Genomic DNA, 72,089 nt, shown 5'->3' with positions numbered 1-72,089 from the left:
TGATAACATTATGTTACTGAGTAAATATGTGGCATGTAAAAGTGATAACATTATGTTACTGAGTAAATATGTGGCATGTAAAAAGTGATAACATTATGTTACTGAGTAAATATGTGGCATGTAAAAGTGATAACATTATGTTACTGAGTAAATATGTGGCATGTAAAAGTGATAACATTATGTTACTGAGTAAATATGTGGTATGTAAAAGTGATAACATTATGTTACTGAGTAAATATGTGGCATGTAAAAGTGATAACATTATGTTACTGAGTAAATATGTGGCATGTAAAAGTGATAACATTATGTTACTGAGTAAATATGTGGTATGTAAAAGTGATAACATTATGTTACTGAGTAAATATGTGGCATGTAAAAGTGATAACATTATGTTACTGAGTAAATATGTGGCATGTAAAAGTGATAACATTATGTTACTGAGTAAATATGTGGCATGTAAAAGTGATAACATTATGTTACTGAGTAAATATGTGGCATGTAAAAGTGATAACATTATGTTACTGAGTAAATATGTGGTATGTAAAAGTGATAACATTATGTTACTGAGTAAATATGTGGCATGTAAAAGTGATAACATTATGTTACTGAGTAAATATGTGGCATGTAAAAGTGATAACATTATGTTACTGAGTAAATATGTGGCATGTAAAAATGATAACATTATGTTACTGAGTAAATATGTGGCATGTAAAAAGTGATAACATTATGTTACTGAGTAAATATGTGGCATGTAAAAGTGATAACATTATGTTACTGAGTAAATATGTGGCATGTAAAAAGTGATAACATTATGTTACTGAGTAAATATGTGGCATGTAAAAGTGATAACATTATGTTACTGAGTAAATATGTGGCATGTAAAAGTGATAACATTATGTTACTGAGTAAATATGTGGCATGTAAAAGTGATAACATTATGTTACTGAGTAAATATGTGGCATGTAAAAGTGATAACATTATGTTACTGAGTAAATATGTGGCATGTAAAAGTGATAACATTATGTTACTGAGTAAATATGTGGCATGTAAAAGTGATAACATTATGTTACTGAGTAAATATGTGGCATGTAAAAGTGATAACATTATGTTACTGAGTAAATATGTGGCATGTAAAAGTGATAACATTATGTTACTGAGTAAATATGTGGCATGTAAAAAGTGATAACATTATGTTACTGAGTAAATATGTGGCATGTAAAAGTGATAACATTATGTTACTGAGTAAATATGTGGCATGTAAAAGTGATAACATTATGTTACTGAGTAAATATGTGGCATGTAAAAAGTGATAACATTATGTTACTGAGTAAATATGTGGCATGTAAAAGTGATAACATTATGTTACTGAGTAAATATGTCGTATGTAAAAGTGATAACATTATGTTACTGAGTAAATATGTGGCATGTAAAAGTGATAACATTATGTTACTGAGTAAATATGTGGCATGTAAAAGTGATAACATTATGTTACTGAGTAAATATGTGGCATGTAAAAGTGATAACATTATGTTACTGAGTAAATATGTGGCATGTAAAAGTGATAACATTATGTTACTGAGTAAATATGTGGCATGTAAAAAGTGATAACATTATGTTACTGAGTAAATATGTGGCATGTAAAAAGTGATAACATTATGTTACTGAGTAAATATGTGGCATGTAAAAGTGATAACATTATGTTACTGAGTAAATATGTGGCATGTAAAAGTGATAACATTATGTTACTGAGTAAATATGTGGCATGTAAAAGTGATAACATTATGTTATGTAAAAGTGAGTAAATATGTGGCATGTAAAAGTGATAACATTATGTTACTGAGTAAATATGTGGCATGTAAAAAGTGATAACATTATGTTACTGAGTAAATATGTGGCATGTAAAAGTGATAACATTATGTTACTGAGTAAATATGTGGCATGTAAAAAGTGATAACATTATGTTACTGAGTAAATATGTGGCATGTAAAAGTGATAACATTATGTTACTGAGTAAATATGTGGCATGTAAAAGTGATAACATTATGTTACTGAGTAAATATGTGGCATGTAAAAGTGATAACATTATGTTACTGAGTAAATATGTGGCATGTAAAAGTGATAACATTATGTTACTGAGTAAATATGTGGCATGTAAAAGTGATAACATTATGTTACTGAGTAAATATGTGGCATGTAAAAGTGATAACATTATGTTACTGAGTAAATATGTGGCATGTAAAAGTGATAACATTATGTTACTGAGTAAATATGTGGCATGTAAAAAGTGATAACATTATGTTACTGAGTAAATATGTGGCATGTAAAAGTGATAACATTATGTTACTGAGTAAATATGTGGCATGTAAAAAAGTGATAACATTATGTTACTGAGTAAATATGTGGCATGTAAAAGTGATAACATTATGTTACTGAGTAAATATGTGGCATGTAAAAGTGATAACATTATGTTACTGAGTAAATATGTGGCATGTAAAAGTGATAACATTATGTTACTGAGTAAATATGTGGCATGTAAAAGTGATAACATTATGTTAAAGTGGTATGTAAAAGTGATAACATTATGTTACTGAGTAAATATGTGGCATGTAAAAGTGATAACATTATGTTACTGAGTAAATATGTGGCATGTAAAAGTGATAACATTATGTTACTGAGTAAATATGTGGCATGTAAAAGTGATAACATTATGTTACTGAGTAAATATGTGGCATGTAAAAAGTGATAACATTATGTTACTGAGTAAATATGTGGCATGTAAAAGTGATAACATTATGTTACTGAGTAAATATGTGGCATGTAAAAGTGATAACATTATGTTACTGAGTAAATATGTGGCATGTAAAAGTGATAACATTATGTTACTGAGTAAATATGTGGCATGTAAAAAAGTGATAACATTATGTTACTGAGTAAATATGTGGCATGTAAAAGTGATAACATTATGTTACTGAGTAAATATGTGGCATGTAAAAAAGTGATAACATTATGTTACTGAGTAAATATGTGGCATGTAAAAGTGATAACATTATGTTACTGAGTAAATATGTGGCATGTAAAAGTGATAACATTATACTACTGAGTAAATATGTGGTATGTAAAATGTAATAACATTATGTTACTGAGTAAATATGTGGCATTAAAAAAAGTGATAACATTATGTTACTGAGTAAATATGTGGCATGTAAAAAGTGATAACATTATGTTACTGAGTAAATATGTGGCATGTAAAAGTGATAACATTATGTTACTGAGTAAATAAGTGGCATGTAAAAGTGATAACATTATGTTACTGAGTAAATATGTGGCATGTAAAAGTGATAACATTATGTTACTGAGTAAATATGTGGCATGTAAAAGTGATAACATTATGTTACTGAGTAAATATGTGGCATGTAAAAGTGATAACATTATGTTACTGAGTAAATATGTGGCATGTAAAAGTGATAACATTATGTTACTGAGTAAATATGTGGCATATAAAAAAAGTGATAACATTATGTTACTGAGTAAATATGTGGCATGTAAAAAGTGATAACATTATGTTACTGAGTAAATATGTGGCATGTAAAAGTGATAACATTATGTTACTGAGTAAATATGTGGCATGTAAAAAGTGATAACATTATGTTACTGAGTAAATATGTGGCATGTAAAAGTGATAACATTATGTTACTGAGTAAATATGTGGCATGTAAAAGTGATAACATTATGTTACTGAGTAAATATGTGGCATGTAAAAAGTGATAACATTATGTTACTGAGTAAATATGTGGCATGTAAAAAGTGATAACATTATGTTACTGAGTAAATATGTGGCATGTAAAAAAGTGATAACATTATGTTACTGAGTAAATATGTGGCATGTAAAAGTGATAACATTATGTTACTGAGTAAATATGTGGCATGTAAAAGTGATAACATTATGTTACTGAGTAAATATGTGGTATGTGTAAAAGTGATAACATTATGTTACTGAGTAAATATGTGGCATGTAAAAGTGATAACATTATGTTACTGAGTAAATATGTGGCATGTAAAAGTGATAACATTATGTTACTGAGTAAATATGTGGCATGTAAAAGTGATAACATTATGTTACTGAGTAAATATGTGGCATGTAAAAGTGATAACATTATGTTACTGAGTAAATATGTGGCATGTAAAAGTGATAACATTATGTTACTGAGTAAATATGTGGCATGTAAAAGTGATAACATTATGTTACTGAGTAAATATGTGGCATGTAAAAGTGATAACATTATGTTACTGAGTAAATATGTGGCATGTAAAAGTGATAACATTATGTTACTGAGTAAATATGTGGCATGTAAAAGTGATAACATTATGTTACTGAGTAAATATGTGGCATGTAAAAGTGATAACATTATGTTACTGAGTAAATATGTGGCATGTAAAAGTGATAACATTATGTTACTGAGTAAATATGTGGCATGTAAAAAAGATAACATTATGTTACTGAGTAAATATGTGGCATGTAAAAAGTGATAACATTATGTTACTGAGTAAATATGTGGCATGTAAAAGTGATAACATTATGTTACTGAGTAAATATGTGGCATGTAAAAAAGTGATAACATTATGTTACTGAGTAAATATGTGGCATGTAAAAGTGATAACATTATGTTACTGAGTAAATATGTGGCATGTAAAAGTGATAACATTATGTTACTGAGTAAATATGTGGCATGTAAAAGTGATAACATTATGTTACTGAGTAAATATGTGGCATGTAAAAGTGATAACATTATGTTACTGAGTAAATATGTGGCATGTAAAAGTGATAACATTATGTTACTGAGTAAATATGTGGCATGTAAAAAGTGATAACATTATGTTACTGAGTAAATATGTGGCATGTAAAAGTGATAACATTATGTTACTGAGTAAATATGTGGCATGTAAAAGTGATAACATTATGTTACTGAGTAAATATGTGGCATGTAAAAGTGATAACATTATGTTACTGAGTAAATATGTGGCATGTAAAAAGTGATAACATTATGTTACTGAGTAAATATGTGGCATGTAAAAGTGATAACATTATGTTACTGAGTAAATATGTGGCATGTAAAAGTGATAACATTATGTTACTGAGTAAATATGTGGCATGTAAAAGTGATAACATTATGTTACTGAGTAAATATGTGGCATGTAAAAGTGATAACATTATGTTACTGAGTAAATATGTGGCATGTAAAAGTGATAACATTATGTTACTGAGTAAATATGTGGCATGTAAAAGTGATAACATTATGTTACTGAGTAAATATGTGGCATGTAAAAAAAGTGATAACATTATGTTACTGAGTAAATATGTGGCATGTAAAAGTGATAACATTATGTTACTGAGTAAATATGTGGCATGTAAAAGTGATAACATTATGTTACTGAGTAAATATGTGGCATGTAAAAGTGATAACATTATGTTACTGAGTAAATATGTGGCATGTAAAAGTGATAACATTATGTTACTGAGTAAATATGTGGCATGTAAAAATGATAACATTATGTTACTGAGTAAATATGTGGCATGTAAAAGTGATAACATTATGTTACTGAGTAAATATGTGGCATGTAAAAAGTGATAACATTATGTTACTGAGTAAATATGTGGTATGTAAAAAGTGATAACATTATGTTACTGAGTAAATATGTGGCATGTAAAAGTGATAACATTATGTTACTGAGTAAATATGTGGCATGTAAAAGTGATAACATTATGTTACTGAGTAAATATGTGGCATGTAAAAGTGATAACATTATGTTACTGAGTAAATATGTGGCATGTAAAAAGTGATAACATTATGTTACTGAGTAAATATGTGGCATGTAAAAAGTGATAACATTATGTTACTGAGTAAATATGTGGCATGTAAAAGTGATAACATTATGTTACTGAGTAAATATGTGGCATGTAAAAGTGATAACATTATGTTACTGAGTAAATATGTGGCATGTAAAAGTGATAACATTATGTTACTGAGTAAATATGTGGCATGTAAAAGTGATAACATTATGTTACTGAGTAAATATGTGGCATGTAAAAAAGTGATAACATTATGTTACTGAGTAAATATGTGGCATGTAAAAGTGATAACATTATGTTACTGAGTAAATATGTGGCATGTAAAAGTGATAACATTATGTTACTGAGTAAATATGTGGCATGTAAAAAAGTGATAACATTATGTTACTGAGTAAATATGTGGCATGTAAAAGTGATAACATTATGTTACTGAGTAAATATGTGGCATGTAAAAGTGATAACATTATGTTACTGAGTAAATATGTGGCATGTAAAAGTGATAACATTATGTTACTGAGTAAATATGTGGCATGTAAAAGTGATAACATTATGTTACTGAGTAAATATGTGGCATGTAAAAAGTGATAACATTATGTTACTGAGTAAATATGTGGCATGTAAAAGTGATAACATTATGTTACTGAGTAAATATGTGGCATGTAAAAAAGTGATAACATTATGTTACTGAGTAAATATGTGGCATGTAAAAAGTGATAACATTATGTTACTGAGTAAATATGTGGCATGTAAAAGTGATAACATTATGTTACTGAGTAAATATGTGGCATGTAAAAGTGATAACATTATGTTACTGAGTAAATATGTGGCATGTAAAAGTGATAACATTATGTTACTGAGTAAATATGTGGCATGTAAAAATAACATGATAACATTATGTTACTGAGTAAATATGTGGTAAATGTAAAAGTGATAACATTATGTTACTGAGTAAATATGTGGCATGTAAAAGTGATAACATTATGTTACTGAGTAAATATGTGGCATGTAAAAGTGATAACATTATGTTACTGAGTAAATATGTGGCATGTAAAAAAGTGATAACATTATGTTACTGAGTAAATATGTGGCATGTAAAAGTGATAACATTATGTTACTGAGTAAATATGTGGCATGTAAAAGTGATAACATTATGTTACTGAGTAAATATGTGGCATGTAAAAGTGATAACATTATGTTACTGAGTAAATATGTGGCATGTAAAAAAACATTATGTGATAACATTATGTTACTGAGTAAATATGTGGCATGTAAAAAAAGTGATAACATTATGTTACTGAGTAAATATGTGGCATGTAAAAGTGATAACATTATGTTACTGAGTAAATATGTGGCATGTAAAAGTGATAACATTATGTTACTGAGTAAATATGTGGCATGTAAAAAATGTGATAACATTATGTTACTGAGTAAATATGTGGCATGTAAAAGTGATAACATTATGTTACTGAGTAAATATGTGGCATGTAAAAGTGATAACATTATGTTACTGAGTAAATATGTGGCATGTAAAAGTGATAACATTATGTTACTGAGTAAATATGTGGCATGTAAAAAGTGATAACATTATGTTACTGAGTAAATATGTGGCATGTAAAAGTGATAACATTATGTTACTGAGTAAATATGTGGCATGTAAAAAAGTGATAACATTATGTTACTGAGTAAATATGTGGCATGTAAAAAAGTGATAACATTATGTTACTGAGTAAATATGTGGTAAATATGTGGCATGTAAAAAAGTGATAACATTATGTTACTGAGTAAATATGTGGCATGTAAAAAAGTGATAACATTATGTTACTGAGTAAATATGTGGCATGTAAAAGTGATAACATTATGTTACTGAGTAAATATGTGGCATGTAAAAAAACATTATGTTACTGATAACATTATGTTACTGAGTAAATATGTGGCATGTAAAAGTGATAACATTATGTTACTGAGTAAATATGTGGCATGTAAAAGTGATAACATTATGTTACTGAGTAAATATGTGGCATGTAAAAGTGATAACATTATGTTACTGAGTAAATATGTGGCATGTAAAAGTGATAACATTATGTTACTGAGTAAATATGTGGCATGTAAAAAAGTGATAACATTATGTTACTGAGTAAATATGTGGCATGTAAAAGTGATAACATTATGTTACTGAGTAAATATGTGGCATGTAAAAGTGATAACATTATGTTACTGAGTAAATATGTGGCATGTAAAAGTGATAACATTATGTTACTGAGTAAATATGTGGCATGTAAAAGTGATAACATTATGTTACTGAGTAAATATGTGGCATGTAAAAAAGTGATAACATTATGTTACTGAGTAAATATGTGGCATGTAAAAGTGATAACATTATGTTACTGAGTAAATATGTGGCATGTAAAAGTGATAACATTATGTTACTGAGTAAATATGTGGCATGTAAAAAGTGATAACATTATGTTACTGAGTAAATATGTGGCATGTAAAAAAGTGATAACATTATGTTACTGAGTAAATATGTGGCATGTAAAAAAGTGATAACATTATGTTACTGAGTAAATATGTGGCATGTAAAAAGTGATAACATTATGTTACTGAGTAAATATGTGGCATGTAAAAGTGATAACATTATGTTACTGAGTAAATATGTGGCATGTAAAAGTGATAACATTATGTTACTGAGTAAATATGTGGCATGTAAAAGTGATAACATTATGTTACTGAGTAAATATGTGGCATGTAAAAAAGTGATAACATTATGTTACTGAGTAAATATGTGGCATGTAAAAAGTGATAACATTATGTTACTGAGTAAATATGTGGCATGTAAAAGTGATAACATTATGTTACTGAGTAAATATGTGGCATGTAAAAGTGATAACATTATGTTACTGAGTAAATATGTGGCATGTAAAAGTGATAACATTATGTTACTGAGTAAATATGTGGCATGTAAAAGTGATAACATTATGTTACTGAGTAAATATGTGGCATGTAAAAGTGATAACATTATGTTACTGAGTAAATATGTGGCATGTAAAAAGTGATAACATTATGTTACTGAGTAAATATGTGGCATGTAAAAAAGTGATAACATTATGTTACTGAGTAAATATGTGGTATGTAAAAGTGATAACATTATGTTACTGAGTAAATATGTGGCATGTAAAAAGTGATAACATTATGTTACTGAGTAAATATGTGGCATGTAAAAGTGATAACATTATGTTACTGAGTAAATATGTGGCATGTAAAAAAGTGATAACATTATGTTACTGAGTAAATATGTGGCATGTAAAAGTGATAACATTATGTTACTGAGTAAATATGTGGCATGTAAAAGTGATAACATTATGTTACTGAGTAAATATGTGGCATGTAAAAGTGATAACATTATGTTACTGAGTAAATATGTGGCATGTAAAAAACTGATAACATTATGTTACTGAGTAAATATGTGGCATGTAAAAGTGATAACATTATGTTACTGAGTAAATATGTGGCATGTAAAAAGTGATAACATTATGTTACTGAGTAAATATGTGGCATGTGAAAAGTGATAACATTATGTTACTGAGTAAATATGTGGCATGTAAAAGTGATAACATTATGTTACTGAGTAAATATGTGGCATGTAAAAGTGATAACATTATGTTACTGAGTAAATATGTGGCATGTAAAAGTGATAACATTATGTTACTGAGTAAATATGTGGCATGTAAAAGTGATAACATTATGTTACTGAGTAAATATGTGGCATGTAAAAGTGATAACATTATGTTACTGAGTAAATATGTGGCATGTAAAAAGTGATAACATTATGTTACTGAGTAAATATGTGGCATGTAAAAGTGATAACATTATGTTACTGAGTAAATATGTGGCATGTAAAAGTGATAACATTATGTTACTGAGTAAATATGTGGCATGTAAAAGTGATAACATTATGTTACTGAGTAAATATGTGGCATGTAAAAGTGATAACATTATGTTACTGAGTAAATATGTGGTATGTAAAAAGTGATAACATTATGTTACTGAGTAAATATGTGGCATGTAAAAGTGATAACATTATGTTACTGAGTAAATATGTGGCATGTAAAAAAAGTGATAACATTATGTTACTGAGTAAATATGTGGCATGTAAAAGTGATAACATTATGTTACTGAGTAAATATGTGGCATGTAAAAAATTGATAACATTATGTTACTGAGTAAATATGTGGAATGTAAAAGTGATAACATTATGTTACTGAGTAAATATGTGGCATGTAAAAAGTGATAACATTATGTTACTGAGTAAATATGTGGCATGTAAAAAAGTGATAACATTATGTTACTGAGTAAATATGTGGCATGTAAAAAAGTGATAACATTATGTTACTGAGTAAATATGTGGCATGTAAAAGTGATAACATTATGTTACTGAGTAAATATGTGGCATGTAAAAAAGTGATAACATTATGTTACTGAGTAAATATGTGGCATGTAAAAAAGTGATAACATTATGTTACTGAGTAAATATGTGGCATGTAAAAGTGATAACATTATGTTACTGAGTAAATATGTGGCATGTAAAAAGTGATAACATTATGTTACTGAGTAAATATGTGGCATGTAAAAGTGATAACATTATGTTACTGAGTAAATATGTCGTATGTAAAAAGTGATAACATTATTTAATGAGTGAATATGTGGCATGTAAAAGCTGATAACATTATGTTACTGAGTAAGTATGTCGTATGTAAAAAACTGATAACATTATGTTACTGAGTAAATATCTGGCATGTAAAAGTGATAACATTATGTTACTGAGTAAATATGTGGCATGTAAAAAAGTGATAACATTATGTTACTGAGTAAATATGTGGCATGTAAAAGTGATAACATTATGTTACTGAGTAAATATGTGGCATGTAAAAGTGATAACATTATGTTACTGAGTAAATATGTGGCATGTAAAAGTGATAACATTATGTTACTGAGTAAATATGTGGCATGTAAAAGTGATAACATTATGTTACTGAGTAAATATGTGGCATGTAAAAGTGATAACATTATGTTACTGAGTAAATATGTGGCATGTAAAAGTGATAACATTATGTTACTGAGTAAATATGTGGCATGTAAAAAAGTGATAACATTATGTTACTGAGTAAATATGTGTAAAAATTGATAACATTATGTTACTGATGTAAAAAAAGTGATAACATTATGTTACTGAGTAAATATGTGGCATGTAAAAGTGATAACATTATGTTACTGAGTAAATATGTGGCATGTAAAAGTGATAACATTATGTTACTGAGTAAATATGTGGCATGTAAAAAAAGTGATAACATTATGTTACTGAGTAAATATGTGGCATGTAAAAGTGATAACATTATGTTACTGAGTAAATATGTGGCATGTAAAAGTGATAACATTATGTTACTGAGTAAATATGTGGCATGTAAAAGTGATAACATTATGTTACTGAGTAAATATGTGGCATGTAAAAAAGTGATAACATTATGTTACTGAGTAAATATGTGGCATGTAAAAAAGTGATAACATTATGTTACTGAGTAAATATGTGGCATGTAAAAAAGTGATAACATTATGTTACTGAGTAAATATGTGGTATGTAAAAAAAGTGATAACATTATGTTACTGAGTAAATATGTGGCATGTAAAAAAAAGGATGTAACATTATGTTACTGAGTAAATATGTGGCATGTAAAAGTGATAACATTATGTTACTGAGTAAATATGTGGCATGTAAAAAAGTGATAACATTATGTTACTGAGTAAATATGTGGCATGTAAAAGTGATAACATTATGTTACTGAGTAAATATGTGGCATGTAAAAGTGATAACATTATGTTACTGAGTAAATATGTGGCATGTAAAAGTGATAACATTATGTTACTGAGTAAATATGTGGCATGTAAAAAGTGATAACATTATGTTACTGAGTAAATATGTGGCATGTAAAAAAGTGATAACATTATGTTACTGAGTAAATATGTGGCATGTAAAAATGTGATAACATTATGTTACTGAGTAAATATGTGGCATGTAAAAGTGATAACATTATGTTACTGAGTAAATATGTGGCATGTAAAAAAGTGATAACATTATGTTACTGAGTAAATATGTGGCATGTAAAAAGTGATAACATTATGTTACTGAGTAAATATGTGGCATGTAAAAGTGATAACATTATGTTACTGAGTAAATATGTGGCATGTAAAAGTGATAACATTATGTTACTGAGTAAATATGTGGCATGTAAAAAAGTGATAACATTATGTTACTGAGTAAATATGTGGCATGTAAAAAAGTGATAACATTATGTTACTGAGTAAATATGTGGCATGTAAAAGTGATAACATTATGTTACTGAGTAAATATGTGGCATGTAAAAGTGATAACATTATGTTACTGAGTAAATATGTGTGGTATGTAAAAGTGATAACATTATGTTACTGAGTAAATATGTGGCATGTAAAAGTGATAACATTATGTTACTGAGTAAATATGTGGCATGTAAAAGTGATAACATTATGTTACTGAGTAAATATGTGGCATGTAAAAGTGATAACATTATGTTACTGAGTAAATATGTGGCATGTAAAAGTGATAACATTATGTTACTGAGTAAATATGTGGCATGTAAAAGTGATAACATTATGTTACTGAGTAAATATGTGGCATGTAAAAAGTGATAACATTATGTTACTGAGTAAATATGTGGCATGTAAAAGTGATAACATTATGTTACTGAGTAAATATGTGGCATGTAAAAAAGTGATAACATTATGTTACTGAGTAAATATGTGGCATGTAAAAAGTGATAACATTATGTTACTGAGTAAATATGTGGTATGTAAAAGTGATAACATTATGTTACTGAGTAAATATGTGGCATGTAAAAGTGATAACATTATGTTACTGAGTAAATATGTGGCATGTAAAAGTGATAACATTATGTTACTGAGTAAATATGTGGTATGTAAAAGTGATAACATTATGTTACTGAGTAAATATGTGGCATGTAAAAAGTGATAACATTATGTTACTGAGTAAATATGTGGCATGTAAAAAGTGATAACATTATGTTACTGAGTAAATATGTGGCATGTAAAAAGTGATAACATTATGTTACTGAGTAAATATGTGGCATGTAAAAAAGTGATAACATTATGTTACTGAGTAAATATGTGGCATGTAAAAAGTGATAACATTATGTTACTGAGTAAATATGTGGCATGTAAAAGTGATAACATTATGTTACTGAGTAAATATGTGGCATGTAAAAGTGATAACATTATGTTACTGAGTAAATATGTGGCATGTAAAAGTGATAACATTATGTTACTGAGTAAATATGTGGCATGTAAAATGTGATAACATTATGTTACTGAGTAAATATGTGGCATGTAAAAGTGATAACATTATGTTACTGAGTAAATATGTGGCATGTAAAAGTGATAACATTATGTTACTGAGTAAATATGTGGCATGTAAAAGTGATAACATTATGTTACTGAGTAAATATGTGGCATGTAAAAGTGATAACATTATGTTACTGAGTAAATATGTGGCATGTAAAAGTGATAACATTATGTTACTGAGTAAATATGTGGCATGTAAAAGTGATAACATTATGTTACTGAGTAAATATGTGGCATGTAAAAAGTGATAACATTATGTTACTGAGTAAATATGTGGCATGTAAAAGTGATAACATTATGTTACTGAGTAAATATGTGGTATGTAAAAAGTGATAACATTATGTTACTGAGATAACATTATGTGGTAAATATGTGGCAAAAGTGATAACATTATGTTACTGAGTAAATATGTGGTATGTAAAAGTGATAACATTATGTTACTGAGTAAATATGTGGCATGTAAAAGTGATAACATTATGTTACTGAGTAAATATGTGGCATGTAAAAGTGATAACATTATGTTACTGAGTAAATATGTGGCATGTAAAAGTGATAACATTATGTTACTGAGTAAATATGTGGCATGTAAAAAGTGATAACATTATGTTACTGAGTAAATATGTGGCATGTAAAAGTGATAACATTATGTTACTGAGTAAATATGTCGTATGTAAAAGTGATAACATTATGTTACTGAGTAAATATGTCGGCATGTAAAAGTGATAACATTATGTTACTGAGTAAATATGTCGTATGTAAAAAGTGATAACATTATGTTACTGAGTAAATATGTGGTATGTAAAAAGTGATAACATTATGTTACTGAGTAAATATGTGGTATGTAAAAAGTGATAACATTATGTTACTGAGTAAATATGTGGTATGTAAAAAGTGATAACATTATGTTACTGAGTAAATATGTGGCATGTAAAAGTGATAACATTATGTTACTGAGTAAATATGTGGCATGTAAAAAGTGATAACATTATGTTACTGAGTAAATATGTGGTATGTAAAAGTGTTATAACATTATGTTACTGAGTAAATATGTGGCATGTAAAAGTGATAACATTATGTTACTGAGTAAATATGTCGTATGTAAAAAGTGATAACCTTATGTTACTGAGTGAATATGTGGCATGTAAAAGTGATAACATTATGTTACTGAGTAAATATGTGGCATGCAAAAAGTGATAACATTATGTTACAGACTAAATATGTGGCATGAAAAAATTGATATCATTATGTTACTGACTAAATATCTGGCATTTAAAAAGTGATAACATTATGTTACCGAGTAAATATGTGGCATGTAAAAAGTGATAACAATATGTTACTGAGTAAATATGTGGCATGTAAAAGTGATAACATTATGTTACTGAGTAAATATGTGGCATGTAAAAAGTGATAACATTATGTTACTGAGTAAATATGTCTTATGTAAAAAGTGATAACATTATGTTACTGAGTAAATATGTCGTAGATAAAAAGTGATAATGTTATTTTACTGAAAATGTCATGTGTTTGTAGTGTAAAAGCGAAAATAATATTTTACGGGAGAGGTGTTTTCTTTTAATTACAGATTTTTGTTATACGTATACTTTATATATTCAAAGTGAAATTTTTTTTGGAATGTTATAATTTTCTCATACAGTAAAAGCGAAGAGTTTTTATGGAGATTTATCTGTGAAAAGTAAAAGAGAAAACAGTATTTATAAGTAAGTGTTTCCATATACTAAAAGATAAAAAAAATATATTTTGTTTTGTTTGCGGATTTTATGACCAGAATTGTACAATGTATCCAATTCATATACGAAGGACTGAAATGGAGTAGCCAAGTAGTTATCGTACCGAACTGTGGATCTGATAGTTTATAGCTCGCGTTCTGTTACGGTAAAAATATATTTGCTTATACACCTCTTGCTCATGCTCTCGACCCAAGGCACGTTATAAGAGCGACAGTCAAACCTTACTATTCGATTAGAGCAGCCCAGTAGTTGTTGTTGGGAGTTAACTATCGCCGGTTCACGATTAGAGGCAGTTTTCTTGTACCTCTGTACGTAGAGCTCATAAGATACAAACAAAACAAATTGATCTGTTTGTAAACACTAAAAACATATTTCAATAATTTCCAAACACTCTTTACCAGTTCGATTATTACGCAATAATAATTTATGTAAAAAAAACTTCCCTAAAGAATGAATAGAATTTGTTATTTTTCTTCTCTGTTGAGATGGTATTATTTAGAAAATAGTCAACATGGCTGAGATACTAATACCAGAGCTAAGCATGTCATGTTTAATGTTATAGAATTCTGAAACAAATGTTCAGAATACCAAGATTAGAGACATTATCGTAGACTAAATGTTCAGTCTGAACGAGTTTATTTTTACAAAAATGTCAAGTGAAACTTGAAACTGGCAACAAGATAGTTTAAAATAAATGTTATGAATGGCTATCTGTTCTTCTCCTTCTACGTTTGATATATATATCTGTGTATACAATGTATAGATACAGTGCATCTGATAGTATCTTGTATTCAAACAATAGGTTTAGAACTGGTTTGTGGGTATTATTATGTTGTTTAATTGAATAGTTAATCTGACAACAAACAGACAACTGTTTCAGTTGAACTTTAGAAAAAATAAATCTAGTAGACTCGAGAACTTCGATGGACAATTGAAAGAAACGGAGTTTGAGACTTTCTTAAAGGTGTTTTTTAGAATATATAAGCTGACTTAGCCAGTATTTGATACTAACACGTCCCTCAGGAGCCAAGGGGTTTCTTTACCCTACAATTTGTTGAATATTTAACTTAAGTCCAGTCCGAAAACTCCCAAAGAAGGTGGCTTTGGATGTATATTTTCCAGACAACTTCGAGACAAGTTTCTGTTTGTTAATTAGTGAATATTTAAGGTATATACAACATCCCCAAGTCTCCATACTAGCTAGTACTAAGGTTTACCACAAGATTAAATTCAGATTATATCAATAAAACCACATTCTCAGCATCATTAGTTAAACAGTTTCCAATATTTCATGTTTCTGTTATCACCTTTTTTATGTTTAGCTATTAATTAAGGTATGAACAATTTCACATGTGATTCTGAAAGGAAGGTTGAAGTATCACGATAGTCAGCAGTGGGATAAGCAGATAGGAACACTTTGAAAACAGCTATATACATAATACTTTACTCGGCTTGTTACAAAGTATTCACCAAGGTGGTTCTAAACTGCTCCTCAATTCTTTTGTATGTCATCTGGAGACTTTCACGTTTAGCCGTAAAGCTCGTGCCGGATTTCATTCACCTTACTACTTCAAGTCACTTTTCGCAGTCACAACGCTGAAAGAGTACAGGAAATGCTTTCATATTTAGGCACTAAACTTTACCAAAAATTTTAATTCAAATTAAGAGAAATCGAATGGGGTAGGGTTTTTTTTCTATAGAAATGTCTCTCATTAGCTCGTGAGAATCCTTTTTAAAACTGTAAAGCTCCTAGTAATGGAAAGAAAAGATAACTATCTTAGGCCTAACCTGATGATATAGGAGAGTATAAAAATTTTAATGTTATAAGTAATATAAAACAGTAAATACTCTAATAATTACTTTATAATTAACTATCTATGTAATGATAATTTGTTCATTATTAAAATGTAAAGTATAAACAACAATGTGCTTAAAAATATATCTAGTCAGCGATTAGTAAGGATTTGTTTTGTGCGAATGATTTAGATTACTATTTCCATATTATATCTTCTTCTGATTTTTCTTACTGATTACCATAGTAAACTAATTACAATATAGGAGTTACTACATCCTTACGACATACCAGAAACACTTCTACACGTATAACAACATGAAAGTTTGTATTTGAAGTTTTACTTTTTATGGCTGCTTATTTTCAATAAAGTATCTCTAAGTTAATCCATGAATATAACTGATTCAGTTATAATAGTGTCCGAAAACAATGTTTATGAATTAAAGTCTCCGTATAACGAGGCCCCCGCATGGCCAGATGGATAAGGCACTCGACTGGTAATCTGAGGGTTGCCGGTTCGAATCCCCGTGACACTAAACATGCTCGTCCTTTCAGCTGTGAGGGTGCTATAATGTGGCAGTCAATTCCACTATTTGTTGGTAAAAGAGTAGCCCAAGCGTTGGCGGTTGGTGGTGATGACTAGTCTTACACTGCAAAATTAAGAACGGCTTGCTTTGCGCGAAATTTCAAACAAACCAAACAATTCATATGACGAAGCTAAAGAAATACATGAATCATAATTATTTTACGTGACATTTAAAATCCAGTGACTTTCAGTACACGTTTCTGATTTTTTTCAATATCTATTCGAGGAATATCTAGATGTTCGTCATACTTGGTATTACAGAATAAGGTTTAATATATTTAATACGCTTCCAGCTTGAACCCTATAATGTTGGCATAAGGTTTTTGTTTGTTTGTTTTATCTATGAACGCCATCTGTGTGAACGTTTTGAAATATTCTATGTTTTCTTGCTAAATCACTTACAACACTGGAGACACACTGAATGACAAACATTTTGAATATCATATACTACTCGGAAGAATATAGGTCGTAAGGCATTCTCAATCACAAGAATCAACACATTGGAGATTAAGGATATCAAGATAGAATTATATATTACCAATAGTAAAAACTACGGGCCAACAACTCGTTTTAACAGCTATTCAGATCTCAAACATGTTCAAGATACATGTGAATTGAATCGAGCATAGTACACACGCTAAACTAAAAGCTGGTGAGACAGGGTTTTCTTATTAATGAAACTTGTGGAAACGTTTTACCACGTGTTTTTATTTTCCTTGAAGTAATAATAATGATGTAACTTACTCTAACTTTGGTAAGATTTAATGTCAGCTTACTGTTCTTCCACTGACATCAAAAGTCACGAGTTCTGAATTTATAGGTGTGTTTTAAATTATCCATGTAACCGATATAGCAGAGAAACACTTAATAGGAGTTTATGAAAACTGAAGAAAACAGAATGCGTTTGTTTGTTTGTTTGTTTGTTTGTTTGTTTGTTTGTTTGTTTTTGGAATTTCTCACAAAGCTACTCGAGGGCTATCTGTGCTGGCCGTCCCTAATTTAGCAGTGTAAGACTAGAGGGAAGGCAGCTAATCATCACCACCCACCGCTAACTCTTTGGCTACTCTTTTACCAACGAATAGTGGGATTGACCGTCACATTATAACGCCCCCACGGCTGGGAGGGCGAGCATGTTTGGCGCGACGCGGATGCGAACCCGCGATCCTCAGATTACGAGTCGCACTCCTTAATGCGAAAACAGAAGCGACATAATCATGAGTAAAACAATCAAAGGTATAATAATTAGTGAAACATAAGCTAATAAGAAAAATAACAGATAATAATTAATTGTAAAATGTCTAAATCTTGAATATCACTGTTTTAAAGTCTATCATGTCATCAAACCATAACAATTTTAGGCATCAGGTTATTTTGTTACTCATAAAAAGGTATATGTGGAAAAACTAGTTGCAGCAAAAAAATAGACTGATGAAGTAACTTAAACGAATGAAGTTAAAATTAGCGATGAAACTGACAACTACACTTATAGCACTGACACGAACATTAGAGAAAAATATTCATTCATAAGTTAACAGAATAACGTTTTAGGTTCAACTTGGAGCATGATTGTAGTTAAAATGAAAACAAAACAACAATCAAACATGGCCTCTGTAATGAAGGGACGAATATTCACTGTGAAATTCTTATCAATACTTTAAGTGTAGCTATCCGTTTGACCGTTAATTTGACTTAATTCGTTGAAGTCGTTCGCTCTGTCCAATTTTTCACACCTAAGGTGTTTTTGATTAACTACACTACACACCACATTGTAAACACCTGACAGTGTGCTACATTTAAAACAAAAACACAATTGATAAGAGTAAATGTATGTGTCTATCAAATAACTGTCCATAGTTTCCTTGAGAAGAAGGATAAAAGAAAGAAATCCAAATAAGATATAAGATTTGTCAAGTGTTTATTGACGGATTGTCTTGAAGTTTGGAATGCGAAGTAAGAGTCCAGTAGAACACGGCTACAGAAAATATGTGACAGTTTTGATTACAACAGTTTGAGTTACAGAATGTTGAAAATTTCAAAGCTACCATTCCTGTTAAAAAACATGCAGTTGGATCCAGCACGTTGTCTTGGCCGCACCATACACTGCCTTGATCTGAATATAGTATTAATGTGAAAGATCTATAGCTGACCAGTATTTTCAAAATAAGTAACAGTAATTTGCTATAGGCAAAATAAAACGTCCAATCAATATAACTAATTTAATTATTTATACAGTTAGTTTACTTTCTATCAAAACATGTACTTATCATTTGATGATATAAAAAATATAGAATAAAAACAAACTTTTTTGACACGACCTGATGTTTACATCAACAACTTTCTAATTACTATTTTCTTACATACCGGTTTTTGAAAAACACTACAAAAATATGCAAAAACCAGGCATTGTTAACAAACCTTCAGTGAATACCGTGTTTTTTCTTTACGTAATTTATTATAAATGTTGACCCTGTTCATTGTGAAAGTGGTCAGGCATGACTTGATGGTTAGGGCCCTTGACTTATAATCTCAGGGTTGCGGGTTCGAATTCTCGTAACACTAAACATGCTCTCCCCCTTCGGTTGTGAGGGAGTTATAATGTGACGGTCAATCCGACTATTCGTTGGTAGAAGAGGAGCCCAAGGTTTGGCGGTGGGTGGTGATGACTAGCTGCCTTCCCTCTGGTCTTACACTGCTAAATTTTGATGGTTAGCGCAGATAGTCCTCATGTAGATATGCGCGAAATTCGAAAACAAACTAAATAATTTAACATAGACATAGAAAACATTGGACATAAGTAATATTTGTAAAAAGAAGGAATACTTGTTTAAAGCACGTCTCAAAAAACACATAAATAGCTTAGAAGTGTTAGTAATTCGCTCCATGTAATATCTGTGATATTGGATTGAAGGTTCTTACCTGTATCGTACATAGTGTGAGTGGAACAGTCAAGTGTTAGTCACAATTCAGAAATACGTAAGCCTAGTTTTATGGTATTTTGTTCCAGCGCCTTGGCCACAGTAAGCTATACTTTTGAAATCTAGTTGTGCGTTTGTGTAAATCTGTTCAATCGTTCGTCTACAGAACCCATCTTGGCAGGAAGGCTTCAGTGTTGTTATCTATATGGTATAGTCCCTCCACTAAGGGCCTAGGGGAGTTACAAAGTTAAATAAAATCTGTTAGGCATGACGATGGTTCTTATGTAGGTTCTCTTGGTTCATAAACTCGGAACTGGGATTTGATTTTGGGTTTTAACCCCACATTCCATCTTATCATCATAGACTCGCCATTTTTCAAACTGTGTTCCTTCCCACATTTATTTCATGTGGTCATATATCACGTACGGGTTTCTTAAAGGGCATGTTTTTGAGTACAAACACCCTCGAGGTAGTTATAGAAGCAACTGAAGATAACGATACAATGGGGACTCCGTGAATTGTGAACGATCATTGATACCCTCAGAGGACCTAAGCTACGTTCACATCCTGCGATTACAAAAACTTGACACAGCGAATAAAAACCTTAACCGATCTCACGCATTTCACACTAATGTACTAGCACACCGTTACGACATTAGTGCCATCCGTTCCTAATAACACTGAACATAGAGACCTCCTTCCATTTAAAAAAAAAAAAAGTTCATTCAACTTTCTAAGAAGGTTACCAACCAGGATTGCCACGTATACTCCGAGGGCTCCAGTTTTCTATCACCAGTGTAAACCCAGAATCATCATTTCACTTTATTTTACCACCTCAATATGTCAGTATCTTTGTAACTTTTCGAGGTTAACCAGTTATTTGAGAACAAAAATCCTTTTGTAAGATTTCTGTTTTAAGCCTATATATTTGCTAAGACAACTACAGGTATTTTAATTTTGTAATTAAAGACACCTACAGGTATTTTACCACCTCAACCTGTCAGTATCTTTGTAATTTTTCGAGGTTAACCAGTTTTTTAAGAACAAAATTCCTGTTTGTAAGATTTATGTTTTAAGCCTATATATTTGCTAAGACAACTACAGGTGTTTCTAACAAATACATCCAAAATATTCCGATAGATTTTCTGAATTATTCTTTCTACAAAAAATTCATTAATAATACGTAACTGAATATTTCATTGAAAGGAACTAGTAGACTGAAGAGGCATTAAAAACTTTTACAGACATCCAATATACACATATTATTTTAAATAAAATATTATGTTATGAGTTTAATTAAATATTGGTTGTGATGTATCTTGTAACACACTTTTTATGTTTTGAACGTTGCAGTATTATTTTGTTTGTTTGGAAATTTCGCATAAAGCTACTCGAGGGCTATTTGTGCTAGCCGTCCCTAATTTAGCAGTGTAAGACTAGAGGGAAGGCAGCTAGTCATCACCACCCACCGCCAACTCTTGGGCTACTCTTTACCAACGAATAGTGGGATTGACTGTCACATTATACACCCCACGGCTGGGAGGGCGAGCATGTTTGGTGCGACGCGGGCGCGAACCCGGGACCCTAGGATTACGAGTCGCACGCCTTACGCGCTAGGCCATGCCGGGCCTGCAGTATTATTAAATGTTAAAAATGACACAAAGTTTAGCTATGTGTACTAAATATGAAAAATTATATATTAAAAACAGATTTTATTTACAGTATTCATTGCTTTATAAGTTTTATTTTGTCATGTAGAATCCGCTACCATTCAAAAGCACCAGCTTTGCACGTGGATTACATCAGATACAAATTACTCGCTGTCTGTAGAAGTTCTTTGACTATATGCATAAAAACATACCTTTTGTGTTACGTTATAAGATAAATTTTAAAAAAATATCTTAAACATTATAACAGGTCTTTTCCTTTTCACTGACTTTAAATATAATTTAATGATATATATGCAAAAACGGCTCGTTAGGGTTGAGAAAATATTTTACGTAGAAGAGCGAACAACGTTTCGACCTTCTTCGGTCATCGTCAGGTTCAAAATATTTTCTCAACCCAAACGAGCCGTTTTTGCATATATATTTCTCTACAAGTGGGTTTTCTCGACATCACTGATTATAATTTAATGATAGTAATAGAGTATTAGCTGTATAAAGGTGTCTGTTAATATATAACAATAATGAACGTAAGTCGTAATTTCCAAATTACACAAGTGGATTTTTGATTTATCAGCATCTATTGTTAAAACATTGGTGGAAAATTCCGATAACAACCCTTTTTTTTTTAAATACCGAACCTACAATTAAGCACGAAATCATAAGCTATTATCACATGGTTTTTAAAATTTCGCACATGACTAATGTAATATGTGTGCAACATGCAAAGTATTTTTTATCTTAATGCAGTTGAAACTGTTTCCAGGGCATAAAAAACACACACTTTAATCACAAATGTTAGCTCAGTGACATATTACAATAATCTTATCTTTTTATTTTTTTTTAAATATACAAAAAATATTGTTTTCGGTTTTAATGGACCCTAAGTCAAGGTTTTCTAATTGAAAATAAATTTCAACCTATAATGTGCGCGTTTGTATACCCAAGTTAAGAGTTCCATTTTTTTCGAAACAAAAGAATAGATATGTTGAAAGAGAAATCAAATAACGAAGAAACGGAAAGATACTAAAGCAACATAACGTAAGGCCCCGGCATGGCCTCGTGGGTTAAGGTGTTCGACTCGTAGTCCGATGGTCGCGGGTTCGAATCCCCGTCCCACCGAACATACTCGTCCTTTTATCCGTGGGGACGTTATAATGTGACGACTAATCCCACTATTATCTGGTAAAAGAGTAGCCCAAGAGTTGGCGGTGGGTGGTGATGACTAGCTGCTTTCCCTCTCGTCTTACACTGGTAAATTAGTGATGGCTAGCGCAGATAGCCCTCGAGTAGCTTTGCGCGAAATTAAAATTACAAGCAACATAACGAGCTAAGATAAACAAAACTATTTGTTAAACTATGAATTGTATTTTTGATAAAAATAATTCTGTCAGTGTTTTCAGAATTATGACAAAATAAAAAGCTGTAAAACACACAATATATAATATATCGAGTGCCGACGAGGCCCTTCCCTAAATATCAAGGCTCATTTGGCCAACTGGGATACGAAAGATATAGTAGTTGACGATACGTTATCTATATCATACATTAGTTGAACAACTGTGTGTGTACATGTATACATATATGTTGAGTGGTTTTCTCTGTTCAATTTGAAAACCACGTTTCATTATTAAATTACAGCGTTATAGAAGTTACTTCAAAATCTGAAGTTTTACTTTTTGAACGAGTATAAAGAAACTTAAGCATCGCAATTTATCCAAGACATGAAACAAGGTCGTTTTTCTCAAAGTGGCTGGGGATACATCCGTTATACAGAGCAGCGCATGCGTGGTTACTTCTTTCTGTTAGATTGAAACTTATTTACTTTATCAACTAAGTGGGTATCTTATCGATTGGGTCAACAGTAACTGGAGAAGAGAGAATGATTTGTTATATTACTAATGAACGAATGACGTTATCTTGTACCGCTGGTGGCGATCTAATAGAAATGACAGTATTGTATAATAATGTTTAGAATTCGTCATTCAGGCACGTGACTGGTGTTGCCTTTCCGACAGCTTTCACGAAAAGTTTTCTTTTTCTCTAATTTCTATTTCACCAAGTGATCATTTAGCGAAAGTTTGTAAAAAATAAAACTTCTAAAACAGCATTTAATAAGAATTCATTTTACTCAGATCTAACGCCTTCTGTTTTGCTTTTCGAAACTGTCTTTGATAAATTGTATATAAAAACTCTCTATTGTTAATATACAGTTGTGATGTTATATAATTAAATACTTAAAAAATATCGTGGCTGCTTAAACGTAATATTGAGATCTTATAAAATCTAAAATTCAAGTTTCAAATACCTGTATTATACATTGTGTTAGTTAGGCTTAACAACAAGAAAATAAGATAATTACGTAAATTACAAGTAGATAAATATTTTATGGTATTTCCGGGATGTCTTTAACTGTTTACTAGCAGGACAATATTCAAATGTAATATCGTATCTTTATATACTCTGACAATTTCATTTAATATCTAGTTTTTATTTTATTAAATATGTCTTTAGAACTGGCACTGCCTTATTTTGAGGGCTCTTCGCTTGTAACCTGCGGGTCACAGGATCGAAACACATAACCATTTCAGCCATGAAGTCTTTACCATATGAAGTCAATCCCACCATTCGTTGGAAAGCGTGTTCAGATACCCTTCAAGTAGCTTCATATAACTTTTCCCAAAGAAATACCTTAAGGAACAGGACTATTAATTATTTATTATGTGACGTAACAACGTTTTGGTTCTGTAAACATTAGTGAATATTTCAGTACCTTTACATAATTATTATGAAACACTAACTATCTACTAATTGGATATAACTTGGTGAAGTAGGAGAGGACTCGTGCGTACTGTTACAATGCTGTGTTTGGACTAATATAATCATACATTGATATATTAGTCGGTGTTCACAAAATAACCTGATTGATTTTAACATTTCATCTCACAAACGCACGACTTTCGTGTTTTAATAACAGTATTGGTTGCACCGTCATTGTCCTAACAGCACTCTTCCATACATTATTTTAAAGAAGAATAATAACCCACCTGACTGTCGTCACTTTCTTATTTGTCAATGATCCAAATTCTAGTCCTTAACAGCAAATATTTTGAAGGTGTGCTCCTTCCTCTCAGTGGCACAGCCGAATGGATGCGGATTCACACCCCTTAAAACCGGGTTTCGATACTCGTGGTGAGCAGAGCGTAGATAGCCCATCGTGTAGCCTTGTGCTTAATTCTAAAAAAAAAAAAAATCCCATGTTCTCGTATATTTAATCCGATTATAACTCAGGCTTACGTGTTTATATTTTATAAAAAAAATGTTTCGGTTTTAATAACAATATTCAGCTACGCATGCTACGAAAATAATAATGTTTTTTTTTATCGTGTAAGGATTTTTTTTTTTTTTACAAGTCAAGAAATTATTATTTCGTTCACCCCAGTGAACATGATTTATAATTATGTTTGTTGACAACAATACAAACAAACTGAAGAAAAGCTGTTGTTTCATTAACCAACAGTAATCGGCCATCATGCTGATGTCCATATTCCCTGACACCTCGTTCTGATGTCTTGACCTTGCCTTTCTTCTTGTTCTTTGCTGACGGCACCAAGATTTCCAGGGAAATAGTCAGTACGTAACTGATAAAAATGATCTTTCTAGTTCATATTACAAACCATCTCCTTGAATTTATCAAGTATCTTATTGATAATATTTTGTTAATTTGGGTTCTTGTTGTTTCCTAAAACTTTGTCAATGACATCTTTAAAAGCAACCCACGCTTTTTATTAACTATCCTCATTGTCCTCTCAAACTGTTTATTTGAAGAGAGTTTCCTAACCTGAAGCCAAACTAAAGACTTGGATATTGTTCACATAGATGCTTCAAACAGTCGCCATCTTTGTTTAAGGCCTTTGCAGACTGCTTCATGAAGCCCAGTTTGATGTGAAGTGGACGTTTTAAGATATTGTTTGTGTAAAAGTATATTTGACATTTTTTAGAGTAACCTGTACGTGATGGAAGAAAATGGATATCGTATTTGGATTCAGCACACACGAATTACCATAGAATATGCAAAAGTGTCAAGACAATAACCCATCGTAGGCCTGTGTGATATTTACTTTTTATATCTTTTTTCACTGATAACCAATGGACAAAATTTATCAAATTCTTGGAGTAACTTACTAAACGAATGTAGATGTTGTTTATTTACGTAAGTACTATGAATAATCATTTTCCTTTGCTTTTAAGTTACATCGTAGGTTTCACGTGACTTAAATTATTTCAGCCTCCTATGCTACATTTTTAGTCGCTGCATATGGTTCTGTTGTTGGTCTATGCTTGTTTGTTTGTTTTCAGGTACAAACTTTTAGTTCATAGCTCGGCTCAGCATGGCCATGTGGGTTAAGGCGTTCGACTCGTAATCTGAGGGTCGCGAGTTCGAATCCCGGTCGCGCCAAACATGCTCGCCCTTTCAGCCGTGGGGGCGTTATAAAGTTACGGTTAATCCCACTAAAAAGTTTTCGTTGGTAAAAGAGTTGCCAAAGAGTTGGCGGTGGGTGGTGATGATTAGCCGCCTTCCCTCTAGTCTTACACTGCTAATTTAGGGACGGCTAGTGCAGATAGCCCTCGAGTAGCTTTGTGCGAAATTCAAAAAACAAAAATAAACAAACAGTTCATAGCTCCGTCATTTCTAGATCGATTTCAGATCCAATTACACGATTGGTCTTAGGAAGTAAAGCACTTTCGATTGATGTATTTGGCCACGCCCAGGTTTTATAAATTAATTTACTCTAATCCTGTCTAAAAAAATGTTAATTTTAGAGAGATCCTGTGGAGTAATAGAATCGAATGGTATTGTTGGCGAACAAAAACGTAGCCTGTAAAAGGGGAAAACTAAAATCACTCATATGATAATGTACTTTAATCTCGCCTAAAATCATTTCATATGTCGCGGCTATTGAGGACTCCTTTTTGCTTACCTTTGATTCTGTTAATGTCCAACAGGGTATTACGTAAAATAAGTGGAACAATAAAAAAATAATATTTTGTTGTGTTTTGTTTCATCAGAGCTGTGATTAGAATTTTGCGTTTTTATCCGAAAATGTTCAAGTGTGCGGTTTCATATCACTCACATTAACTTGTTTGTTTGTTTGGAATTTCGCACAAAGCTACTCGAGGGCTATCTGTGCTAGCCGTCCCTAATTTAGCAGTGTAAGACTAGAGGGAAGGCAGCTAGTCATCACCACCCACCGCCAACTCTTGGGCTACTCTTTTACCAACGACAAGTGGGATTGACCGTCACATTATAACGATAATGCGACCCTCGGATTACGAGTCGCACGCCTTACGTGCTAGGCCATGCCGGGCCGCTCACATTAACAAACGGTACATTTTCGCACATTTACACGAACTAACTTGTTAAATCGTATCCTTACATCGTATTCATTGAATTCTAAAGATAATACCAAGGTGAATTAATTTGGTATCTTTAAGCCTGCAACTTGTATGCTCTATTATAAGCAAAAAATTCGCCTTCCTGAGATTTTGTAAATTAGTATTGGATGATGTCGTTATTTAGAAATTTCTCTCGTATTCACTGAAATACAAGATTACGTTTTGTCCTAATGAGTCTGAAATTATGAATTGTATTGCAATTTTGAAATCAGAAACAGCAACTGGTGGAAGTAAATCCGCGAAATGAAAGAAAGTATGGAAAAGGAATGAATTAGCCAAATGGTAGAGATGTCTTTTCGCTCTAATAGCAAGAAGGATTATATTAAAAAAATTAAAAGAGGGAAAATGGTGCCTTCCATAGTCTGATGTTGATTTTTGTGCAAGTAGGTGAATTAGTTAGCTTCTTACGTTCTTTTTTGTATCACTTCACTGGATTCATTTTGAAAAAAAACTACTCAATGTCCCGGATGAATTCATTATTTCTTTTTTTTATCCACCTACATAGTAAAATGACTCGTTGAAAGCGTAACCAGAGAATCTTCTCAAAACCAACGAACCAGCGAGTTGAATGATGATTGAAATAACAATTCAAATAAAGATTAAATTTCCGAAGGAGCGGATTATTCTAAAACTGATACTTTTCACTTCATTTAATTATGATATAACAATATTAAGAAAAGGATTATTCATTAATTGTTAGACGTAATACAACAATGTTATAAAGAGGATTATTCATTAGTTGTTACCTGTAACACAACAATGTTATGAAGAGGATTATTCATTAGTTGTTAACTGTAATACAACACTTTTATCAAGAGGATTATTCATTAGTTGTTAGACGTAACACACCAATGTTATAAAGAGAATTATTCATTAGTTGTTACCTGTAATACAACAATGTTATGATGAGGATTATTCATTAGTTGTTAGACGTAATACAACAATGTTAGAAAGAGGATAATTTATTAGTTGTTAGCTGTAATACAACAATGTTATAAAGAGGATAATTCATTAGTTGTTAACTGTAATACAACAATGTTATGAAGAGGATTATTCATTAGTTGTTATCTATGATACAACAATACCATAAAGAGGATTATTCACTAGTTGTTAATTGTAATGCAACAATGTTATGAAGATTATTCACTAGTCTTAACTATAACTGAACAACGTTAGAAAGAAAATAATTTATTAGTTGTTACCTGTAATATAGCAATACTATAAAGAGAATTATTCACTTGTTCTTAACTGTAGTGCAATAATATTATAAAGAGGATAATTTATCAGTTGTTACCTGTAATATAACAAAGCTGTAACGAGGATTATTCTCTAGTTGTTAACTGTAATACAATAATGTTATGAATAAGATAATTCATTAATTGTTAATTGTAATACAACAATGTTACGAGCAAGGTTATTCGCAAGTTGAATGTTCGCTGAATATTCATAGGTAGAAATAAAATATAACATTCTTTCGGATACATACTTCGGTGTTAGTATTTGCAGCATAGCCTACCCCAGTAGTAAAATGTAGTGAACAACAAACAACGTGTAGAAGAAAATTTATTATAGACTGACATAGGTATATTTCAGTATAGTCTGACCATTTGATAACTAACCATTACTAAGTTTTAAGATAGTTAAGATCATATCCTGTGAGTATGTCTGGTTCCTTTAAGGGATCTGGATACATTACAGAAAAGATGTTTTTAATGGTTCTAAAAATAGTTTAATGAAAATTTTGTCTAACTTTAGCCCTACGACGTCCATATTATTACAGAAGAAAACAAAACACAAAACAATTCATTAATTTTTATAAAAATGATGTAATTATAGATGAACTACAAATCGGTTCATTATTAAATCAATGGGTTATAAGCGTTTCCACGTAAACATGACCATGCCACATAAAGTGCAGTTATTAATTTTATGAACTGTAATAACTAAATTTATTTTCAATATTTTTTTTCCGTTTACAAACAGTTTTTTTTTGGTAAATTGTTTAGTTTTCTTTTGGAATATACATAAGAGAGTTGCCTATAATACCGGTTTAAAAATAAATATTTTAAATCAAAACTCCGATTAATTAGTTTAGTTTTCTTCTTCCAGTCATTGTCCTTCTATCTTGTGATTCACGATTAAATCATTATAATTGAGAAACTAACTGTTTAAGTTTAAAAAATCAAATTGGTTAAGACTCATCTTCAGATTAACGAGTTTTCTTCCTATAGTTTCTAGGAGATTCGTTAGAACGTGTTAAGGATTTTTCTACTCTTGTGTAACATTATGTTTCCCATGGAATTTAAAGGCTACCCATCCGCTCTCTATGATAATAGTGTTCTACAATCATACAGTTCTTCTTCATTCACGTAGGTGCATTTTAGAGGTTTATACGCTAATGATACTAAGCCTCTCCAAAGACCAAATACCATTACACTGTAAATAATTGACCGTAAAGCGGAACCCCAGTGCATCAGTTTGATATCCGGCGCCCAGGGAGAGAGATGTCGGCTTCTAAAAAGTTCAGTCGTCGCACTATTAATCACACTGTGTACTGAAACGTCTATAATTTTTTGTTGGCTCTGAAGTTTTAATTCTACGGTTCTGGCTGTAAGCCTAAATTATTATAATCATGAAGCGTCTTCTTTACCATCGTTCAAGCTCAAAGTAACCAGTTTTTGTTTGTTCGTATGTTCCTTAATTTTTAGACTACATATTCATAAAGTTCAAATGTAAGGTTTCGTCCGAACTGTATAATTTAGTTATATTTATTTTGTTTTTATTCTTTGGTAAACAATTTTTATGTTGAGTAAACTCGAATGGGCGACATCTGCCTGTAGTAAAAAATACAAATTTAGAGAGAAACATTTGGGATGGAAACTTTCAAAACTTCGTCTTTCATATCTATATTTTTGTTTCCTTTTTAGATAGACAGTTGCTGTCCATTTCAGTGTACTTACCAAATCCGGATTTGGTAGTTCTCTTTGTTTTTCAACAAAAATGTCCCCCACTGGTTCGTGAGAGGCCTGTTAAAATGTTTGTACGAACAGTTCATATTGATTTTATTAGCATTCTTATTTGAGTAAACACACTACGTGAAACTGTTCATTAAACATAATAGAATTGTTTCGTGAACAGTTCGGACGAAATAAAAACTATATGTAGAATTTTAACAAAGTTAACGATTTTCTTTCTTCAGTGTTAGTGCTCTTAGCTCCAGCTTAGAACATTTAAAGTCCTGGGGCAGGACTTTGTGGTACGTAAAGCGTAGTTACACTGTTGAGCTTAGCTAGAAACAATTAATTTAATTTCTTTTTTAATTATTTACTGTCATAGAAACTCTTGTTATCAACATTCCTAATCATTACGTTGTGAATAAAAAATATTTTTCTTTGCGTAATTTTTCAGCCAAAGAGACACAGCTATTTAGGTACATTCCAAACCACGTATATCCGGTAATTTAGGTACGTTCTAAGACACATATATCGTGTAATGTAGGTACGTTCTAAGCCACATATATCCTGTAATTTAGGTACGTTCTAAGCCACGTCTATCCGGTAATTTAGGTACGTTTTAAGCCACATGTATCCTGTAATTTAGGTACGTTCTAAGCCACGTGTATTCTGTAATTTAGGTACGTTCTAAGCCACATGTATCCTGTATTTTAGGTACGTTCTAAGACACATATATCCTGTAATTTAGGTACGTTCTAAGCCTCGTATATCCGGTAATTTAGGTACGTTTTAAGCCACATGTATCCTGTAATTTAGGTACGTTCTAAGCCACATATATCGTGTAATTTAGGTACGTTCTAAGCCACATGTATTCTGTAATTTAGGTACGTTCTAAGCCACATGTATCCTGTAATTTAGGTATGTTCTAAGCCACATATATCCTGTAATTTAGGTACGTTCTAAGCCACGTATATCCGGTAATTTAGGTACGTTTTAAGCCACATGTATCCTGTAACTTAGGTACGTTCTAAGCCACATATATCCTGTAATTTAGGTACGTTCTGAGCCAAGTGGTCTCTGTTATTTAAGTACATTCTAAACGGGATTCGATACTACAGAACAATCCGGAATAGCGTTCCGCCTCTTGATGAATTAGTCCACAAGAGATTTTGGCCTTCTAATTAGAATGTCAAAGTGGACCACAAAAAAGATTTCTCCTTCTATTCAAATTCAATATATATCGTGAGTGAAGTATTATTTGGCTACACTTTTTATTCGTTAGTTTCTTAACTAAATAACAGTGAATGTTTTGGTACTTTCTTAATTGGGCAGTTACTGTTCATTGTGGAAATTGTTCAAACGTTATACTTCGTTCTTCAAGATGTTTTTTAACCTGTGAACTCTGCTTGTTCCTAAATACCAACCAAGTACACCATTTTCTTTACGAAAATTTTATCACTGTTGACTCTGTTCGTTATGAATGAGGTCAGACATGACCAGGTGGTTAGGGCGCTCGACTAGTAAACTGATGGTTGCGGGTTCGAATCCCTGTCACACCAAACATACTCGTCCTTTCAGCCGTAGAAGCGTTATAATATGACGGTCAATCCCACTATTCGTTGGTGAAATAGTAAACAAAGAGTTGGCGGTGAGTGATGATAACTAGGTGCTTTCCCTATAGTCTTACACTGTTAAATTAGGTACGACTAGCGCAGATAACCCTCGTGAAGCATTGTGTGAAATTGAAAAACAAACAAACAAGAAACTGTCTCTGCAACATAATAGTTATAATTCAAGTAAATACTATAATAATACCAATAAAAAACATTGAATACACAATTTCCAAACTTTTAAAAGAAACAATTAGAAAGCACAAGAACGCTAGAGTTTTGAAATACCTTTGAAGGCATGTTGACGGATTTAAAATAAAATTTATTCTATTCGTTAGAGGACACGCCCATGCGCAAAAAAATAATAAAAATCGTTTTTTTGAATTTCGGACAAAGCTACACGAGGGCTGTCTGTGCTAGCCGTCCCTAATTTAGCAATGTAAGACTAGAGGGAATGCAGCTAGTTATCACCACCCACCGCCAACTCTTGGGCTACTCTTTTACCAACGAATAGTGGGATTTACCGTCACATTATAACGCCCTTACGGCTAAGAGGGCGAGCATGTTTTGCGCGACGGGGATGCGAACCCGCGACCCTCAGATTACGAGTCGCACGCCTTAACACGCTTGGCCCAATGTTTTTTGGTTTTGTGTGTAATCGAGTGTTTGTGTTTTCTTATAGCGTGGATGTATGTGTGTGTTTTTTATAGCAAAGCCACAAAGGGCTATCTGCTCAGCCCACCGAGGGGAATCGAACCCCTGCTTTTAGCATTGTAAATCCGGAGACATACCGCTGTACTAGCGGGGGGAAATAAAAATCGATAAACCAACAAAGCAATTCAACTTTAATAGTATTCGGTTTTCTGTACTTGACATCTTATTAGAAAGCAATTGATTATCAAACGTAAACATCTCAAGAACCATAACATCAACTAAAATATTAAAATTCTAGAAATGTTTGAAATAAGTCTTCTCCAAACTAAAATTAGATTTTCGACACACTATAATCAGAATCGTCATCATATTGTGTCTCTTATTAAACAGTAAAACCATATGTAGCATTAAACTTTATTCCTGAAGGAGAAAGGTCTGCCTTTCAAAAGTGCTTGGATTATGTGTTTCGTTTTATTTTTATCACTTTGGATTACAACCTATCGAACCTACGTGTTTTTCCGACACGATGAATTAGTTTCATTTGTAATCCACATAACATTTTATAGAAGGTACAATATATTTAAAAGGAAATAGTAAATTGTGTCGCTTTTCAAGATACATAGAGACTCATCTTCATTTTGCTCTAAACCGTTTCTTGGAAAATGTGAATTGCCTTTCTTATTAGTGACCTGAATGTTCACGAATTTCTGCTTTTTACAAAATCCGCATTTTTATTACTCCGGCTAGAGTATAATCTGTTAAGTCCCTCTTCTGATGGTCCTGATGTCTCAGGTTGATTCGTATTATTTCCTTTGCCAATACCGTTTAGTACAATAGATATCTTCCTCTTGAAATTCTAAGTTCTAGATTTGAACCCATCTTTACGACCAGAGTCGGTAAGGGTTGTTTTAGATTTGAACCCATCTTTACGACCAGAGTCGGTAAGGGTTGTTTTAGATTTGAACCCATCTTTACGACCTGAGTCGGTAAGGGTTAAATATTCTTCAACCAAGCGATATGATAAATTTGGCATCACGTTACCTTCAGAATGTCAAAATGTAATTCTCATACATCACATGACGCTTTCCGATTTTACAGCATTTGTTTCGTGAGTTTTTAATTTTCATATTCAAAATCGTTTTCGTGTAATGTACCAAATACTTTGTATAACAAGATTTCGCTCATGATTTTATCTCTTATATAGAAATGTTTTGATGTTTTTAAAACACCTCCGAAAGATATTATCATTATAGTAAGGAAAGTAAACATTAAATGTACTCAGTTTTAAAAAATACTTCATTGAAATATGGTAATAAATTTTAATAAGCAGTATTTAAATAATAATTACCCAAGGGAAATGTACTACTTTAGGTTTACTGCATTGAAGCACCTTCAATAAAAGGTAACTGGTATTTTAAGGTGCTGTACTAACACTCAACCGTTAAATATTTCCAAGTGTTAAACTTTAAATAAAGACTTGGGTGGCCGGCATGGCAAGGTGGTTAAGGCACTCGACTCGTTATCTGAGGGTCGCTGGTTCGAATCCCCGTCACACCAAACACGCTCGCCCTTTCAGCCATAGGGGCAATATAATGTGACGGTCAATCACACTATTCGTTGATTAAATAGTAGCCCAAGAGTTGGCGGTGGGTGATAATGACTAGTTGCCTTCCCCTAGTCTTACACTACTAAATCACTGACGGCTAGCTCAGATAGCCCTTGTGTAGCTTTGCGAGAAATTGAAAACAAAGAGACAAAGACTGAAGAGATAGCAACAGTGGTTCGTATACGTAATAAACATATTTTTTTCAAATCTTTCATAACATGTTTATTGAGGGAGGAGCTAAGAGGCACGAGGTACTCTACTTGATTATTTAATTTAATTAAAGAAAGTTTACGTTTTTAAATCTGGCGGCTTTTTATTCAAGCATTAGTTAAATTACCCATAATTCAGTAGAGCTGTTTTTAAGTCGCAACAAGGTTGTTTTTTTTCCTCTGGATCTGGTGAATAAAATGCAAAGGTTAACTACAACTAGGACAAAGTGCCCACAGACAAAATTACGTATTGTGTTCTCACATGTCACTTCCCTAACGTAACCCTAACATACGTAGACCGACACGTTAACTGTTACAACTTCCCCAGTTAAAATAATGTTTAATTTAACCTAACAGTAATTGAACAACATTCGGAATCGCCAATTATCTTTAATACCACGATTTTGAAAAAATCAAAAGTATTCACTATATACAAGTGATAATATTTCTTATAGCAGTGAATGTACAGTTCCCCTCTTTGAACCCTCTTTGAGAGTGGCATTGTTCTGACACAAATATAAAAAAAAACAACTTTGTATTTACTACGAAGTTTAATTTTACTTTAGAAGTTTAACCACACAAAATAAATATATACAAATAATATCTTACTTTGGAAATTTCAATATCTCAGCATCTTTTAAATTTATCAGTAATTCACACCAGAGCCTTTTGGTGTGAAGATGTTGGAACTGAGAACTAAAATTCTGGTTTGGTATCGGAGCAGGAAAAAAAAAAGGAAGACAGAGAAACGTTATTGTATTTTAAAATATTTCATATAAAATAGTTTTTTCTAGTGTAATTTTATAGTTTCTATAATTGTTTGCTGGTATCGAAACCAAGGATTTATAAACTTTGAATTTCCTTTGCTGAGCCAATAAGCAGAGTTCAAAGTTCAAGATCAAAGCCTAAAATAATATATTTGTGAAGCAAATGAAGGACACGTAGCGTTAATAAGGTAGTATGGTGGTACTGATAGAGATCTGTTTGTTTGTTATTAAACACAAAACTGCACAAAGAGCTATCTGTGCTCTGCCCACCACGGGTATCGAAATGCTGTTTCTGCCACTATAATCCGCAGACATACCAATGGGTCACTGGCAGTTTTTATAAAAAAAAAAATACGAGAGGTAGTGAATTTTTTATATTTTGTCGTGAATAGAACTACATATGTTGTTATTTCATACGTATGAATTGAATAGGGATATAGCTATTTAAAGTTAAAATATTGAAAACTGTATTTTGAGAAACATTTATAAAACTTTGACCTTTAACACACGTTTTGACTAAATGCAAAGAAAAAATTTAAACATGCCACATATGCAACATTTAAAACATGGTCTGAATAAAATACAGCATATAGTATAATGTAATATGACGAATACCTAATTAAAATACAGCACATAGTGTAATGTAATATGACGAATACCTTATTATATAACTCTTCTGCAATATCTGGAAAACTATACAGAAAAAAGTATTTGTTCACATGAGGTTTGTAAGAAAAACGACTACTGAATCTTACAAAATAGTACCAGTTGGTTATTTTTTGCTATTAGAACTATGTTTGTATTATACATTCTTAAATGGCAGTTTTAGATAAATATTATGAAGACTTCTACTATATGAAATAATCAATAATAAACACTAAAATAAAACACATAAAATGAAGTGAACAGATACAATCTGAACCATGAAGGATTTACCATAACAATCAAATCAGTAAGCCACTAAAACACCAATTTAAAGATAACAATTCCAACCACTCTGCAAATATATTCGACGCATTATACTAAATATAATGGACTTAGTTCCACTTGTCACTTTTTAAACGGAAGTCGATTGGATTTGTAGAATTTTCATCGAACTAAATTTAACGGAGTAAAAGGAGGAACTATTTTTCCTTTAGAGTGTCTACGGCTTACGTTTAAAAGACGCTTCAAACATCTAGATAAAATATTTAATTATACAAAGACCCTGGTGACGCAATTTGATAAATCTAATAATAAGATTGAAGAAGTGTAACTCTAACGATAAAGCAGTTGGGTTATGTGTTTTCTTACGAACACATGTTCAGGGTACATGATAAAGTTTGATCTTTTAGGGAACAACACTTCATCTTTCATGGTTGCCAGAAAACCTCTCCAAGGTTCAATATTCACTATTCTAAAAGTATCATTGGTGTAAATTATTACATTAATGTAACTGGAGCGAGGCGTTTCAAAATTATCAAAGTGTTTTTGCTCCGTTTTGTTCTGTTGCATGTGTTGTTTCTTTTCCTTTTATTTCTTACATAAACATACATGTTTACTGGTTTCCCATAGAATGTTTCTACAAATACGCGAAGATAAAGAAGAATTTTTTTTTTGTGAATTATGTCCTTACATTCTATTAACTTAGATATGAGTCAAAGCTGCTCAACGGTTATCTGCGCCAGCTGTCCCTAATTTATATGTGTTAGACTCGAAAGAAAGTAGCTAGTTAGCATTACTTACATTTGGCGGTCCAGTGCCACTGAATAGTGTGATTGACTGTTAGATATTAAAACCTCTAAGACTGAGATGGAGAGCAAGTTCATTGGTTTGATATGAAATCGCGCGGCCCAGCATGGCCAAGTGGTTGTAGCGATCGACTCGCAATCTCTGGTTCGTGGTTTCGAATCCACGTCGCACTAAACATGCTTGCCCTATCAGCAGTGGTGAAAGAAAACCCCAAGAGTTGGCGGTGGGCGATGATGACTAATTGCCTTCCCTCTGGTCTTACACCGATAAATTAGGAACGGCTAGTGCAGATAGCTCTCGTGTAACTTTGCGCGAAATTCAAAAACAAAGAAACGAAATCGCGAGACGTTACACGCCTAACCGTCATTTTAAATGAAATTTCTTATGTTTAGGAACTATATAACTTCTACCAAAACACTATAAACCATCGTTTTGAAAGAGATTCAGTGAAATGTACATCGACTTACATTGTTACAGTACATGTGTGTAGATTAGAAACACGCGGCTGTAATCTATACAAAACTTTAAAATTTACATGGAAAACACATTACCTAATATTTTCAAAATACATAATGTTATATAAAGAATGAAGAATTTTAATTAAAATAGATAACGACCAGAATATTCTTAATGAATACTAGTTGTTTATTGTTAAAACGGCCCGACATGGCCAGGTGGTGAAGGCACTCGATTCGTAATTAGAGGGTTCGAATGACCATCACACCGAACATGCTCGCCCTTTCAGCCGTTCACAACTATACTTACTCAAATTGTTACTACTGAAGGTTATACTTATGAAACTTACAATGTTCACAACTATACTTACTCAAATTGTTACTACTGAAGGTTATACTTATGAAACTTACATTGTTCACAGCTATACTTACACAAATTGTTATTACTAAAGGTTATACTTATGAAACTTACATTGTTCAAAACTATATATACTCAAATTGTTATTACTGAAAGTTATACTTTTGAAACTTACATTGTTCACAACTATACTTACTCAAATTGTTATTACTGAAGGTTATACTTATGAAACTTACATTGTTCAAAACTATACTTACTCAAATTGTTATTACTAAAAGTTATACTTTTGAAACTTACATTGTTCACAACTATACTTATTCAGATTGTTATTACTGAAGGTTATACTTATGAAACTTACATTGTTCACAACTATACTTACTCAAATTGTTACTACTGAAGGTTATACTTATGAAACTTACATTGTTCACAACTATACTTACTCAAATTGTTATTACTGAAGGTTATACTTATGAAACTTACATTGTTCACAACTATACTCACTCAAATTGTTACTACTGAAGGTTATACTTATGAAACTTACATTGTTCACAACTATACTTACTCAAATTGTTACTACTGAAAGTTATACTTATGAAACTTACATTGTTCACAACTATACTTACTCAAATTGTTAGCAATGAAAGTTATACTTATGAAACTTACATTGTTCACAACTATACTTACTCAAATTGTCACTACTGAAAGTTATACTTTTGAAACTTACATTGTTCACAACTATACTTACTCAAATTGTTATTACTGAAGGTTATACTTATGAAACTTACATTGTTCAAAACTATACTTACTCAAATTGTTATTACTAAAAGTTATACTTTTGAAACTTACATTGTTCACAACTATACTTATTCAAATTGTTATTACTGAAGGTTATACTTATGAAACTTATATTGTTCACAACTATACTTACTCAAATTGTTACTACTGAAGGTTATACTTATGAAACTTACATTGTTCACAACTATACTTACTCAAATTGTTACTACTGAAAGTTATACTTATGAAACTTACATTGTTCACAACTATACTTACTGAAATTGTTAGCAATGAAAGTTATACTTATGAAACTTACATTGTTCACAACTATACTTACTCAAATTGTCACTACTGAAAGTTATACTTACGAAACTTACATTGTTCACAGCTATACTTACTGAAAGTTTTATTATTGAAAGATATAGTTACACTCTTCACAGCTATACTTACTAAGAGTTTTATTATTGAAAGATATAGTTACACTGTTCATAGCTATACTTACTAAAAGTGTTATTATTGAAAGATATACTTATGAAACTTACATTGTTCACAACTATACTTACTCAAATTGTTATTATTGAAAATTATACTTACGAAACTTATATTATTCACAACTATACTTACTAAAACTGTTATTATTGAAAGTTATATTTACGAAACTTACATTGTTCACAGCTATATTTACTAAACGTGTTATTATTGAAAGATATAGTTACACTGTTCACAGCTATACTTACTAAAGGTGTTATTATTGGAAGATATAGTTACACTGTTCACAGCTATACTTACTAAAAGTGTTATTATTGAAAGATATATTTACATAGTTCACAGCTATACTTACTAAAAGTGTTATTATTGAAAGACATAGTTACACTGTTCACAGCTATACTTATTGAAAGTGTTATTTTTGGAAGATATAGTTACACTGTTCACAGCTATACTTACTGAAAGTGTTATTATTGAAAGATATATTTACATAGTTCACAGCTATACTTACTGAAAGTGTTATTATTGAAAGATATAGTTACACTGTTCACAGCTATACTTACTAAAAGTGTTATTATTGAAAGATATAGTTACACTGTTCACAGCTGTACTTACTCAAAGTGTTATTATTGAAAGATATAGTTACACTGTTCACAGCTATACTTACTAAAAGTGTTATTATTGAAAGATATAGTTACACTGTTCACAACTGTTGTCAGTAACTTATTATTTCTTAATTATTTTTGAATCAAACTTTGTACGAATAGTTATTGAATGTACAGAAGATATAAAGTCATTTGTTTTTGTACTGAAATCAATGTATACTAAAATAGCATACTAAAAGTCATAATGTGTTTGAGTGGTATACTAAAACCACACAAGATGCTTCAATAGTGAAGCAGGTGTCACATAATCGTTTTCAATGGTATACTTAAATAGTATAAAAGTCACAACCTTAAATATCAATATATTTCTGCTACACTTCTGACTACTTTGATGCAACTAGAATATACAAATTGCACATTATCTTTAATATGAATCAAACCTAATAAATCATTAACTGTACTCAATTAAAACTTATGGCCCAGTATTCGTAACTAATAAAAACTAAAAAGGAAACTTTGTAATGAAGGAACACTTAGGAGTTTAGATATTGTTATATTACATTTGTAACAAATATTCGAGTATATTTCGATAATAGTTAGAGATGTTAAGAAAGTCTGGAGTTAAAAATAAATTGAACAATTTACGTTGTTAATATACCCCTAACAGAATTTGTATGAACAGGCATGGCCACGTGGTTAAGGCACTCGTCTCGTAATCAGCGGGGTTCGAATCCCAGTCGCATCAAAGATGCACCCTTTTCAGCCGTTGCTAAAAACGCAAGCTGGATCAATGCTATTGTTGTTTTTTATGATTGGAACACCACAAACTAACATTTCATGAAATCCTAACACTAATTATGGGGCCCGGCATGGCCAAGTGGGCTAAGGCGTTCGACTCGTAATCGGAGGGTCGCCGGTTCGAATCCCGGCCGCACTAAGCATGCTCGCGGGAGCGTTATAAATTAAACACAATAAGGGCTTCTTTTATTGTACGTTCCACACACCAGATGTCACCGTTCCACAGTTTCATCTAAACTGAACATTACATACTGTGTGTCACCTATCTCAGTAATTTGCATAGTGTGGTCGATTTTTCCTTAGATAATCTCTATCTGCTAGTAGTACAGGTAAGTTACCGAGACGCATTGGAGCCTACACGGCAAGCTACTTTCCAATGACTAGTTTTATTAACTAGAGCCCTTAAAGTCATTTAAAAAACCGAATGGACTCTAACGCCAATGGTTTGAACTACTTTTAAAGATAGAACTATTTTTCTTTAGGGATAAACTTGTCAATTGAAACATTTAAACGCAGAATAAAAAATATTAATGATCGTTGTTTTGAATAATTAATAAATTTAATATGTAGTTGGATTTAAGTCTAAGCTAAAAATCGTGGAAACAAGTTATTCTAGGAGTCTTAGTTCACAAGTATAACTCACCGATTTTTAAGGATTTTATTACTAAGAAAATATGTTTTACTTGTTTATTTACCCGACAGGAGGCGTTTATATGTTTATTTTCCCTACAGGGGGCCTAGCACTGACCGGACTGATCACCTGCTTTGTTTTATTTAATGTTAATTTAAACAAAATTGTTTGTAGTCCCTCTTAGCTAAAAATGTAACCAATTGTAATGTAAGTTTTGAATAAATACAAGTTGAGATAAAAGGAAGGGAACGCCGTTTATTATTCAATGTAACTGATGCTAAGACATCAGTGCCCAAATAATGGTTATCAATCACATATATTAAATTATGAAGCAAAGAAACCTCTGGTACTTTATTACGTACATTCATTTTAGAGAAATTTGCAGGGTAGCTTGAACAAACGTATAAATATATGAGATTTTGTAAACAAATCAATTACAATATGAGTTACTGTAATTATTATACAGAACGAAATCCATGTCCCAGCAATAACAGAAGCGGCTGTATAGTATATACCTTCTCTGCCTTTCATCGTATCTTTAATAATACAATAACAATATGCATTATATTAACATTTTACTTTAGCGATGACGTCAAGGTAAAACATTTATTTAATGAGATATTGTTTGTTCACATTGAAAGACATACACTGTATAGGTAAACAAGGAAAATATATAACTTACTCAAATTGTATCAGGTTTTGGTCTGTTTTGAATTTCGCACAAAGCTACTCGAGGGCTGCCTGCGCTAGCCGTCCTTAATTTAGCAGTGTAATACTAGAGGGAAGGCAGCTAGTCATCACCACCCACCGCCAACTCTTGGGCTATTCTTTTACCAACGAATAGTGGGATTGACAGTCACATTATAATTCCGCCACGACTGAAATAGCGAGCATGTTTGGTGTGACTGGGATTCAAATTCGCGGATTGTGAGTCGAGTGCCTTAACCACCTGACCATGCCGGGCCAAACAACTTGTGTGAGAGATATATTAACAACGTTATTTGTTCAATTTATTTTTAACTCCAGACTTTCTTAACAACTCTAACTATTATCTAAATATACTCGAATATTTTTTAAAAATATATTATAAGAATATCTAAATTCCTAAGTGTTCCTTTTTGTTTTTTTTGTTAGTTACGAATGGTGAATATTTTACTTTTAGATAAGACAGAAAATGTAAAACTGATGTATCCAATCTTACATTTTCATGGAGAAGTTTGTTAAGGCATTCACTCAGTGACGTATATTACAGCACTGTTTGTCATCTCTTGAAAACAAAACAATTACGTGAACCATTATATTATACTAATGTTCTATAGGCACGCTCTCACAGACACACACATGTATTTGAGTTGCAACTTGAATCATCGTAAGTTAATAATAGTTCTACGCAATTTGTTGATAATATAAAGCATCCTGTACTTATTAGATCTGTTTTGTTTATAATTAACGGGTTCTAGCGTTGTCAGTACAAGATACACCGCTGTGCCAATGGGGGTCTATTAGATACGAATCCACTTAAATCTACGGGATAATTTTAATATTATTAGTGTTTTAATTTGCGGTTGCTATTCGACGTTCGTCCTAAGAAAAATGGTTAGTGCTGTTTTGTGAGCAATGGTGTCTTGACACCAAAAATAAATATTTTTTTCAATAAATGTAGATATTTGAAGTACATTATGCAATTCATAAAAAAATTAATAATAATTCTCCACTACCAGGTGGCGTTTGTTGTGTGTTTTGTTGATTTTTTTTTACTATATGAATTTCAATTATTGCATCAATAACAAATATAATAAGTAATAAACTTTACCATTTGTCTTTCCGTAGTGTATTAATACTATTAATTAATTAAATAAGAGCGCTGTTGATATTTTATTCATTACGAAAATGAAGACTTACAAGACAGAACAGAAAATATGTAATTATTTTGGTTGTTCCTTTGTTTTTGTTTTTTGAATTAAGCACAAAGCTACACGATGGGCTATCTGTGCTCTACCCACCACGGGTATCGAAACCCGGTTCTTAGCGTTGTAAGTCCGCAGACGTGCCTCTGAGCCACTGGGGGGGGGGCAATTATTTTGGTAATGTTATGTATTTATATTAAGGAACAGTTAGAAAGTAAATGAATTAAAATATAAATTATGGGCTAATTATAACAAAACTTAAGGATCAACTTGTAGTTGGCTCTCATCATATAAGTGTGATTAGGGCTCGAACTCTGTTTGTCAGATTATAAAAACAATTACCAACGCTTAAACTCCAGACGTACGTAAAGTTTGTTTTCTTTTTATTTTGCGCAAAGCTACACGAGAGCTATCTGCGATAGCCGTCCTGATTTAGTAGTAAAAGACTAGAGAGAAGGCAGCTAGTCATTGCCGACCCCTTCCCTTGTTTGGGCTACCTTTTTATCAAAGAATAGAGGGATTGACCGTCACATTATAACGCCCCAGGGCTAAAAGAGCGAGCATGTTCGGTGGGACAAGAATTCAAACCCTGAATTTGCGAGTGAAGCAGCTATTACCACCTCGTCCTGTCGGACCTTCAAACATAAAGCAAGTTTGATGACATTTATGTTGAACAATTTAACTGCTATATTTCGTGAACTATGATATCATTGGCATTCTTAATATTAATTTATTCTTATGCATATTTCTTAAGAGGTCAGACATGTATTTTAATATCCATCTAGGAGAAACAAACTTGCAATTATTTTGAAATTAGGATTGTTTGTTTGTTTTGTATTTCGAAAAAAAGCCAACTCTTGGGCTACTTTTTTACCAACGAATAATAGGATTGACCGACGCTTTATAATGACCCCACGGCTGAAAGGGCGAACATGTTTTGTGTTACGCAAAATAAAGTTGACCGTCTTATTGTTTGTTTGGGAATTTCGCACAAAGTTACTCGAGGGCTATCTGTGCTAGCCGTACCTAATTTAGCAGTGTAAGACTAGAGGGAAGGCAGCTAGTCATCACCACCCACCGCCAACTCTTGGGCTACTTTTTTACAAACGAATAGTGGAATTGACCGTCACATTATACACCCCCAGGGCTGGGAGGGCGAGCATGTTTGGTGCGACCCTCAGATTATGAGTCGCACACCTTAACCCACCTGGCCATGCCGATCGCTTTCCGAATAATTTTCGTTGGAATGTAAAATAAACTTCACGATATCTGTTAAGCTGTTGGATACTTTATAAAATATAATTTTAATTGAAGGATAATTTATATCTTATAGTTTATACATTTTGCCCTCCTTAGGCAAACTTATTCTTCGTCTTAAATTAACTTTTAAACTCGGTATTATCTCACGTTAATTATATTTATCTGATTAATTTTTATAAGAAAACTAGACCTCATAAGTTAAGACCTCTGAAATATATAATATTATTTGATAGATACAACAGTCGGTAACAAAAATTCGTTTAACCGTTTTTGTAGTTTCCTAGTTTATGTACGATCGTGTTTAATGCAATATTTCAATTAATTTTTACGAGTCGCACGCCTCAACACGCTTGGCCATGCCAGGCTATTCTGAACAGAGCCTGTAATGTTTGTTCTATCTCTATCTTCACTCAGAAACTTTAAAAATTCATAACGCTTTACGCATTAGGCCATGCCGGGGTGACCGTTTTATAATAACATAAGTTTCATAAGTCTTCCAAGTGAAACATGTTTTTTTCAAATAAGATTACATACGAAAAAGTTGTGTTTGTGTGAAAAAAAATAGTGCAATCCACTTGATGGCCTGAAGACTTTGGTTATTATATTAGAATAGAAAAGGTATAATTCATGCTGTGAAGCTTCAGGTATACATGTTTCTAACTTTTCACAGATGAAAGGACAGGAATGGGTTTATAATTTATCAAATAAGATATGTGTCATGTCCACCACTTAAGCGAAAACTAGGTGAAAACAAAAGACCATTGAACTGTTGTAATTCTGTAAGAATTGTCGACAAAATTATCACTTCTTTTTCAACGCTGATTGTGTCGACCTTCTGAAAACGAACTTCGTTGTAAGAAACACAAGAGCTTCTGGCGTAACAATACGTTTACTTAAAAAAAAAAAAAAATTGGCCTGGCGTGGCCAAGCGTGTTAAGGCGTGCGACTCGTAATCTGAGGGTCGCGGGTTCGCATCCCCGTCGCGCCAAACATGCTCGCCCTTTCAGCCGTAGAAGCGTTATAATGTGCTGGTCAATCCCACTATTCGTTGGTAAAAGAGTAGCCCAAATGTTGGCGGTGGGTGGTGATGACTAGCTGCCTTCCCTCTTGTCTTACACTGCTAAATTAGGGACGGCTTGCACAGATAGCCCTCGAGTAGCTTTGTGCGAAATTCAAAACCAAAGAAACTAAAAATTTGATATATTATTAAATCGGAAATAAAGGTGCTAATTTACTCAACTTTTTAGTTGTTGGTGTGTTGAATTAAGTACAAAGCTACACAATGGGCTATCTCTACTCTGCCCACCGCGGGTATCGAAATCCGGTTTTTAATGTTGTAAGTCCGCAGACATACTGCTGAGCCACTGGGGGACCAACTTTTCAGAAAATAAGGTTAACTGTCGAAGATTTCTTTTTCATGGTGAGTTTAGTAGTGATTTTCATCTCTCCGACTGGCTTTACAAGACCTGTTTTTTTCTAACATATTAGACCATGTTTGTTTTTATTGTGTTAGATTGGTTGTACTGTATTGTATGAAAACTTTGAAAGTCGTCGAGGGGACCATTAATCACAACGTATGAGGGGGATAAGGGGTGTATTAACACATCTCATTATATTGCACTGACATCAAAAGTTTAGCATATATAATTAATGATCCTAATATGAAGTAGGCACATTATCACCTTCAGATTACAAAGTAAAAATACCGATATGTTAAAAGCCAGTTTTTGTATTTGTTTTACGCAAACGTATTTCGCATTTTTTCCCTAGATGGTTTTCTATGCTATTACTTTAAAGCTTGTGATAGTAATCGGTTTTTGTTACCTTGGTGATTTGTGATTATTTTCGTACGTCTCCCCACGAATAATTGAATATTATTCGAATTATTTATCGCATTGAAAATAGAACATATCTGAGAACCACGATTACCTACCCACTTTTTATGTTGCGTTTATTTAATATTTGTATGAAACTGTTCAATTCATAATTAATTATCAGTGTTATAATAAATATTAAAGACACAGTGTCAGAAAAAAACATACTTAATACGTGCGTTTTAGAATTATCTTAGACTCCACCACCAGTGTTAATATGTGATAAAATACCGTTATAGTGTTAAAACTACGAACATGACTTTAGCATTGAGACAACTTCCGCATTTAGTTGGAAACTTAAAAAGAAATTCACGCGCTAACAATACAATGAAGTGAGCGATAGAGCGTGCGGTATGGACGAGTTTAACACATAACATTGTTAATAAAAGGGCCTAAATATGAGTATAAACACTTTATCTTTAATATAATAATAAATATCGAATAAAAACACTGAGTATTCGTTACTGATGACATAAATGACAACAATAAGTTGATGTTATTTAGTGTTAAATTATCATTAAATATGGAGAGGCTTTCTTTAATAAACAGTTCGTAATATGTGGTTCTGGAGTTAAGAATACTAAAGCTTTCTATAAGTACAAAATTTTTTATTTTCAGTGTACAATTGGATCCAGCACTCGAGTGGATTAGTTAGCTAATATCCGCTTCTTCTAGAAGCTCCCATGCGCTAGTGCATGTATTTTATGTGACGTATAAATTTACTAATATAGGTAGCTTTATAGCTACCACAAACATATTTATAAAAAAACCAACGAGCTTATAGAAATGGGTAAAGTGTTCTGGTTTAAAACATAGCGTTAATTCTAAATGTGAATGAATGTGAATACTAAACGTAGCTTAATTTGTTATTAATATATTTTAATTATTTTATATTTGCATTTGATATTTGAATTGTATCATTGTTCCCCAATAAAAGGAAGGATAAGAACCAGTGGATATTTTGAAACAGTGCGTGGCTTTCTGTTAGGTTCTTTTTTATTTACAGAGTATGAAAAATTAATTACATTAATATGTTATGAATTTTTAAAGTTTCTGAGTGAAGATAGAGATAGAACAAACATTACAGGCTCTGTTCAGAATAGCCCGGCATGGCCAAGCGTCTTAAAGCATGCGACTCGTAATCTGAGGGTCGCGGGTTCACATCCCGGTCGCACCAAACATGCTCGCCATTTCAGCCGTGGGGACGTTATAATGTTACGACCAATCCCACTATTCGTTGGTAAAAGAGTAGCTCAAGAGTTGGCGGTAGGTGGTGATGACTAGCTGCCTTCCCTCTAGTCTTACACTACTAAATTAGGGACGGCTGGCACAGATAGCCCTCGAGTAGCTTTGTGCAAAATTCAAAAACAAACAAACTGTTCAAAATATTTAGAACAAGGTTATGTTTGAAAGAGTCTGGTATAAAACTGTTGATACGAGTGTATAAACCAGTAAATGTTTTCTTGCGGTACATAAATGTGGAAGGGAATTGTTAATTTGAAAGTCTAAAAAAGCTGAGATATTGTTTCCTTCCATCTCACGCGTAAAGTTTACATATGGATGTTTTAAGTTCTTGTTGTGAAGAGTGTTGTGAAAAGTAGAGAAGTGTTGTCAACGTTCGTAATAGAGGTGGTCCCATCGCTACATCGTCTGTCTGGTCATAAAGATGGTAATCAAAAGCTAAGTGATTGTCCTTGAGGGTCAATTTAAGAAGCTGTTCGAATTTGTGTTGGTTAAAGCTAGAGTGCAGAGCATTTTTGTTTAACTGTTCATTTTTTGTTTGTTTGCTCTAAGTTAAGCACTAACCTATACAATTGGCTATCTATGTTCTGTCCACCACGGGTATCGAAACCAGATTTCTAGCGGATATTCCGCTGTGCCAGTAGGGGGATTGTTGTTTCGAATTAAGCACAAAGCTACACAATGGTCTATCTGTGCTCTGTCCATCACGGGTATCGAAACCAGGTTTTTAGCGTTGTAAGTCCGCAGACATACCGCTGAGCCACTGGGGGGGGGGCTCCAGCGGGGAAGAACAACTGTTTAATAATTACATCAATTGTTTCCTCAGGTAGGATGTTGGTAAATAAGCACTCAATATTAAAGCTGGCTATAACCAATTGGACTGTATTAGGGAAGTTAGATATCTCATGAACATAACGAACTGGTCTGTATTAGGGAAGTTGGATATCTCATGAACATAACGAACTGGTCTGTATTAGAGAAGTTAGATATCTCATGAACATAACGAACTGGTCTGTATTAGGGAAGTTAGATATCTCATGATCATAAGAACTGGTCTGTATTAGGGAAGTTAGATATCTCATAAACATAACGAACTGGTCTGTAATAGGGAAGTTAGATATCTCATGAACATAATGAACTGGTCTGTATTAGGGACGTTAGATATCTCATGAACATAAAGAGCTGGTCTGTATTAGGGAAGTTAGATATCTCATGAACATAATGAACTGGTCTGTATTAGGGACGTTAGATATCTCATGAACATAAAGAGCTGGTCTGTATTAGGGAAGTTAGATATCTCATGAACAAAGAAAAATAATATTTAACAATAACTTCGTTCTTAGTTAGTGAGCTTAATACATATACAACATGTTAAGTAAGTTTGTAGTTGTGAGAACAATGAGTAGATACAACAGGTCTGAGTGGTAAATTATTTTTGTATATATAAGATCAGAGTGATAACATTTATGATAAAGTCCTCTAAAAGTGGTGTCACAAATGAGTTTTACTGTATATTTTAGATCAGAGTGATAACATTTATGATAAAGTCCTCTAAAAGTGGTGTCACAAATGAGTTTTATTGTATATATAGGATCAGAGTGATAATATTTATGATAAAGTTCTCTAAAAGTGGTGTCACAAATGAGTTTTATTGTATATATAAGATCAGAGTGATAACATTTATGATAAAGTCCTTTAAAAGTGGTGTCACAAATGAGTTTTATTGTATATATAAGATCAGAGTGATAACATTTATGATAAAGTCCTCTAAAAGTGGTGTCACAAATGAGTTTTATTGTATATTTTAGATCAGAGTGATAACATTTATGATAAAGTCCTCTAAAAGTGGTGTCACAAATGAGTTTTATTGTATATATAGGATCAGAGTGATAATATTTATGATAAAGTTCTCTAAAAGTGGTGTCACAAATGAGTTTTATTGTATATATAAGATCAGAGTGATAACATTTATGATAAAGTCCTCTAAAAGTGGTGTCACAAACGTGTTTTATTGTATATATAAGATCAGAGTGATAACATTTATGATAAAGTCCTCTAAAAGTGGTGTCACAAATGAGTTTTACTATATATATAAGATCAGAGTGATAACATTTATGATAAAGTTCTCTAAAAGTGGTGTCACAAATGAGTTTTATTGTATATATAAGATCAGAGTGATAACATTTATGATAAAGTTTTCTAAAAGTGGTGTCACAAATGAGTTTTATTGTATATATAAGATCAGAGTGATAACATTTATGATAAAGTCCTCTAAAAGTGGTGTCACAAATGAGTTTTACTATATATATAAGATCAGAGTGATAACATTTATGATAAAGTTCTCTAAAGTGGTGTCACAAATGAGTTTTATTGTATATATAAGATCAGAGTGATAAAATTTATGATAAAGTTTTCTAAAAGTGGTGTCACAAATGAGTTTTATTGTATATATAAGATCAGAGTGATAACATTTATGATAAAGGCCTCTAAAAGTGGTGTCACAAATGAGTTTTATTGTATATATGAGATCAGAGTTATAACATTTATGATAAATCCTCTAAAAGTGGTGTCACAAATGAGTTTTATTGTATATATAAGATCAGAGTGATAACATTTATGATAAAGTTTTCTAAAAGTGGTGTCACAAATGAGTTTTATTGTATATATAAGATCAGAGTGATAACATTTATGATAAAGGCCTCTAAAAGTGGTGTCACAAATGAGTTTTATTGTATATATGAGATCAGAGTGATAACATTTATGATAAATCCTCTAAAAGTGGTGTCACAAATGAGTTTTATTTTATATATAAGATCAGAGTGATAACATTTATGATAAAGTCCTCTAAAAGTGGTGTCACAAATGAGTTTTATTGTATATATAAGATCAGAGTGATAACATTTATGATAAATTTTTCTAAAAATGGTGTCACAAATGAGTTTTATTGTATATATAAGATCAGAGTGATAACATTTATGATAAAGTCCTCTACAAGTGGTGTCACAAATGAGTTTTATTATATATATAAGATCAGAGTGATAACATTTATGATAAAATCCTCTAAACGTGGTGTCACAAATGAGTTTTATTATAAATATCAGATCAGAGTGATAATATTTATGGTAAAGTTCTCTACAAGTGGTGTCACAAATGAGTTTTATATCTTATAGTGTGTTGCAGTTTCTCAAGATTGAATGTAAGTTTAAGTCCCTTATTATCAGCCAGGTGGTTATGGCACTCGACTCGTAATCCAAGGGTCGCTGGTTCGGAACCCTGTCGCACGAAACATGATCGTTTTTTTAGCCATGGGGGCATTGTAATGTGACAGTCAATCCAAGAATTCGTTGGTAAAAGTAAACTAGTTTTCTTCCCTCTAGTCTTACACTGCTAAATATTGGACGGCTTGGGCAGATAGCCCTCGTGTAGCTTTGCGGGAAATTCAAAACATTATTATCGATAGTTTAAACTTTGTTCTGTTATTAAAATGTTTTCATTTTGGAGACATAATCAGATCTGTTTAAAATTTCGACCACCCACTTTTATCCCACCGACAAGAATAACATTTCGATTATTTGAAAGTTCATTTGAGACAGAAAACTCAACCAGTGTAATGGAAGAAGTTTGTTTTAAGAGGTTGAATTTATAGAATGACGATAATATCACAATTTTAAATTTGGTTTCAATAAGTCATTCTATATTTGGTGTATCTTTGTTATACCACAATATTTAAAGGTGAATTTTACAGAAAAACGAAAAGTTTGCAGTCAAAAGAACCACTCATACTGATTAATTTTGCAGGTTCACATTTTTTTTTATAAACTATATGTGCTAATAAATGAAACATAGAACTTGGTGCAGAAAGAACCATTTCCGAGCGGCAATGCGAACGTTTTAGTTTTTACGTTTGTCGTTAGGAAAAGTACTGTGACGTAATAGTTGCCAAACAAACCGCCAACGCCAGGCCGTTGAATGTAAATAAACATGACCAGTGCATACGGAGAAACAGAAGCGGAGTCTGTTTTGACTTTGTGTTCTGAACAGTGTTGAGTAGCACCATATCAATTCGAACCTACTCTGAACGAACCTAGAACAGTTACTTTTGACACCGATCTGACAAGTTAGAGGACAGTTCCACGAGCGAGAGTAGCGGAACTGTGAGTGATACTGAAGAACTGAGATTATATATTAAAACAACATGCTTTATGAGGTTTCTGAGATTTACTTTTAATATGACAATGTCAAAGTACTGTGTTAAGATTAATTTTATTATGATGAGTTATGGAAATATGTTATGGAGTTTATATTTGATTGTTTACAAGTCTACAATGTTGTTGTTTTTTAAATACATAACATGTACTTGATTATTTCAACATATTCAAGACATAGTCTTATTTCAATTTATCTTGAAATATTAAATTTGAAAAATGGAATTCTTCAAACTTTTCCATATTTAAAAATGATACAAAAACATCTACAGAATGATCTACCAGCTTTTAAACTGGGAATATACTCTATTTGGGATAGATTTGTCTACTGTTTAGACTATGAAATCAAGGTTTCACTGACTTTCAGGTGCCACAAATGCAAAACACGCTCATGAATGTGAAATGTGTATGTCTAGTTACATTCTTCAAAAACTTGTACTTTTAAAATTATTATATTATACTAGTTATTGTTTATCGCTTTATACCGCACACACACCTTTAAGTTTGTTCTTTTCGTGATGACAAGGGATGGCTTCAGAGGGGTGGAACCTGTATGCTGCAGACTGAGATCAATCCTCAGCTCTACACGAGGAAAGATGGTGGGGACGATCCTGTCTACTGCCGATGGTTTTATTCAGTCTCAACCTGCCTCGCTTGAAACCCACGGAATCCAAAACAGTGGGATCCGACACAAAACATGAGCGTTCAAAGTGATCTTGACAAAGCTTTGCATGGTGTGAAGGAGCCCAGTTCTTCCTATTGACCATCCGCACCCACTGTCGCCACCTTGCCGGTTCCTTCTCCTTGCACGGAAACGAAAAGAAGCTTTGGCCCGATGCTAAACCGTTTTTACAACCATAAACAACGCAGTAAACTATGTTATCATAAGACAAACATAAAGTAGAAATATCAAGACAAAAAATAGTCTCACAAAGTATGTAATCCTAAAAAAGCACCGATAGATTTACATAAAACACCAGCATTGAAAGGAACAAAATGGTCGGCGCGCAACGAAGCGTGTTTGGCAACTATTACGTCACGGAAACAGCCAAAAGACCGAGAAGAACTTGAGTTCAAGGACTCGCATATTTTGTTTCATTTTTTTACTCAAAAAATAAATTGTTTAAAAATATGGCAACCACACAGGAATTATACCTAACCAAAGTACAGTTTCTAAGACAATTATCAAATTTGTTGAAAATTCACCTTTAATGATAATCTACCACTAAACTTTTTGTTTGATTGATTTGGAATTTCGCACCAAGCTACACGAGGGCTATCTGTGCTAGCCGTCCCTAATTTAGCAGTGTAACACTAGAGGGAAGGCAGCTAATCATCACCACCCACCGCCAACTCTTGGGCTACTCTTTTACCAACGAATAGTGGGATTGACGGTCACATTATAACGACCACTAAACAATAACATTAACTAACTGTTGTCATTTATGTTGTTAATTCCGAACACTCAGTGTTTTTACTTGATATTTATTGTTATTTAAAGTTACAGTGCTTATATTTATATTTACGCCATTTTCTATAATAGTTTCTCTTAATGTTACTTAGTAAACATATTTGTACCGCACGTTTTATCTGACACTCAATTATATTGTTTGTTTTTGAATTTCGCGCAAAGCTACTCGAGGGCTATCTGCTCTAGCCGTCCCTAATTTAGCAGTGTAAGAATAGAGGGAAGGCAGCTAGTCATCACCACCCACCGCCAACTCTTGGGCTACTCTTTTACCAACGAATAGTGGGATTGACCGTCATATTATAACGCCCCTACGGCTGAGAGGGCGAGTATGTTTAGTGCGACCGGGATTCGAACCCGCGACCCTATGATTACGAGTCGAACGCCTTAACACACTTGGCAATGCCGGGCCCCATGATATCGTTACAACATGAATTTGTTTTTTTCTAAATTTCCCATTGAAAACAAAAACTGGATCAATGCTATTGTTGTATTTTATAATTCGAACACCATAAACTAACATTTCATGAGATTTTAACACTAACTAAAGGGCCCGGCATGGCCAAGTGGGTTAAGGCGTTCGCCTCGTAATCCGAAGGTCGCGGGTTCGAATTCCGGTCGCATTAAACATGCTCGCGGGGGCATTATAATGTTACGGTCAATCCCAATATTCGTCAATATTGAAGATGTTGTTTTGTATTAACGTGTTTTTAAGATTTTTTTAAAACGAAGTTATATCAACTTAACGGTAAACAAGACTATATTCAATCTATAGTTTGTTTGTTTTTTTCATATAAATCGATTTATGCATTCACCCTGGACATTTTCACGTGTTATTTGTAATCCAACGTTTGTCTTTGTATAAACTGAATATATTTCCGTCGGAGTAGATCCAAACTTTATTTTAGATTACACAATATTGTGCACGAATCATCTTTTAGCATGTGTTTCAATTCGAGTAACGTAATCGTGCGCCAAATATCTTTTTTGTTACTGTCATGTTTTGGATTTACTACGTTTTATTACCTATTGTAACTATGCAGTCAAAGATGTTGGCTGTTTTATAGCACTAATGTCATTCATGTACACCGCTGTCCAGATCCAGTAGATATATGTTATTAAGGCTTGATTATCAAAATTAACTTAACTATATAAATCAAAACATGAGTAATTAATGCATGTCAAATTGACTATAAATGTTTAATGTTAGTAATTAGAACCCGAGGAAACTGTAATAATTAGACTGCATTAAGTCATTAGCGGGCGCTTCTTGTAAGCAGGTACTTTTAGTTCTAATTCCATCAATATCTGACATATTCCGGGTAGTTTAGGATATTTAGATTATCCCAACATGAAAACACATTATTTGATATTAATGTGATTCTCGTTATTGGATTAAAATATTTGTTATACTTTAACTTTCTGAATAAAACTTGATTCAGGAATATTGATTAGATATAACATATTAAAATTGTTGTTTATGTGTCGTAGTGTTATTGTTAACAATTATACTGGCTTATTTACAATATAGGGACTGAAATTAAGAAAAAACAAATCTTTCAACATTACTGTTCCAAAAACAGTTTCACGTACGTTGTACAGCTAATCTTAGAATCGCACAAATTGTTTAATAAAGACTCACTATTGCTCTAGCTTCTTGAATCTAATTTTATCAGTTAAACTCCTGCACTTCAACAGTAGATGAACGTTAGGTTTTAATATTAAATAGTAGCTTTTTGTAGAATCATCCATTAAAGTTTTCTCACATCTTCGTATTTTCCCAATATTAGGAGTTGGTTTGTTTGTTTTTTGTTTTGTTTTTTTGAATTTCGCGCAAAGCTACACGAGGGCTATCTGCACTAGCCGTCCCTAATTTAACAGTGTAAGACTAGACTAGAGGGAAGGCAGCTAATCATCACCACCCACATTTTTTGGGCTACTCTTTTTACCAACGAGTAATGGGATTGACGGTCACATTATAACGCCCCCACGGTTAATGACTACTTCCCATAAACCAAATGATTGCAGCGTTTTACTCTTCCGAAAAACATTTTATATTCATTTCAGATACATTACCCCCCCACAAAAAAAAGAATGTTTTAGACATTTTGTATTAGACAGAAAATATTGTAAGACTATCAAATATGGAACCTATCCTATGTTATTCTTAAATTTACACTTACACTTCTATTGTACAATGCTTATGACAGTACCTCATTAAACCCTGGTGACAAATGGGCCTTCACTGGCTAACATGAAACTTCCTCGAGTACACTGAACACGAGAGCTAGGCTCTAGTTTTCTCCCGGGAATAGTGGTTTATAATGAGTTTAGAGCACACATTTATTCACACAATGAGATCAGTTTGACTCAAAGGAATGATGTATTTTCCTTTAGTTAAGTGTGACCGCTGTTTACTCTCTTATTATATCATGGCTGAGTAACGAAATATATTCACTGGAGAAAACATAACCTGTTTCAAAACGTCATTTGTATTCTTTTTCTATCGTATTACTCAAACGAAAAAAAATAAAATATCTACTTATTCGTAAGTCCGTGACATAACATTAACCAAACACACGAAAGAAAGTTTACACAAAGAGAGATGGGAAAGCGATAAATCTGTATCAATTAGATGAATATTTTTTAAAGATAATCCTAAGGACTCTTTTTCTCCAATTACATAGACCAACCACTCAAGCAACGAAATGGAAAGCTTGACACAGTTTCCAATAAAACACTAGGATATACGTGACAATGCCAAGCTATCAAGACAACGTGTTCAACATATCTAAGGTCTATATATCTAGCCAATGCAACCTAGTTTAGCAAATAAAAGACACAGATCAGACTCTTGAACAAGATGGTTATAACATTACCCAAGATTAGTTTGTTTAGTTCCATTGTTACCTTCTTAATAATTTAATATTTACATAATTCTGGTTTTCTGACAACATATAATACGAATATGCACTTAAGCTTGACATAACCTACAGATTTCGGACGGTTTTGCAATGATATTTAACCAAACTGGGAACTGCACTGCTTATAGGAACAACTTCCTTTGGAAGAAATCATCAGATGTGTGTATTAACACTGAAACCAAATTATTTCATCATGTTTCACCCTGTTACAAAAATATTTTTAACGAAATATGGACGAAATGTTTGAATATTTTTAACGAAATATGGACGAAATGTTTGAATATTTTGTAACAAATATGGTTATTATGCCATAAAAATACATTTAGTGCTGCCAAACTGAGATATATTTTATTAAACATCTACATATGCAATTTATATAATGAGACAAACTCTATGGACATCACGAACCCTTTATTAGGACAGGAAGCAATTTTATTAGACACCTATAGATAAGATGTTTGACTCAGTGGTTCATCTATCACAACAAAACTTTAACAAAACATACATATACTGACAAAGAATAGCATCGATTATTATAAGTAATGTCTGCAACCTTATACCAGTTTATATTAAACGTTCAGTACTTTTCTGCTGTTCCTCATACTTTAATAACCTCTGAAAGGAGTCTTTTAATGCTGTTGTAAAGGTTGTTGATGTTGTGCACCGTAATTTCATCCTATTACAAGGCGCTGCAATGCAGCTCCAGTAGCTGGTTTAAGATCGTGATTAACAATTTTTCAGCTCAGTGTGTCCAAATGTTATTGCCAAACCTTCCCCTAGCATACAGGAGAAATATTGTCTTCATTTGATGCTTGTATGAGATGCCATTAATATTCCCCTGGGGGATATGAAGAGCACGTTTTCAACCACGACGAATAGCTGCCTGAACATTTACTGCACCACCTCTTCTGTGTTCTATGTAAGAAATACAGCCTTTCCTCATCTATTCTCGAGGTAAACGATGAACAAAAATCGTACCACCAGCTACAACAAGCCAGAAACAGGATTCATTTGAAAAGATGACAGGTCACCATTGTCCTAACTGTAATTTAGCATGCTGTCTTGCTCAAGTAACGTTGTAATGAGAATAAATTTTGGTTAGTATAGGTTTGAATATAGCTTTTCTTGAAAAATAACCTTGTTTTGTCAGTCTCCTATTCACTGTCCTTCTGGAAGCTTCGAAACAGATGTGTTCATGCCATTACTTTCGTCGACCCTGAGATATTAACCTGGTCAAAACACGATCATCTCTGACAGGAGTTGTAGACGTCTAGCAGTAGACTTTCTTGGAACAATGTTCTCTGTAGTCCGATGATATATGAGAATACCGTCACTGTGGGTTCTCTACTGTTCCGGCAATGTCCATTTGCTTCATACCATCTCTGGACAGTCGAAAAATTTGACATTCTGTTCCATGTTCAGAGAAACTGCCTGACCAAAGCATTGACGTATTACGAAAAAAACGATTATATTAAAAGCACGCCCTTTTATACAAAATATGTATTTATGTGTGTTTTGATATTTAAAAATGATCACAATGTACAATGTCTTTGTACAATGATACGCTATCTCTGTTACTAATCGGATATTTACACAATAAATAATCCATGTATGCAGAGAATGAAATCAATATATAGAACAATATGAAAACATTTTGACCGAGATTGTACTTAATCAGATGTAATTCTAGATATTACCCGACATTTCATCTCTTGTCATTCAATACTGAATCAACCATGTAATTAAAAGAACAATATATATGCAAATCAGTCAGTCCATGCATGTATATACCAGCTCACACTGAAACCCAATATTATTTTTGGTTAATTGTACACTGATGTTTATACGAATGCAAAAGTACAACATTTATAGCATTAACTTTGAAGATAATTGCATCACTAATATAAAAAAAAACACATCAAGTTAATTCTTTACCTTTCCGTGGCTTATAAAAAACCGCAATACCATTATATCTCAATTTAGGTTGCAACAGGCGCCTGATAACCGATACCTAGGCCTAAAATTTAAATAATCTTCGTACGCGAAGCACGAGTTCTACCTGCTATGCATATAACCTAGGGCAATTAGTCTTAATTGTCACCGCGCCAACTTCATTTTCTATGCTTTAGAGCTAACATAATGCGCGAAAGAAAATAAGTACAGACTTTCAGATGATGTACGCATACGATTTAAACACACATACACACAAAACGTAACAAAATATCATACGACCATGACTTATTTTTACATTATTGACTTCAAAATTTTAAAAATTCGATATTTTATATCTTTCCTACGTTTACAACTATCTTAAATGAAACGTCTAAATATGTACAATTAGGCCTAAAATTGTTGGTGGCAAGTGAATCTAACGACGTTAAATACGCTATGGAGAGGTAAAAATGGTTTATACCGTTAAGGAAGGAAAAGGGAAGTGTGAGTGAAATAGCGGCGACAAATCTTGTTACTGCAAGTTTAAAAATTCACCGTTTCGTGGCGTTGCTTTATCAGGAGTCGATCAAGAAAAAATCTTAAAGACGGCTATTATTCATAAAGACAAGGCATTTATTCAAAAAATATTCATTCAAGTACATAATACGATAACAGCATTTTTAAAAGATTTTATCTGTTAAAACGTATGCCTTTCTCACACGTATAATGTTCCACTTAATAATGTTGCATATGTGAAACAATTCTTTAGCCTTTGCCCATGCAATACAGTACGCAGTTGTATAGGTGAGGTTCAGGTTTCAGTCTCGTCTATATCCGTTGTTTTATCTTATTTTGATCTACCTAGTGTTTCCAAACACTTTTAGTAAATACACCGTACGTGAAGCTCGAGTTTGTCTCCTAGTGTTGATAATAGCAAGCTAAACCTTTTTATTGTCTGAGTTACAATTCCACGACTTTAATGATCTTTCAGAATCATAATAATTTTATATCACTTTAAAATACATATATGAAATGAGTGAGGACGTTAGGTGACCCAGGACTACGATATAGTTTGGAAACAATTATATGTTTTTTTCTAGTTTAGCTAAGCCTAAAATACAGCAGTTACAATCTGTAATTATAGATCGCATTAAACACAGGTGTTTGTGACGTAAAAAGATATTGCTTGTCGCACACCAACATGCTCGCCTCGTGTAAGAATGGTCAGTTCCACTATTCGTTGGTAAAATATTAGCCTAAAATTTGGCGGTGGACGGTGCTGAATAGCTTCCTTCACTCTAGTCTTACATTTCTAAATTAGGGACGGCTAGTAAAGACTGCAGCCCTCGTGCAGCTTTGCACGAAATTAAAACAAAAAATAAACTTACTTTTTTTCTAAATGTTTTACTTGTAATTACTCAAGCACACAAGCATAAGAAAAACAAACGCTTGTATTTTTACACGTGCAAAGTCGATCTTCAGGTATGGATAAAGAGGGGGGGATGCATCCGCCATCCCCCCCATTAGCCATACCAAAATTGTGTAGGTTAATCGGAAATCAGAAATATAAAATACTGATCATCTCAATTAGAATATTTTTGCTGTGTGTTTACTTGTAACATGTTATTTAGGAATATATTAAAATTCATTGTTACATGCACTATGTTGTGTGATTAAGTATAGCGCTGTACGATTACTTACAACTTGATATTTTAGAATAAAATCAATAAATGAAAGTTCGTAGTCATATATGTTTCTTTTCTTTGTTTCTAAATTAATTCCATAAGATTTACGTTGCAGTAATAAGGAAAAGTTTACTTGAGGTCGGGTTTAAGTCACTGTTACTTAGTCGATCATACCCCCCACACAAAATAAATCCTGTATCCACTACTGTCGATCTCTTCTGTGAGGTTTCACAATAAGTGTTCGAAACCAACACATGTTCACAAATCAAAGCTGTTTCCTCCTTGTTTCCAATTTTAGGACTTTCATTGTTATTGCATAAAACAAGTAATTAATATTACTCCAAAAAGAAACAAAAGCAGCAACATAGGTCTACACGTATATATCAAATATATAAACAACTGTATACGCGTAATCTAAGCTACACAGAACAGTAAAAATATAAGATAATTGACACACGAACTACGATCAAACATTCATTTTTTTTACATTATTTCTTTAATTTTTATGCTAACTAAACTATTACAATTGAAGAAGGAATAAAAACGAGATTTGCATATTCCAATTTTCCAGGTTACTCTAGCTGTTATAATACGTCATTGAGAGTTTGAAGTAAGTGGTAGAAGCTATTCATAGAATGAAATGTTCCTATCAATGAAGCCTTTCAACCATTGTTAGATTCCTAATTATCTCCTGGATTGGCGCAGATACCCAAGTTGCTTTGCGCCATGAAACGCCAAACCCACCACCACCACCACTGTTAGGTGAATTTCTATAGTAACATATCTTAGTTTTGAAACGAAGGTTATTTAGATACCGTTTTGTTTCTCAAGAAATAAGTAATGGAAAATTTAAAGCTACAAGTAATTCATATTTGAAGCTATAGAAATCGTTTACAAGCTAATGCAAGGAAAGTTTTCAGTTAATCTCAGAAATGAGTTAGAAGGATAAAAAAAAAAAAAAACACTGTTTTCTTCAGGAAAAGGGAAAAATGTTGTAATACACTCCGTCTGTTTCTAATGAAAGTAACCAGATAAATTATTATAGAAGAACCAGCTTTATCAATGTTTTAAGAAAATCACCTACTCGACTTTGAAAAGGATTTATTTAAAACAAACTTACTTCATTAATTCGTAGTTTTCTTTTGCCATAAAGGTACATAAAATCTATCTGTTCTTTACCTATCACAGGGCTCGATCACAGAATGTATATCCTTATAGGTCATCAATTTCTTTACTTTGCTACATTTTTGTTGGCGCATGCATCTGTTTTAAGTAATGTCGAAACCTTCCATTGTGATATTATTATTGTTTTAATTCATTAGCTTCAAAAAGCTCAAAGTTGTACGTATATAAACTCATTATAAATTCCTTTAAGCAGCGATCTCTGATTCACTATTTAGCCCTCCCCAGACGTCATACCGCTAGAAACCAGGTTTCGATACCTGTGATGAGCTTAGCCGATGTGTAGTTTTTGCCTAATTACAAAACAAACAGTATTTACGATTTAAGCATCGATTTCTGACTCAGTATTTACGGGTTAAGCAGCTATTTCTGACTTCCTATTTGTGAGAAAGAGCTTACTTACGTCGAACCACAAGTCGATGTTTTTTTTTAATATCCCCATTAATGTCTTATAACGCAGTTACCGGATAAAAGCTTTTCTTTCGATAGTTGTCATGTTATTGTCTTGTTTTTATCTGAACGTAACAGAAAGTCGATCGCTCTATCTTTGTTATAGAGTGCTTATTCCACTGTATCAAAAATGTATTTATGTCTTATTAGTTGCGTTAGCAGAAATATTTACCATATGTTATCTGGGGCAACAAAAATCTACAAAAAATAAACATTAGTGTCAAACTAACATATAAAAAGATGGTTCTGCCGTAATAAAAATTGTTTGAAAGTGTGTTGATAATACATATTGGATATATTGTTAAAATTAATGTGGATTTGGTTTGTTCTGTTTCGAATGTTGTGAAAAGCTAGCTATTCATAATTTAGCAGTGATAAACTAAAGGGAATGTAGCTAGTCAGCAACACCCACCGCCAACATGGGTCTACTCCTTTACTAAAGAATAGTGGGATTAACTGTGGCTTCATAACGCTCTCACAATTCAAAGGACAAGTATTTTCGGTGACAAGAATTTGGAATTAGCCTGATAGTAAATCATATAAAAAATAATATATATAATTTCTGATAGCATGTAATATGCTTCAATTTTATATATTCTTTCTGTAAAACAGTTTCTGAATATATTTTACATTGAAACGTAAAAGTAAAGACTAGAGCAACAAGAAAGCTTCAAAAACAAGGGTTATACGTACAAACAGGATCATCTGTAAAGTAACATGTTCTGAAAATGGTTATATGTACAAACAGGATCATCTGTAAAGTAACATGTTCTGATAAAAGGGTTATACGTACAAACAGAATCATCTGTAAAGTAACATGTTCTGATAAAAGGGTTATACGTACAAACAGGATCATCTGTAAAGTAACATGTTCTGATAAAAGGGTTATACGTACAAACAGGATCATCTGTAAAGTAACATGTTCTGATACAAGGGTTATACGTACAAACAGGATCATCTGTAAAGTAACATGTTCTGATAAAAGGGTTATACGTACAAACAGGATCATCTGTAAAGTAACATGTTCTGATAAAAGGGTTATACGTACAAACAGGATCATCTGTAAAGTAACATGTTCTGATACAAGGGTTATACGTACAAACAGGATCATCTGTAAAGTAACATGTTCTGATAAAAGGGTTATACGTACAAACAGGATCATCTGTAAAGTAACATGTTCTGATAAAAGGGTTATACGTACAAACAGAATCATCTGTAAAGTAACATGTTCTGATAAAAGGGTTATACGTACAAACAGGATCATCTGTAAAGTAACATGTTCTGATAAAAGGGTTGTACGTACAAACAGGATCATCTGTAAAGTAACATGTTCTGATAAAAGGGTTATACCTACAAAGAGAATCATCTGTAAAGTAACATGTTCTGACAAAAAGGTTATACGTACAAACAGAATCATCTGTAAAGCAACATGTTCTGATAAAATGGTTATATGTACAAACAGAATCATCTGTAAACTAACATGTTCTGACAAAAAGGTTATACGTACAAACAGAATCATCTGTAAAGTAGCATGTTCTCACAAAAAGGTTATACGTACAAACAGGATCATCTGTAAAGTAACATGTTCTGATAAAAGGGTTATACGTACAAACAGAATCATCTGTAAAGTAACATGTTCTGACAAAAAGGTTATACGTACAAACAGGATCATCTTTAAAGTAACATGTTCTGATAAAAGGGTTACATGTACAAACAGTATCATCTGTAAAGTAACATGTTCTGATAAAAGGGTTATACGTACAAACAGAATCATCTGTAAAGTAACATGTTCTGATAAATGGGTTATACGTACAAACAGAATCATCTGTAAAGTAACATGTTCTGATAAATGGGTTATACGTACAAACAGGATCATCTGTAAAGTAACATGTTCTGATAAAAGGGTTATACGTACAAACAGGATCATCTGTAAAGTAACATGTTCTGATAAAAGGGTTATACGTACAAACAGAATCATCTGTAAAGTAACATGTTCTGATAAAAGGGTTATACGTACAAACAGGATCATCTGTAAAGTAACATGTTCTGATAAAAGGGTTATACGTACAAACAGGATCATCTGTAAAGTAACATGTTCTGATAAAAGGGTTATACCTACAAACAGAATCATCTGTAAAGTAACATGTTCTGATAAAAGGGTTATATGTACAAACAGTATCATCTGTAAAGTAACATGTTCTGATAAAAGGGTTATACGTACAAACAGAATCATCTGTAAAGTAACATGTTCTGATAAATGGGTTATACGTACAAACAGAATCATCTGTAAAGTAACATGTTCTGATAAATGGGTTATACGTACAAACAGGATCATCTGTAAAGTAACATGTTCTGACAAAAATGTTATACGTACAAACAGGATCATCTGTAAAGTAACATGTTCTGATAAAATGGTTATATGTACAAACAGGATCATCTGTAAAGTAACGTGTTCTGATAAATGGGTTATACGTACAAACAGAATCATCTGTAAAGTAACATGTTCTGATAAAATGATTATATGCACAAACAGAATTATCCATAAAGTAATATGCAAATAAATGTTTCATTTTCAATATTTGTATTTAAAAACGTAGTAGCAAGTTATTTTTGTGTTTATAATTTATAAAAAAGAAGGCTCTGAACTGTCAGTTTGATTTAAAATTCTTAAACAAATGTAATAGAAGTGTCACTTTGAAGAAAAACATCTCATTTTAATTATATTTCACGTTTAAAAGTTCGACAAGTTTAGGTAGTAAAAAAGTTAATTACAAAAACAAAACATTAAGACACCTACAACTCGTCCTCCATTTATTTACGTAATAATCACACGTCATCACACTGCTCATTTCAGCTGACTCGAGTTCTAAGCCTTTTTTACAGCTCAACACAGGTGTGAATAACTACCATCCCATTGAAGTTCAATTATAGGCAGTTGTTTGTTTAGGAGAAGCTAGCAGTAGTGTAAAGTGACTTTGAAGAGTGCAGTACTAATATTTATTTGGCACACCCATATTAAATTAACACTTGTTCCACGTCCATTTCTTAACAAAGTTTCCTACGTCACAACTAACTTATGAAAGACTTTTACTGGGTTTACAACAAGTGGGCTGTATCTCATTTGTTTTGAAATATACAGCAAGCGAACTTTGTAGATCAGAACAAGGAAAGCAATCTAGGAAGAAAGATAACTTATTTTGTACGAGGAGTAACTAAGAGTGTGTAATATTATCATCAACTTCAATAGGAAATAAAACGTAAACATAAAAATGTTTATTACATTTGAACTCTCTTTTTTATCGACATTTTTGGTCATAATCTCAGTGATGTTCCACGTAGTCTGGTCTGCTGTCACGAGACTTGACCAAAAGATAACCAAAAAAGATTTACGCTCCTCACTTTGCTCGAGTAATTTCAAAGACCGGATTTGAAAATTAATCATTATTTTTCCTACAAACTACAAAAACAAATTCAGGATTACAGAAACTGTGCATTACATAAATTAACCAGATGATTCATATAAAATAATGAACCAACACTTCTTACATTCATTCCAAACACGACTGGTTTGTTCAAAACCTGGCCTAGTTTCTAATGATATCATGCTTTACTTCTCGAAATAGGAGATTATCATAAAAGCCAAAATGTATTTATATAGATAATAGTTCGATTACTGTATGACCATTACGATTTTAGTGACGAAGTGCAAGGAGGTCATGAGGGAATGCATGAAACATTATAAGTGTTGTGAATGTTGATATAATAAGCCGAAATTAACAAAGGGATCGCCTAGCCTAGAGACAAGTGCATAAAAGTTATAATTAAAATAAAAATATCGATTCGGTTTTAAATTTAAAAACAAACCTCTTTAATCATAGGAAACTCGAAATTAAGGAATCAACAAATCTTATTCCAGTGTTGGTGTTTAAATATTCCTTTTTTAATTTCGCTACATAGACCAACAACAATATTAGGTTAAACCTTTGTCATTAAGCAGCATAATATAAAAGCAATTGTTGACGCCTGGTGTTACCAAAATACAATGTTTTTTCGAAACTGATTTTTAACAATAATAATTATGGTTCACATATGAATTTACTGATGTTTGGCTGCCTCCACAGTACTTTTCTCTCTCTTTGTTGGTCATTCTTGATTTCGCAAAATTTATTAATTTTAATTCGCTATGAAACGTGAGGTTTTTGTATATGATGAGGTAAAGGTGATAGAACTTATTCGGTACGTTTTGACGGGCTATACCATAATTAATAAATACATAGTTTATATCAGGTAAATATTTCGTATTTTAGAGGCAGTTCTTTGAATCTATAGAAAAAGATAATGCATTGTGCAATCACAATTTTAATCTTCTTATGATACGTGGTAAAACATTTTATCTTCAAAATATATCTAATGACAGTTACCTTATTTGATTGTGACATTCTCTGTTCACTTTGGTGTATAGTGTAGGAAGGTCTGACTCTTAGAGTTCCTATTACAAAGGAAACCAGCTAATATTACAGATGTTTTGTTCCCATTCAGTTATTATTATTGTACTCATTATATAAAGTAAGATGAGCAAAGAATAATGATGGCGGATGTGTTCTTTAGGCTCTTCATGTTAGACGCCCAATAAGATGGAGATTATGGCTTATTAGGGTCATAAGTGATGCCTGAGATTTCCTAATGTTCATCACAATGAAAAGAAGCATTGTTGTCTTGGAAACAGCTGTTCCCATAAGGATATACGTGAAACTTGATGTACTTGATAAGAACGCCCCCAGTGGCTCAGCGGCATGTCTGCGGACTTACAACGCTAAAAACCAGGTTTCCATACCCTTGGTGGACAGAGCCCAGATAGCCCATTGTGTAGCATTGTGCTTAATTCAAAACAACAAACAACAACTTGATAAGAAATTATGCTGAGCTAAGCTATGGAATTAATTATGTTTTCCAAAAGGTCCAAGGGATCGGTATGTTCCAAGAAAATATAACTCTGACAGTGACTCCACTATAAGAGGACCATACAAGAGAGGTGAACGATTATTTTTTTAATTTGTGTTCTTCCATCTATGCAAAAAAAGCAAAAACCGTGATTGATTAGTTTTAATTGTATTTCATCTTTCGTAATTTGTCTGATGTCTCTGTTCATTATACCACTCGAAGCATTTTCTCTAATTGGTAACTGAGTCCATTTGTTTGTTCAATCGTTAACTGCTATAGACCATTTTTGGCAACGTTCTTCACAATATGAGGCTGAAGATGAATGTTGACTCAATATATGTCAGTTGATGTATTACTTGATGATGGTTGGGCTTTGACACTTTGTCTATCACCTTTCATCAATGTCTTCCAATGCGTGTTTTCAGACACACTTTCCACTAGCATCAAACATACCATTCGGTTTTCCACTCATTGCAAACTGCAATGACAACTGACTTGGAACAGCCCTCTTATGAAACCTTTCTGATCATTGTGACACCTGCTAGGCATACACTCACTATCATGCCTCTTTTGAATGCTGCAATGATTGTTGAGCAATAACTTTACAGACATATAGCAATAAAAAACAGTTTTATTACCTGCAGTAGAAAGATTGCAGATAGCCTATTGTATTGCTTTGCTAAAAAACATCCATAACCATTGTTAAAAATCTGTTATACTGGAGAACATTCTATATTCACATCCTGAATTGATGTCTGGCTCAAATCTGAAATATTGTATAGTTTCCACTAAGGGGACTCTATCAGTTTACGTTTTATATGTTCCACTTATTCTTGTTTTGAACCTTACGTATTGCAGTAGTATTTGTTGTGTAAATTTCATAAAGAATCTTTATCAACTGTGATAGTTTCTACAAGTAGTTTCTTTATGGAATGCCTAAATGAATCCGAACTGAAGTTTGCTAGACATGTTCTAAAGTTTATCACGTGACATCTAATACAAATAATATAAAACTGTTAATTTTAAGCCTTTCGTCACTTATACTGTTCCAGTAGGGGATAATATGGATATCACAGGCAACTATGTGATCAAGATATCTGTAACCCAATAATTACTTAAGGGGCCAGTATCGACTGCCTTTTAGTCTGTCAAGGCCTGGTAATTTAGGTACTTGAATTACATTTTACGAGTGGTAGAGTTGTATCTCATTACCATATATACTCATCCTTTCTGCCATGGTGGCTTTATAATGTTATGGGTCAATACATTATTTGTTAGTAAAAAGTAGACAAAGAGTTTGAAATGGCTGATTTCCCTGTAGCTTATCGCTTCACTATCCTGCAAAGTTGGCTTTCAAGTAATTGTAATAACTATGGGATTGTTCTATAGGAAAACGACATTAGTAGCTAGGGTTCACTTGATAGGCGAAAGTTGTTTGTCATCATGACACTTGATGAGAAACGTTTTCTGCTGCCAGAAGAAGTCATTTGACACCATAGCTGGAGTGTTATTAACATTGTCAACACAGAACACATTGCTAAAAGTCACAGTTCCAAGAAATGGTACTACTGAGCATACTGCTAGGAGCAGGTGCTAGTATCAAGTTTCTGCAGATGGATTGTGTTAATTACGGTGGTCATCAAGTTTCTATGGAAGTGATGTATTAATCATAGTGGATACTCCTAGGAGCAAATGCTGTTACCTAGTTTCTATAAATGGATTGTGGTAATCATGGTGGATTTGCAAAGAGGATGATCGTACTAAGCGTATTGTGTAGTTTTTAAAAAGTTGGACAATGGTTCTATAGTCAGAAAATGTTACTATATTTCCATGGAATTGCATAAAGATATCAAATTGTCTCAACTTATGTTTATAGTTTTCATTTATGTATTTAAGTGTATTAGATGTGTTTTACAAAGAAGGATGGTGTTTCTAAGGCTAATGCTGCTAGGATATATGGTGTTTTGACACTCTTGCTCAAAAAGGTTCTTACATGTGATATTTTAAGCTAGTTTTCCCATTATTTGATATTTTTCTTGTGTTTTTAATGCGTCCAATGTCTTTCCTTTGGTAATTATTGATAAGTATGTTTATAACATGAACATTTGTGTAATATTTCATGATTATGTCTTTTGTATGGAAATTTCTTTAGAACTTAAGATCTGTACCACCAGAAATGGACTTATTTCTCCACTTCTAAGTCAAAACAAATAAGTTCGTCATTTTGTGAAAACATTTAGTATCAACCTGAAACTTTCAATAAACGTGCAATAATTACATTTACATCAGATTATTTAACTCAATAACGTGTGTAGCCCTCACGTGCTGCAATAATTCCGCTAGGTGGTGTGGCATGCTCTCAAATAACATTACGAGTCTTTGATTTCGAATTCTGTTCCACTCTTCAGTCAGTGCTTGACGTAACTGCTGTAGGGCTGAAAGGGGACTGTTCCTATTCCTGACTGCACGGGGATGTTCATTCCAGAGATGCTCTATCGGGTTGGTATCTGGGCTTACATGTGGTTGCTCAAGAACTAACACAACACATTGTTGCAAGACATCTTGCACATAATGAGCATTTTGAGCCGGTGCATTATACTGCTGCAGCCGGAAATTGTCCTGGGCAAGTGGCAGTAAGTGGCGAACCAGAATATCCTGATACACAGCACCAGTGACGTTTTAATCTAGAGTGACCAACTGGCTGACAGCTGCGGAACAGAACGCACCCCAGACGTGCACTGAACCTCCGATTCCTGGGACGTTTGGTTGAACATTTTCATCATTCAGTTGTTCTTCAGGAAGCCTGCACACTCGTATCCGTCCATCAGTGGAGCAGAGCAGAAATCTGGATTCGTAGGTGAAAACTACGTGATTCCAATGTGCGATCGTCAGGTTACAGTATCGCTGAACTTATTGCAGCCTGTTGTTACGATGTCTAGCTGTCCGTTTAGGTTTCTTGACCATCCGTCTTTCTCTGTATCCAACTTGCACCAACCGTCAGGTATGAAATCTGGATCAGTTGTTGCGCACGTAACTGAGAAACAATCGACCTGGAGGAGATCGTACTGTTTGCGAGAGCAATGGTGAGAATCCGGCTTACATCGCGTGCTGTAGTGGCACGTGGACGGCTCGTAGGTCTGCTGGGACTCACACTTCTGGTTACAACTCTTCGTCTAAGAACTCTATTCACTGTCTGCTTGGTTACACCAAGTCGTCTTGCAATATCACCTTGTTTTAACCCAGCGTTGTCATAGGCAACCATCTGATTTCGCAAACCTACGTTATTAGGACCTAGCATAATGTCTAAAATATTTAGAGTTGAAAACGCGTCGCCAATGGATAGAGTACAAAAGTAACATCAATATCCCTGGCTTTTATGCCTCACTCCAAACACTGCGTTTGAGACAAGTCTCAGAAAACTCTCATGTTCAAGGGATTAAACCAACTAAAAATGAACTCAGGTAATTCAGGATAGCAGAGAAATAAATCTTGAAAGTTTAAGGACAATACACGAAGTGAATTATATTTTAAAAGGATATAAATGACCAAAAATCACATTTTTCGGACATGTAACAACCTTTTTGAGTAAGAGTATATAAACTCATAATTTTATAGGATGATGAGGATACCTCAACATGTCTGATTATGTCATCAATGTTCTGATTTAATTGGTCCAGCATGGCCGGGTAGGTTAAGGCGTTCGACTCGTAATCTGAGGGTCGTGTATTCGAATCCCCGTCGCACCAAACATCCTCGCCCTTTAGGCCGTAGGGGCGTTATGATGTGATGGTCAATCCCAATTTTCTGTATTTCAATTGTATACACTGTATAATTGCATTATCTATTGGCTGTAGAACTGATGTTGTACATGGAGGTAGGAAGACTAGACGAACATTTACAAGTTGAACGTTTGGGTGACAAGTTGCATTACCTGTGAAAAGTAGAATATTCCTTTTTTTTGTTCTATTCTCTTGTTTAATTTGTTCAAAAATTCCTCAAATACAACACTTATCATCCACACTTTATTATTCACTTTCCATTCCACAGGAAGTTGATTCTTCTTTAAATTTTTGTAACAGCGCGGATTTTCACTTTTCCTCTTTCCCACGGTTTCGTTGGTTTTCCATCACAAATGCGACCAAAAGTAGAGTCAATCATTCTTTCTAATAGCGACCTCTGAAATAAAGACAGCAGAAAAAAAAACAGAATATATTTAACCAATACTTACTGTAACAAAATGTCAGAGAATTTATTAATATTTAAACAAATTATTAATTAAACAATGATTTATTAATCTTTAAAGAAGTTATTAATTAAATAAAAAATTAATATTTAATCATAAACACGTGTTCCGCCTCACTCAGGTTCTAATAACACTTGTTGATAGATGAGGTAGGTGAAAGATAATTTTCCGTCCTGGTTATGAAGATTCCGCGATAGCCCGGCATGGCAAGGTGGGTTAAGGCGTTCGACTCGTATTCTGAGGGTTGTGGGTTCGAATCCCTGTCGCACCAAACATGCTCGCCCTTTCAGCTGTAGGGTCGTTATGATGTTACGGTCAATCCCAATATTCGTTGGTCAAAAGAGTAGCTCAAGAGTTGGCGGTGGGTGTTGATGACTACCTGCCTTCCAGCTAGTCTTACACTGCTAAATTAGGGACGGCTAGCGCAGATAGCCCTCGTGAAGCTTAGCGCGAAACTAAAAAAAACAAACAATCTTAAACCTTTTATTTAGATATAATTACCTTACTTTAACTCCTGGTTAAATCTCCCTCTTGAATGCATGAGAGTATCTTTTCTTTAATTATTTCCCTATTTCATTATTCTATGTTATTAGACTATTATTTTATTATTTTGTGAATTTATGTTTATTATTTTTTCTTGTGTTTATACTTCTAAATTTAATTTTAATTGTTCTAACTACTTGTTTCCAATATTCATCCAAGTTTTACAAATATTTGCTATATATTCAACAATTGTTTGTCAGTATTTTTATCACGGTGCTCAATGTTGAACGTGTGTAATTAGGATATTTTCTTTGTACTACTATTTATGAACCTAATTCCATGGATACGCAGTCTTTACTGTCTGACGAAAACCATCTACTCGAAATGTCATACAAAACAGACAATACGGTTTTCTTTGAGACTTGTCAGTTTATTCTTTATTGTCTTTTATATATTATTGTATCTTGAAGTTTTGATAACAAATGTTTCATTATATGTAACACTTAAGTCTGATATTTTACTTAATGATACGATAACATTTATGATAACATAATGTGTTTTGTGCAAGAAGAAATATCAAATTAGGCTTTCATTAGCTGTCCAAACACAGTTGTTTGAAATTGCTGTTTGTGGGACGTTATTCTATCGTCAAAGACCAAGCTATTATACAACTATCTGAAATTTGGTATCGTCATTGATTTGTAAATAGCGAATTGTATAATTTTTAAGTGAAAATATAATAAAGTTACCAAATCATTGGTTTTAAATATAGGTGGCGAATAGTTTTTGAAACTACAGACTAAACTCTTACACATTCAACATTCAATGTGAATAAATAATACTGTTCTTTTCCAAAATAACTATATTGCACATATTAGAATCCTTTATTTGTGTATTCACCTCGTGAAAACTTTAGTACGATGTATTAAAATGACACGTAATAAGTTCAGAGTTTCTGTTTAGATAATGTCACACAACAGAAAACTATAACTGAAATGATACAATAGTAATATGAAAAAATGGTATAACACTGTGTAACACAAATTTAGTTCCTGGATAGTATGTGTTATTTCTTAATTGCTTATGTTGTAAAAGTACAGAAAATGACCATTATTCCCTTCAAACTTTGTTTTTGTGACCTGGATAATAAAATTTAAACATTAACCTATTTTCTCGGTAAAAACGGGCAAATTTGCACA

The 72,089-nt window shown here is 32.6% G+C and overlaps 1 long non-coding RNA gene across 1 annotated transcript; it reads right to left on the bottom strand.

Annotated features, from left to right (window-relative positions):
- Positions 1 to 16,496: 16,496 nt before the first annotated feature.
- On the bottom strand, positions 16,497 to 55,418 carry LOC143231611 (uncharacterized). The gene is made up of 3 exons (XR_013017054.1): positions 55,264 to 55,418; positions 25,047 to 25,236; positions 16,497 to 16,638 (listed from the first exon to the last, which is right to left on the bottom strand). It is a non-coding gene; the product is annotated as an uncharacterized LOC143231611 (long non-coding RNA).
- Positions 55,419 to 72,089: the final 16,671 nt, after the last annotated feature.

This window comes from Tachypleus tridentatus, chromosome 11, assembly GCF_004210375.1.
Source record: "Tachypleus tridentatus isolate NWPU-2018 chromosome 11, ASM421037v1, whole genome shotgun sequence".
Classification (NCBI taxonomy): Eukaryota; Metazoa; Arthropoda; class Merostomata; order Xiphosura; family Limulidae; genus Tachypleus; species Tachypleus tridentatus.
Note: the sequence above shows the minus strand (reverse complement) of the source record. Positions and strands in the feature narration are given on the sequence as shown.